This window comes from Martes martes (genome assembly GCF_963455335.1).
Source record: "Martes martes genome assembly, chromosome: 16".
NCBI lineage: Eukaryota > Metazoa > Chordata > Mammalia > Carnivora > Mustelidae > Martes > Martes martes.
In genome coordinates this window covers 25,153,670-25,213,298 of record NC_137904.1, presented here as the reverse complement: position 1 = coordinate 25,213,298, position 59,629 = coordinate 25,153,670, and the positions used below count along the sequence as shown (strand labels likewise).

The following is a 59,629-nucleotide window of genomic DNA, read 5'->3' as shown; positions in this document are numbered from 1 at the left end:
ACCCTGGCTGGGATCATGACCTGAGCTGAAATTAAGAGTTGGTTTCTCAACCAACTGAGCCACCCATGGGTTGCCCAATCTGTATACTTTAAATAAGTGAATTTAATAGTATGTAAATTATATCTCAACAAAGCAGTTAAGAAAAAGACATATCCATTTTTTTTTTTTTTTACATGGTTAAGACTGTGGTTAGGGTGCATATTTAGGTGCTAAAACTCTAAAGAGATTCAAGGAAGTGATTACTGTAAAAGTCAGATTCCTTTCAAGCAGAAGCAGGGTCATGGGATTGAGATAAGGCACAGGAAGGAACTTCTGCGGGGGCATAAAGGTTTTATTTCTTGACCTGAAGGGTAGTTAACAGGAGTGTTCAGAATAGAATAATTCATTATATTCCACATGTGCTTTATGGAGTTTTCTGTATCTGTTCTGTTATGTAATAAAACGGTTTTTAAAAACAGGGGAATTGAGTATGAAATGACATGCAGTGCTGGCCACACTGTAAGGGGGGCCCCCCAGGCCCCCCCACCTCCTGGTATTCCTCCCCTTCCCTAATCCCTCCCTGTCGAGTGGGCATGAGCAGGACCTGTGGCATGTTTCTAACCAACAGAATAAGGCAAAAGCCACAGGATGTATGTGAGTATGTTTGTGTGATTACATTATATAAGACCTAATGTTCATTGGGCTAGGAGATCTCCTCTTCCTCTTTGGCTTTGAGGATGTACGCAGCTACGTTCCAGAGGCTCATGGGGTAAGGAACGAGGGTGGCCTGCAGCCAGCAGCCAGCAAGAAACCAAGGCCCTCCATCTGGCAGCCCACGGGGCACTGAACACCACAAACAACCACGTGAGTTTGGAAGAAGAGCCTTCCCCACTTGAGCTACAGATGCCGCCATGGCCCTGGGTCACCCCTTGACTGCAGCTGGTGAGGTTGGTCGTCAAACTATGCCTGGTGCACGGGAACTGAGCTAGTAACCGCACGCTGTTTGAAACCACTGCATTCGTGGTAGTAGTATTCCACGGCAATGGATAACCTGCCCCCATGTTGGAGGGGGGTGGTCCCTAAAACCACTCCCAGGTTCAGCAATTCCCTAAAAGGACCCAGAGAGCTCAACAAAGCCATTGTAGTTTTGGCTACAGTTTATTACAGTAAAAGGATACAGATTAAAATCAGTGGGAGAAAAAGGCACATGGGACACAGGCCAAGAGACACCTACTCTCCTTCCCTGTGGAGTCACAAGGACAAGTGAATTCCCCTAGTGACAATGTGTGACAATGTACAAGGAGACTCCCAACCAGGAAAGCTCCTCCAAGCTTTGCCGCCCAGGGCTTTTCCTGGTCGGTCACAGGGGCAGGCCTTAGTCTCTATCCCCTCCAGAGGTCAAGCTGATACCTCATGGCCCAAGGCCACCGGTAAACAAAAACACTCTTATCAGCCAGGATACCCCAACGGCTTAGAGGTTGCCTCCCAGGAGCCAGTCAAGGGCCCATGCTCTCTCCGGAATGTGCAGTCTACCCATCCCAGGCCTGCAGTTAGCCCTTTGCCACACACCCATTAACTCTGGAAGTGGGACTGTTGTCAAGGGCCTGGTTTGAAAGGCCAGGACCACCAGGTTCTGACATCCAGGGAAACTTTACACATTTACTGGCCTTATAGTCAGAGAGTTTCCAGGATTTAAGCCATAGAGCCAAAAGGCGGGGTGCAGAGGAGAGGAGGCTGGGACCGGGCACTCATATATAAGCTTCTCCTGATTAGCCACTGCATAGAAGGCAAGTTTCCCCTCCTCCAGGTCCAGCCAAATGCCCACCACCGTAGGTCTGTCTGAGCTGAGGACAGTCTCCTCGACCATGTGCCATGCAGAGAGCCGGCCCGTCCCCTTCCACTCTATACAGCAGGAGTCGCTGGTCCTTCCCAGGATCTGGGTACGCTTCATCCCCCAGGAAGCCACCCCAACTGCCCAGTGGCTGCAATGCTGAGTGTCCACTTCCCAGTACTGCCGCCCAGAAGAAAAGGCCTGGGAGCATAAGGCCTGGCAGGTCACAAACCTCTCATGACTCCAGAGATGGGTCTGTGGGCATTGAGACACAGTCACCGCCAGGCCATCCTTGGACACCTTCAGGCTGCAGGAGTGGCTGCGAAGGTCAAAGGTCGGACTGATGGCCCCTGAGGAAAAGAGCAAGGATATGATGGGCTCACTTTAAAAGCAAAAAGCGGCTTTGGGCTTTTTGGTGGGGTTTTTTTTGTTGTTTTTAAAGATTTTATTTATTTATTTGAGAGACAGCCAGAATAGGAGCAGGGGGAGAGGGAGGGGGAAGGGAGAGGGACAGAGGGAGGCAGACTCCTCTCTGAACAGGGACCCTGATGCAGGGGGGCTCCATCCCAGAACCCTGGGATCCTGACCTGAGTTGAAAGCAGTCACTTAGTTGACTGAGTCACCCAGGCACCCTACAAAAAGGCAGCTTTGTATCTTTGGGTGTGATAAAGTTTTACTCACACTGGCATTAAAACTGGTAGGTCCACTTGCAGTTTTCTGTACACATCCCTGGTGCTGTTCTCATCACAACACCCCCTTTCCATCTTAATATTTACTTCCCCATTAGGCCTCTTTCAGGAAGCTGTCTCGGAATCCCACTCAGCATAGCCTGGAATTTGGGAGTCTTCAATCCTATTTGTCTTGGTAATCAGATCCCCTTGTGAGCCAAGCAACAGACCCAGCAGCAGGGAGGGGGACTGGCAGACCCAGCCCAAGTGTCTGCAGTCCACATACTTACACTGAGCAAACCGGGAGGCCCTCTCGGGGGCTGGGTGGCTCTGGCCAGGCAGCGGGCATGAAGCGGAATGGGGAGCTTCCTGGAGTTCCACTAAGGGTTTCAGAAAATCGGGAAGGGGAAAAAGTGGCATCAAAAGAACAAATAAATAAATAAACAAACAAATGGCAAATACAAGGGTCCCCGAACGTCATGGTCAGGGAACACAGCTTGTCTGCTTCATCAAATTTCCTCACACACTTTTTTAGGGGCAGACTTGGATCAGGCACAACTCCCAGCTCAGGTATGTGCAGACTCATGTTCTCACCATAGACTTTTTTTTTTTTAACTGCCTGTTTCCCCCATAAGTTCTAACCTCCTTGTCGGTAGAGACCTTGTTCATCTTTATGTTCAAAGCACCAAGCAGAGAGCCAGCTACATAGGAAGTAAGTGTGAGGGGCCTATCTATCAAATAAATTACAGTTCCAGGGGATCACAGCACCCTAACACTCAGAATACCCACGACCACCGCCCCTCCCCCTCCATCAGTGCTTCATTTATTTATTTATTTTTTTAAAGATTTATTTATTTATTTGACAGAGAGAGATCACAGTAGACAGAGGCAGGCAGAGAGAGAGAGAGGGAAGCAGGCTCCCTGCTGAGCAGAGAGCCCGATGCGGAACTCAATCCCAGGACCCTGAGATCATGACCTGAGCCGAAGGCAGCGGCTTAACCCACTGAGCCACCCAGGCGCCCCAGTGCTTCATTTATTTTTATTTATTTTTTTTTAAAGATTTTATTTCTTTATTTGTCAGAGAGAGAGAGAGAGAGAGACTGAGTGAGTGAGCACAGGCAGGCAGAGTGGCAGAGGGAGAAGCAGGCTCCCTGCGGAGCAAGGAGCCCAATGTGGGACTCGATCCCACGACGCTAGGATCATGACCTGAGCCGAAGGCAGCGGCTTAATCAACTGAGCCACCCAGGCGTCCCCAGTGCTTCATTTAAACTGTTAACTTCCATAAGTAAATTCTGAATGGGCATTCAAGAAACTAATACAAACGGTTAACTGAGACAGGGCAATAAGAAAATGGGACGAGGGTGGGAAAGAGACCTTCACTGTATGCTTTTATATTGTTTTGATTTCTGAATTTAAAATTTTTTTTAAGATTTTATTTATTTATTTGTGAGAGAGAGAGAGACAAGAGCATGTGTACAAGCAGGGGGTGGGGCAGGCAGAGGGAGAAGCAGGCTTCCTGCTGAGCAAGGAGCCCAATGAGGGACCCGATCCCAGGACCCTGAGATCATGCCTTGAGCCAAAGGCAGCCGCTTAACCAACTGAGCCACCCAGTCGCCCCTGAATTTAAAATTTCAAATTTAACCCCAAAATCTAAAAATAATTTTATTTATTTATTTATTTATTTATTTAAAGATTTTATTTCTTTTTTTTTTTTTTTAAGATTTTTTATTTATTTATCTGACATACAGAGATCACAAGTAGGCAGAGAGAGAGAGGAGGAAACAGGATCCCCACCGAGCAGAGAGACCAATGCGGGGCTTGATCCCAGGACCCCGGGATCATGACCTGAGCCAAAGGCAGAGGCTTTAACCCATTTGAGCCACCCAGGTGCCCCTTAAAGATTTTATTTCTTAGTACTCTCTGCACCCAATGTGGAGCTTAAACTCACAACCCTGGGAGCAAGAGTGGCATTCTCTACTGACTGAGCCAGCCAGGCGCCCCTAAATATGGATTTTAAATTTGTTTAAGCAACTAAGATCACTAAGGAACCCAGTCTAAATTTAGGGGCGCACAGGAGCCAAGAGGGCATGTATTTCTCAGGTTTTGGAACAACTAATAAACCGTGCTCTAACTTGATTCCTTGAGAAAGTTTTCCCAAGAGATCATGTTTCGCCACCTAAATAAAAAATAACTTTTTTAAGCAGAGCAACATCATTTAAACATAAAAATAGTTATAAGCAATATGTCTCTAAAGTATATAAAGTTGGCAGTGGCGAGAGCAGGAGGCAGGAAGGAGGGAGCCCAGAGCTTGTATCTGAGGGTCAGGTGTGAAAAGGGTTATAATACAGAAAGTCTGAAGTCAGGACAGAGAGGTTTTTCTCCGCATTGTTACTGTTACTAGTAGCATACCCACCAGAGATGACATTTTAACAGAACTTATCCAGGACAATTTACAAAGTAACATGCTTTATAAACAAAGACATTAAATAGTTAAACATAAAAAGCAGTCTGTTTCTGAATCTCCTCAGAGCAGCAAAATCAGGTCTAGGTTCTGGATATAGAGGTCTTAGAAAATGAGTTTCTACCTTTAAAAAGCCTAGGTGACATCATACCTCTCCCATATCCAAAACATATATCCAGGCGCAAAAACACCTCCGCCCACCCCGTCCTCATTAACAATAGCATAGGGATAACACAGCTGGGCTCTGGGATCCTAGCCCCAAAATCCAAAGCCATTCTAAAAATAACAAGTCAGGAAATGACAGGTGTTGGAGAGGATGCAGAGAAAGGGGAACCCTCCTACACTGTTGGTGGGAGTGCAAGCTGGTGCAGCCACTCTGGAAAACAGTATGGAGGTTCCTCAAAAAGTTGAAAATAGAGCTACCCTACGACCCAGCAGTCGCACTGCTGGGTATTTACCCTAAAGATACAAGTATAGGGATCCGAAGGGGCACGTGCACCCAAATGTTTATAGCAGCAAAGTCGACAACAGCCAAACTATGGAAAGAACCTAGATGTCCATCAACAGATGAATGGATAAAGAAGATGTGGTATATATATACAATGGAATACTATGCAGCCATCAAAAACCCCTGAAATCTTGCCATCTGCAATAACATGGTTGGAACTAGAGGGTATTATGCTAAATGAAATAAGTCAACCAGAGAAAGACAATTATCGATCTCTCTGATATGAGGAATTTGAGAGGCAGGGCAGGGGGTTGCGGGGGGGAGGGAGGGGAAAAAATGAAACAAGATGGGATCAGGAGGGGGACAAACTATAAGAGACTCTTAATCTCAGGAAACAAACTGAGGGTTGCTGGGGGGTGGGGGGCAGGGATAGGGTGGTTGGGTTATGGACATTGGGGAGGGTATGTGCTACGGTGAGTGCTGTGAATTGTATAAGACTGATGATTCACAGACCTGTACCCCTGGGGCAAATAATACATTATAAGTTAATTTAAAAAAAAAAAAAACCCAAAGCCATTTGTCATTGTTTTGGTCATTTCCTCCAACTTCCATATTTAATTCTTTCTTTTTTTTTTTTAAGATTTTATTTTTTTATTTATTTGAGAGAATGAGAGAGAGAGGAAGAGAAGCAGATAGGGTCAGAGGAAGAAGCAGACTCCCTGTTGAACAGGGAGCCCGATGCAGTACTCGATCCTAGGACTCCAGGATCATGGCCCGAGCTGAAGACAGTTGCTTTACCGACTGAGCCATCCAGGCGCCCCAATCCTCTTTCACCCAGTAAAACCAACTCACCCTGCATCTGTTCTTCAAGGGGCTCTTTCCATGTGAAGTTTTCCCGTAATTTTTTCTGGATTTCTTCTAGGTCATGCAGAATGTCTCTTGTTTTTCTCTCAGGTGTATTGGAAATCATTGGTTTTGAAGAAGCCAAGGAAAGGTCCATTTCACCAGAAGAAGACTATTGATGGATCATTAAAAACAAATTAAATAAAGTCTCCTAAGTTGTGCATCAAATAATATATTCTAATTCTGCCATCTATAATTTTCTACTTACCTCCTCACAGATTTTTAAAAACATAATTAGGCCCTCAAACTACATGCCTTGAAAGCAGTTTGGAAGAACACATCGTGCAGGAAAAATATTAAAGGGGTGGTAATTTCTGGGTGGTAGGGTTACAGAAGATGTTCCTTTGTTTTCTTTAAACTGCTATGCATTTTCTAGTATTTTCTATAATGAATATAGATTTCTTAGGTAATATCCAAAAAAGTAGTAAAATTTGCAAGCCCATCCTCTAGGGGCTTTACAAAATAAATAATACAGATAGTCACTAAGATCAGCTACAGAGGCCAGAATAATCTTCCCCGGAAGGTTATCATTCTATTACCTCTCCTCTCAAGAGCCCGCACGGACATCTGGCTGGGCATCCAGGCTCTCCCAGCTCTCTGGGGCTGCCAGCATATGCTCCCTGACTTTCTTTAACCTTGGGTCCTGTTATTCCCCAACACAGCCTCTCATCTGCTCCCACCTTGCCACCTTTGGCCCCTGACATTCCTTCCCAACTCTGCATACTCAATTTTCCACTCTTCTTACCAAGAGTAAAGTAGCAGGCACCACAGACAGAGTACTTCCCGTGGCTTACTTCTAATTTGTAAAACAACCTTCCCAGTTGGTTATCCCCCTTTTGCAAAAGAAGTTAGAGCTCACAGGAGTGAACTAAATCCCTACAGTGAATTTTACCATCCTGCATTTTCCCACTGCTTGAGCACTTATTCAGACCAGAGCTGTTTTAGTCCTCACATCAGACTAATGCAATGTCAAGTGTGAAAGTCAGACTCTCAGGCTTTCCTCTCCCCAACACCCTGCAGCCCTTGAAGACACCTGGGTATTTGATGAGCACTTACTACGTGGCAAGCACCTTGCGAGGCCTGGAGATACAAGAGTGAACAAAAGAACGAAAGTCATCAAGGTCTCTACCCTAATGAAGCTTAGAGTCCCAGGCAGGGGAAGAGGGAAAACAGACATGAATAAATGATGGCACCCGCCCTTATCAAGTTGCAAGCTGTGGTAACTGCCGCAGGTGGAATCGTAAGAGCCTCTAATAGTGGGACTTGTTCGAGGAAATCAGTGAAGGTTTCTCCAGGAAAGTGATGATCCAGCTGGGGTCTGAAGGATGAGCAGGGGTTATCTAGGTGACAGGGCGAAAGAAGAATATTCCTTGGAGTGCACCCTGTGGTGGGAAGAAGCATGACACCCTAGAGGGACTGATAGGGGCCAGAGTGGCTGTGGCTTGAAGTGGCGGGGGGCAGACAGGGAGGGAGTCCTGTAGGGCCCTGTAGGATTTGGGCCTTAATCCCACACAAGCGGATGTCACTGGAGATGTTGTAAATCAGATTTATGTTTGAGACGGTCACTCTGACAACCATGAGGAGAGCAGACCAATGGGAACAGAGCTGAGTAATTAATTATTGCAGCAATCCAGGCAAGAAATGATCAGCCTGAGTGGCTCAGTCGTTTAAGTGGCTGCCTTCTGCTCAGGTCATGGTCTCAGGGTCCTGGGATGGAGTCCTGCCTCCTCAGGCTTCCTGCTCTGTGGGGAGCCTGCTTCTCCCTCTCCCTCTGCTCCTCCCACCCATGGCTTGCGTTCTCTCTCTTATTCTATCGAACAAATCAGAGGCTTGGATCAGAGACATCTCCAAGGATCTCAAGAGTAGTAAATAGGTTCTGGGGATGTTTAGGCCAGTGAGGGAGGGGGTGACATGATTCCCAGGTTGTGCCCTTAGAAGGATCACAGGGCCAGTCACTGAGACAGGAACTCCCAGAGAAGCAGCAGTTTGGGAAGTGCCTTTGTGAAAGCAAGAGGGAAAGGTGAGAAGGAAGATAGCAGACCACAGCTCAGAGACGGGTCCAGGCTGGAGCTGTGCTTGCAGATAGGGCGGTAATTAAGCCATGGTGTGGGGAAAACCACTCAGCGGGAAAGAGAAAGGGATGTACCCCTCAGCTGTGAGGGATTTGGGCATTTTGTTGCTGAGGAGAGGAAAAGAGAGTGAGCCTGCAAGACAGGTGGGGACGGAGCAGCCAGAGAAAGAGGGGAAGGTCAGAAGACCCCTGGTCCCAGAAGCTAAAGGAAAAGAAAGCTTCAGGAATGAGGGTGTGGTCAAAGGCTGAGGAAAGGTCAGTGAAGACGGAGACTAGATGGTCTGCAGGATTTGCATAGACGTCCCTGGGGAATCTCAGAGCTGGTTAGATGCAGAGATAAGGTTGGAAACCTGGCCCACCAGAAGCTCCCCTACCTCACCTCAAGCATGGCACTTCCGGTCATCCATGTGTGACAGTAAGAAAATGGTAAAAGATGAAGACTTATTGTATCCTTCAACTCTCAACATATTCCCGTGGCTCTAGCTGGAAGCTGTCCCTAGCCCTGACCCCGGCACACGCTTTCCCCCTTTCCTCTCCGGGCTGAGCCTACCATGCTCACGTTCGTTGAGCTCCTTTCATTGTCTGGTCCAGATTCGGGGACGTCCCTTTGACTCTGAAGACTCCTGACAATGTCTACGAGCTGTTCTGCCAACTCTGCCAGCTCACGCACAACTTCTATGATTCTCTTCTGTGCCGCAGCCTTTAAAAGAAGAAAGCAGAACCCAAAGCTGGACCCAAGACCCAGCTCTCTCTCGACGAGGGGGCTGTCAACACTGCATAAAGGAAGCAGGCAACAGAGTGACAAAAATGTCCAAAGGACAAGGAGGTAAATGTCCCAGAGCTTTTGCATGCCTGCTGGCTGGCCGGTGGCTATAACAGGGAACCAGAGCCCATCCCCAGGCTGGGGGGCAGGGGGTGAAAATGAAGCCTAAAGGAACCTGTGGGCTCATTCTGAACAGAAGTCAGAGCAGAGATGCTGACCGGGGGGTACGCATCAGGAGTCCCACGGTCTTCCTCCAACTGAGCCAGCCAGGTGCCCCAACATCCTGCCCATTTAAAGGGACCCTCAGACTGGAGAGCTACACAACCCCACTTAAAGACCTTGATCTGCTGAACTGCCTGGCTGGGAGTAGAAGTTCTGCAGCCAACATTCTCACAACTTCCAGACCTGGTGGCACTCATCAGAGGAAGGTGGGGCCCAGACTTCAATGGTAAACACTGCATTCCCTCCAAAAGGTGTTCTATACAGAGTCACAGAAATACAACACGTTCATCAACCAACTGTCAATAAACCAGAATTTTTCTAACTTTGTTTTGACATTTTACATTTTTAAAATCATGCTAGGACCTCAAAAACTGGAATTGACCCAGGACCTTCTGTATCTCTAAGAAGCCTGATGTCCCTCAAAGCAGCATGTATTCTGGAAGCCATAATTGGGCTACCATTTGCTCTTAAATTTCCAGGCCCCACTCCTAAGTATTCAGGTGGCTGGAACTGAAGAGAGGAGCCCTTATCCTGGCACTGGGGCAAATTAAAAACTTAAAAAAATAAGTACACCCCCCCCCCCCCGTCTGCCTCTCTGCCTACTTGTGAGCTCTGTCTGTCAAATAAATGAACAAAACCTTAGGAAAAATAAGTATGTTGTCTTTTCTATTCATAAAAGAAATGCACACTCATTGCAGTGAGTTTAGACCAGAGACATCTCCAAGGAGCTCAAAAGTAGTAAATAGGTTCTGTGGATGTTTAGGCCGGTGCAAAGCATGAGGAGCACCTGGGTGGCTTAGTTGGTTAAGCATCTGATTTCAGCTCAGGTCATGATGTCAGGGTCTCAGGATCGAGCCCCGCGTTGGACTCCCTGCTGAGTGGTGGGGGGACCTGCTTGTCCCTCTCCCTCTCCTCCTCCCCCTGCTCATTCTCTCTCTCTCAAATAAATAAATAAACTCTAAAAAAATGCAGAGAATGAGAAAGAGGGAATGTTTTAAATCATCCAATATCCTGCCATCTAAAAACAATCGTTTTTACTTAATAGCCAATGGGAAGTATATTCAGTCAACATAAGCAACATTAGCGAAGAGTTTTAAAGACCTGAGGGACAATGCTGTATTTAAAATCAAAAAGAAGAAAACAATTTTAATCATAATCATAAAAAAATGGAAGCAACCAATATGTCCCATCAGAAGGTGAATGGATAGATTGTGGTACATTTATGTAATGGTATATGTTTCAGAAATAAAAAGAAATGGGCTACCAAGCCACAAACCATAATTTTGTTTCGTGAAAGAACACTACCCAGAAAGTCCAGAAATTGTATGATTCTAACTATATGACATTCTGGAAAAAAAACAAAACTAAAGAGACAGTAAAAAGGTCAGCAGTTGCCAGGATTTGGGGTGAAGGTACAAAGAGGTGGACCACAGGGGATTTTCAGGGCAGTAAAACTATACGACACCATAACTGTAGTTGCATGATATTATGTGTTTGTCAAAACCTATAGAACTGTACAAGAGGGGTGCCTGGGTGGCTCAGTGGGTTACCCTCTGCCTTCTGCTCAGGTCATGATCTCAGGGTCCTGGGATCGAGGCTCGCATCAGGCTCTCTGCTCGGCAGGGGGTCTGCTTCCGCCTTCTCTCTGTCTGCCTCTCTGCCTACTTGTGATCTCACTCTCTCTGTCAAATAAATAAATAAAATCTTTTTTTTAAAAAGTGATTTAAAAAAAAGAACTGTACAACACAGAGTGAACCCTAATATCAACTGTGAGTTTTAGTTTCAATTGGCAATAATCACGCCTTGGACAAACCTCATTGGCTACAATTCAGCCGCTATACAAAGCTCAACTATGGATTTTAATGAATAATGTATTAATATTGATTCATCAGTTGCAACAAATGTACCACACTAATGCAAGATGTTAAAAATAGGGCAAACTGGGACGCCTAGGTGGCTCAGTTGGTTAAGCCGCTGCCTTTGGCTCGGGTCATGATCCCAGGGTCCTGGGATCGAGTCCCACCCACATCCGGCTCCTTGCTCAGCGGGGAGCCTGCTTCTCTTGCTGCCTCTGCCTGCCTCTCTGCCTACTTGTGTGTACTCTCTCTCTGACAAATAAATAAATAAAATCTTTTAAAAAAAAATTGGGCAAACTGTGTGGGGCATATGGGGACTTGCCATGCTATCTGCTCAATCTTCTGTAAACTTAGAACTACTCTAAAAAATAAACTCTATTAATTAATTAAAACAAAAAAAAAGAGGATATAGCCTGGTTATACAATGTGACCTCAACTCTGTTTAAGAATATTACGGGGGGGGGGGAACGCCTGAGTGGCTCAGTCGGTTAAGCGGCTATCTTCGACTCAGGTCATGATCCCAGGGTCCTTGTATCAAGCCTGCATCAGGCTCCTTACTCAGCAGGGAGCCTGCTCCTCCCTCTCCCTCTGCCTGCCGCCCCCCACCCCCCATCTGTGCCCTCTCTCTCTCTGATAAATAAATTAAAAACAAACAAACAAACAAATAAGTATATCTTTAAAAAAAAAAAGAGGAAGAAGAAAGATCTCAAATCAATCACTTAAATTTATACCTTAAGGAACAAGGGGAAAAAAGGGCAAACAAAACCCAAAGCTAACCGAAGGAAGGAAATAATAAAAATTATTGGACATAAATAAAATGGAGAATGTAAAAACAATAGAATCAATGAAACAAAAGTTGGTTCTTTGGGGGCGCCTGGGTGGCTCAGTGGGTTAAAGCCTCTGCCTTCAGCTCGGGTCATGATCCCAGGGTCCTGGGATCGAGCCCCACATCGGGCTCTCTGCTTGGCGGGGAGCCTGCTTCCTCCTCTCTCTCTGCCTACTTGTGATCTCTGTCAAATAAATAAATAAAATCTTTAAAAAAAAAAAGTTGGTTCTTTGAAAAAAATTAACAAACTCGATAAATCTTTAGCTTGACTGATAAAGAAAAGGAGAGAGGATGGGAATCCAAGCTGGTGCAGCCACTCTGGAAAACAGCATGGAGGTTCCTCAAAAAGTTGAAAACAGAGCTACCCTACGACCCAGCAATTGCACTACTGGGTATTTACCCCAAAGATATAAATGTAGTGATCCAAAGGAGCACCTGTACCCCAATGTTTAAAGCAGCAATGTCCACAATAGCCAAACTATGGAAGGAGCCTACATGTACACTGACAGATAAATGGATAAAGAAGATGTGGCATACACACACACACACACACACACACACACACAGGAATATTATGTAGCCATCAAAATTTGAAATCTTACAATTTGCAACAACATGGATGCAACCAAAGGGTATTATACTAAGTGAAATGAGTCAGTCAGAAAAAGACAATTATCATATGATCTCACTGATATGAGGAATTTCAGAAACAAGTCAGAGGATCATGGGGGAAGAGAGGAAAAAATGAAACAGGACAAAACCGGAGAGGGAGACAAACCATAAGAGACTCTTAACCTTAGGAAACAAACTGAGGGTTGCTGGGGGAATAAGGTGACTGAGTGATGGACAATGGGGAGGTATGTGTTGTGGTGAGTGCTGGGTGTTGTGTACAACTGATGAATCATAGACCTATACCCCTGAAACAAATAATACATTACATGTTAATTTTAAAAAGAAGAAGTGGGGGGGGCGGGGAGAGAGAGGAGACATCAATAACTAAAATCAGAAAGTAAACTGGAGACATCACACCTGACCTCACAGAATAAAATTTAAGAGACTATTATGAACTTTGTATGCCAACACATTAGATAACTCACCTGAAATGGATAAATTCCTAGAAACACAAACTACCTAAACTGACTCAAAAAGAAATAGAAAATCACAACAGAGGTATAACAAATAAAGAGATTGAACCAGTAACCAAAACCCCAACAAAGAAAAGTCCAGGACCAGATGGCTTCACTGGTGAATTCTACCAAATACTTAAAGAAGAATTAACACCAATCCTTCTCAAACTCCTCCAGATCATTGAAGAGGATGGAACACTTCCTAACTCCTCAGTGAGGCCAGCATTACCCTGATGCCAAAGCTAGATAAACACATGACAAGAAAATTACAGACACTTTGGAGGGGAGGGGAGTAGGGAGGTTGGGTGAGCCTGGGGGTGGGTATTAAGGAGGGCACAGATTGCATGGAGCACTGGGTATGGTGTATAAACAATGAATCTTTGAACACTGAAAAAATAAAAGAAAAATTTTTAAAAAGGAAAATTACAGACCGATATCCCTTATGAATATTAATGTAGAAATCCTTAACAAAATACTAGCAGACTAAACCCAACAGCATATTAAAAGGATAACACAGCATGACCAAGTGGAATTTATCCCAAGAATGGAAGGTGGTTCAATTTAAGAAAAAACAACCAATGTGATACACCATAATAACAGAATGAAGGAAACACACACACACACATACACACACAATCATTTCAATTGATGCAGAAAAGGCATTTGACAAAATCTTACACCTTTCATGATAAAAACAACAACAACACACACACTCAGAAAACCAGGAATAGAAAGGAACTTCCTCAACACAATAAAGGGAATTTATGAAAAACCCACAATTAACATCATACTTAATGGTGAAAGATTGGAAGCTTTCTGCCTAAGATAGGGAACAAAACAAGCATGCTTGATGTCAGTTCTGCTACCCAACATTGTACTGGAAATTTTAGCCAGATTAATTAAACAAGAAATAAAAGGCATCGCAATTGGAAAAGAAGTAAGATGACTTCTATTCACATAGGACATGACCTTATAAATAAAATCCTAAAGAATCCTTAAGAAAGCTACTAGAGCAAGTAAATGAATTCAGCAAAATTGAAGGGCACAAGATCAGCACCCAAAAGGAAGTGTGTTTTTATACACCTGCAGTGAACTATCCAAAAAGGAAATTAAGGAAGCAATTCCATTTTTAGCAGCACCTAAACGAGTAAAATGTCTAGGAATAAATTTAACCAAGGAGATGAAAGGACTTTTATTTTTGGAACCTACAGAAACTTTTTGGAACTAAAAGAAAGTTTAAAAGACCTAAATACATGCAAAGACACTTAACGTTTTTGGGAAGAAGACTTAATATTGTTAAAGATGTCATACCCAAGATGACCTACACATTCAATGCAATCCCTCTCAAAATTCCAACAGCCTGCTTTGCAGACTGGTAACATCATCTTCAAATTCATATGGAATTGCAGGGGCCCTGAAGAGCCAAAACAATCTTGAAAAAGAAGAACACAGTCAGATGGACTCACAGTTTCTGATTTCAAAATTTACTATGAAGCCATAGTAATCAAAACAATGTGGGACTAACCTAAGGATAAACCAAAAAACCAATGGAATAGAATTAGGAGTCCAGAAATAAGCTTATTCATCTATGGCCAACTGACTTCTTTTTTTTTTTAAGATTTTATTTATTTGACAGGCAGAGATCACAAGTAGGCAGAGAGGCAGGCAGAGAGAGAGAGGGAGGAAGCAGGCTTCCCGCTGAGCAGAGAGCCCGATTCGGGGCTCGATCCCAGGACCCTGAGACCATGACCTAAGCCGGAGGTAGAGGCTTAACGCACTGAGTCACCCAGGCGCCCCACCAACGGACTTTTTATAAGGATGCCAAATCCACTCACCGGAGAAGAGCAGTCTCTTCGACAAACGGTGCTGGGACAGCTAGATTTTCACATGCAAAAGAGTAAAGTTGGACCCCTACCTCATGCCATATAGAAACATTAACCCAAAATGAATCACCAACCTAAATATAAGACTTATTACCATAAAACTCCTAAGGGAAAATATGGGGGAAAATCTTCATGAACTCAGAATTCGGCACTGGATTTAGATATGACGCCAGAAGCAAGAGAAATAAAAGAAGAAACAGATAAACTGGACATCAGCAGAACTTAAAATTCTTATGCATCAAAGGACACCAAAGTAAAAGGTAACCCATGAGTAAAAGGCAACCCGTAAGATGGGGGAATATATTTGCAAGCAATATATCTGATGAGGGTTTAGTATCCAGAATTTATAAAGATTTCCTAAAACTCAACAAGAAAGGGCACCTGGGTATCTCAGTCAGTTAAGTAGCTGCCCTGGGCTCAGGTCATGATCCCAGGGTCCTGGAATCCAGTTCCCGCATTGGACTCTACAGGGAGTCTGCTTCTCCCTCTGCCCCTCCTCCCACTCATTCCCTCAATCTCTATCTCAAATAAATAAATAAAATCCTAAAAACAAACAAACAAAACAAAACAAAACAAAACAAAAACCTCAACAAGAAAAAGACAACCCAATTTTTAAAAATAGTCAAAGGACCTGAATAAACATTTCTCTCACGAAGATATAAAAACGAGCAATAAGCACATGAAAAGGTAGTCAGTCAACACCATCAATCCTCAGGGAAATGCAGATCAAAACCGCAGTGGCAAAGCACTTCACTCCTAATGGAAAGGCTACCCTAAAAAACAAAGTGGTAGGAGGGGGGAATCAAAATAACATGAATAGTAAGTATTGGCAAGGATGTGGAAAAATCGGCAACTCCACTTCTGCTGGTGGAAATGTAAAATGTCGTAGATGCTGTGGAAAATGGTTTAGCTGTGTTCCACAGTATGCTGAACGTAGAACTCCTATACCACTCACGTAGTCCACTCCAAGGTTATTTCCCCAAAAGAACTGAAAAGGACTTGGTTACTTGCACACCAATGTTCACTGCATCCCTCACAGTCTCCAGAAGGCGGAAACAATTAGAATGCCCACCAGTGTATGAATAAACCAAATGTGGTACATCCATACAATGGGACAGTATTCAGCCACAAAAGGGAATAAAATTCAGGTGCATGCTACAACATGAATGAACCCTGAAAACATTACGGTAAGTGGGAGAAGGCAGACCCAAAGGGACAAATATTATAGGATTCCACTTATATGAAATATCTAGAGTAGGCAAATGAGGGAGACAGAAAACTGACTGGAGGTTACCAGGGGCTGCAGGGAGTTGGAATGAGAAGTTATTGCTTAATCGGTGCAGAGTGAGAGCTGCACATCACTGAGAATATAACGAATGGCACTAAATTGTACACATAAAAACGGCTGAAATGGCTAATTTTGTGCTCTGTCTTACCCCAGTGTAAGAACGTTCAAAGAGACAGCGGTAAGACTGGAAAAGAATGGGAACGTGCCAAGGAGCAGCCAGGCTGGTGGGATGTCAGGAAACTGGGGTCCCCCCCCCCGCTTCTTCATACTTAGGCCAACTCTCCCAAGAGCTGGAGTGCACAGAGTGACAGCGGCCCGGCGAGACAGCAGGCACGCCTGGCCAGGGGGGCAGAGCGGGGACGCGCGCACGCGCGGGGCGCGGTGGCGCGCGAGGGCAGCGCGCTGCGCCTTCCTACCGGCAGCTGGGCGGCGCGACGCGGGGGCGCAGGCGCAGGCGCGGGGCCAAGGGCGCGTCCCTGGGCGGGGCCGGGGTCAGGGCCCGCCCCCAGCTCGCGCAGCGCCCGGCTGTACTTGTCCACCAGCTCCTGCAGCAGCGTGTTCTTCCGCAGGTGCAGCGGCGCCGGGGTGCTCTCCCGGCAGGTGGGGCAGGAGCGCGGGGGGCTAGGGCTGCTCGCGGCCCAAAGGCCCTTCAGGCAGTCGCGGCAGAAGCTGTGGCCGCAGGGCAGCGTGGCGGGCCTGGTAAGCAGCCCTTGACAGATGATGCAGCCCAGGTCGTCCTCGGCCAGCCACACGGGGACGGCCAGGCCGGGGTCCATACCCGCCATCGTGGCCAGGCCACGCCGCCGGAGGCCGGGACGCGGAAGTCAGGGCCTCGTCGGGGACCGCCCGCCCGCCGCGACGTCTCCTCGGCTCCTCCCTCGGCCTTCCTCTCCCCGCCTCGGCCCACCCTGCCTGTCTCGCGTTCCTCTAAAAGCGGACTCTGAGTTTCCCCGCCTGGCGCGGGGCACCAGAGCTGAGAGCGGGCCGGAGTCGCGGCCTCCTGCACTGAGGATCAGCTCGCCCCCAAACGCTAGGAACCCGTTGATGTCCCAAAGACCCTTTAGCTTGATGCCCTCCCTCCCGGCCCAGACACACATACACGCCGGCCCATTAAAACGCAACCCCGACAGCCCTCGAGAGCATAAGAAAGAGGGGGTTCGGTTCAAGAGCTTTTTCATGAGAAGGCGCCCACTAGATGTCATCCAGCACTCCAACAAGTAGGAAAGGGTTAGAGAACACCCGGTGCACTTAGCTCTTTAAAAATACCGGCGCTGGGGGCTTCACTCCCAGAGAATCTGATTTCGTCGTCCGGGGTGGGAGCCCGGCGCCGGGATTCGTAAAAACTTCCCCCGAGGATTCTAACGCGCTGCCAACGTTGAGTGACCCCTAGACTTTTCAAACCAATGTTACAATGCAGAACTGTGCCCCTGTCTTCTTACTGCTCTCTGCTGGCTAAAAGCACATTACCCAAGAGGCATCCGAACAAAAATACTAGAAAGTCTTGTTTTCTTGAGGTAGCGTGCCTTGGTTGGGTTTCCTCGCTTCCTCCTCTCCTCTTTCTTACTCCAGTCCCAAGCTCATTACAGCCCGAAAACGCTGGCGCTGGAAGAGCATCGCATCCTCCCCGGAGGCATCCTCCCCGGAGGGAACTTTCAGGTTTACGCGGCAGTAATTGAGTGGCAGAGACCAGAATCCCCATCTCTCTGCTCCGCTGAAATGAACTAACGATAAATAAATAAATAAATATTTAAAAAACGCATTACTAGCAGTCAATCAAAACAAATACAAGTATATAAATAACTGGTAAACAAAAAGTCAAAATTTTTATTGGAATTATAGCTCTTAATGAGATTGATGTGCTGGTTTCTTTTACAAAATGCATTTATCTGTGGATGAATATTACTTTTTTCTCCAGCTTTGCTGAGCTACCTCAACTGACCTGTGACATTGTCTCTAAGTTTAAGATATACAATATGATGATTTAACGCACATATGTGGCAAAATGACTATCATAATAAGGTTAATGAACATCTCCATCATCTCACATAATTACCTTTTTTTGAGGCTGTTGAGAACATTTAAGATCTGCTCTTAGCAACTTTCAAATATACAGAATGGTAAACAGTAGTCACCATACCGAACGATAGATTCCCAGAATTTATTCATCCTGTACGTGGAAATTTATACTTTGTCCTACATCTCCCCATTTCCCCCACCCCTTTCCAGTCCCTGGCGATCACCATCGTACTCTGTGGTTCTGATTCAGCTTTTTCAGATTCCACATGGGAGATCATACAGTATTTGTTTTTCTCTGATTTCATTTAGCATTATGCCCTCGAGGGGTGGGGGGGGTGTGTGCGTGTGTGCGCGCGCATTTTCTTTATCCATTCGTCTGTTAACGTAGGCATAGGCTATATCTATGTCTTGGTAATTGTGTATTATGCTGCAATGAACATGGGGTGCAGATAGCTCTTCGAGACAGTGATTTCATTTCCTTCAGATATATACACAGAAATGAGATTACTGGATTTTATTATTTTTTGAGGAACCTCCATAACTGTTCTCCATACTGGCTGCACCAATTAACATTCCCACTAGCAGTGCACAGGGGTTCCCTCCTCTCCACATCCTGGCTAATACTTGTTATCTCTTGTCTTTTTTGATAGCTATTCTTATAGCAAATGATATCTCACTCGTGTTTTGTTTTGCATTTCCCTGGTGATTATGATGTTGAGCACATTTTCACACACCTGCTGGTCATTTGTACATCTTCTTTGAAAAAATAATCTATTCAGGTCTTCTGTCCATTTTCAAATTGTTTTATTTGGATTTTCGCTATTGCATTATGTGAGAGATGAACATTACTTACCAACAGAATTAAGCAAGGTTCAGTAATAAATTATATTCCTATTTTTTTTGTTTTTAATACATGTTAGTGCTGAGGAACCTTGTCCACATATATAAATGACAACAGTGTCACACGGTTTGTTGAAGAGCAAAAAAGATCACATAGTGATCCATTATCAGAAATTACTAATCCCTCAGCTGACCAGATTGATTAGATTTTCCTTCAATTTTTATTGAGAACAAAGAATATGAAACAAACTTTATTGCAAAAATCATTAGAAGTATTCACTTTCTTGGGGTGCCTGGCTGGCTCAGTTGGAAGGGCAAGCAACTCTTGATCTTGGGGTTGTGAGTCTGGAGCCCCATGTTGGGTGTAGAAATTAAATAAATAAAAACTTAAAGAAAAAAGCAAGTATTCACTTTCTCATTTTCTGGGAGGTATGCTAATAAGACTTTACCAAGGCTTATCAAATTATCAAATTACCACTCTTTTATGAGTCACTTTGTTAAACGTGATATACTCAAAAAGGGCTAGAAAAATTGGAATAATATTCATTTCAATACACCTTTGTCAATCTAATTTTTTTGGAAAAATACTTTTCTGTGTTTGAAATACATTTTCTTTAAAATTTGGAGCTGCAAATTTAGCTTGTCCGATTTATGCAAAATATTGCCACATAACCTAATTGGCAAGGCCAGTTCCCAAATCAAACCAGTCAGGCAAGTCAGACTCATATTCTGCCAAAGAATCTGACCTCATTGTTAAATTCAAATAGATGTGTTAAGGGGCGCCTGGGTGGCTCAGCTGGTTAAGCTCCGACTCAGATATTGTAGTCATGGCATCAAGCCCTGAGTCGAGCTCTGTGCCCCGCGGGGAGTCTGCTTGCAACTTTCTCCCTCCCTCTGATCTGCCCGCCACCACCTCCCACCTCATGTGTGCTGTCTCTAAAATAAATAAAGTCTTAAACACACACACACTCACAAAATAGATGTGTTAATACACATCCCTGTGACACTGGGTTCTAATGTTAAGTCAGATGGGAAAGGACAAGATCCTAAATTTGTGCACTGGGTGAAATAAGGTACGACCGTCATTAACATCTACCAGTGCTTTGCTTTGCTCTTACTGGATTCCTTCAGGGATAAAGCATGTTTTGTTAGGGGCAGGAGAGGCCATAAAATAAACGTCATCCTCAGTTCCACTCCACTTTTTATTAATTCAAAACATCCAAACATAAGCCAAAACACCCCAGTTTTTAATGCCAAACTTTGTCACCAACAAAAATCTGCACGAGACAGAGGGAGTCATAAAACCTGACCTCCATGCCTTAAAAAGACTTCACTGGTACTGTGAAGAGAATAAAAAGCTACAGATTGGGAGGAAATATTTGCACATCCCATGTCTGTCAAGGGACTGATACCAAGAATGTATAAAGAACTCTCAAAACTCAACAATAAAGAAGAGAAACCATACAATTAAGAAATGAGAAGCACCTGGGTGGCTCACTCAGTTAAGTGTCTAACTTTGGCTCAGGTCAAGTTCCCAGAGTCCTTGGATTGAGCCTCATGTCAGGCTCCCTGCTCAGTGGCAAGTCTGCATGTCCCTCTCTATCTGCCCGGCTTGCGTTCTATTTCTCTCTCAAATGAATAAATAAAATCTTTGTTTGAAAAGTAAATAAATTCTTTAAAAAATGAGACATGGATACAAAGTCACTTCTCCAAAGATAAAAGGTTGGCAGGTCAGCACAGGAAAAGATGTTCAGCGTCACCAGCCACTATAGGGAAATGCAAATGAAAACCACGGGGACACCACTACAACTGGAACCATTAAATTAAGAATACTGAGAATACCCAGTGCTGGTGAAGATGCAGGGTAACTGGAACTCTCACACATTGCCAGTGGGAATGTGAAAGGGTCCAGGCCCACTCTGGAAGACAGTTTGACAGGTTGTTATAAAGTTAAACATACGCCTACCATGTGACCCAGCAGCTCCACTCCTGGATACTGTTGAGTGTACCAATAATTCATTCCTTTTTATTGTGGAGTTCTCTTCCACGGGATAAACCATGGTATACCCATACGATGCGCTATGGCTCGGCAATGATAACTGTTGATATGCGCGATGACTTAGATGAATTGCAAAGCCATTGTACTGAGTGAAAGAAGCCAATTTCAAAAATTACATTTCGAATTATTCCATTCATAGGACACCCTCAAAAATATAAATCTGGGCCGATGAAGAACAGAGCTGTGGTTGGCAGGTGGCAGGGCAAGGGGGCGAGAGGTAGCACCCAGGAGCATTTAAAGTGATGTAACCATTCTTTACTCTGATTGTGGTGGTAGTTACAGGAATCCGTATATGTATTAAAATTTATAGAACAGTACAAAATAAGTCGATTTTAGTATAGAACAATGTAAAAAAATTAAATTCATAAAGGAATATTGTCACTCCTATTTCAAATTGGCTCTCTAACTGGCATCCCAATGATTTTTATTGCCTTGGAGCAGTGTAAGGTTTAAGGTGGATAAGAGGTATGGCTTTCTTTTCTGAACAGAAGGATGTTAAAGAGAGAAGAGGTGGGAAGGAGAGCTGGTGTGCCACCTCAGACGCAGGCCCACAATTACACTTTCCTATGACGCTTGTGATTCATGCAATGCCCCCCGCCCCACACTGCCCGCTGATCTCTCTGCTTCCTTCCCACACTCTACGTTGTTGCATTGTTTTCCTAAGTCTCAAATCTGATCATGGACTCTCCTTCTTAATGCCAAGCAAGGAGCTTTGTGACTGTCTGTTTACTTCTTTCTTCCTCTCTAGATGGAGCTCACAGGTAGTGAAAAAGGCAGATGAGTACATTAACCATTAATATACAACTCAGCAGGTGTTGAAACAAACATTTTCAAGGTGCTTTAGGGGCCAGAAGAGGAAGCACGCCCATCTCCATCAGGGCTGTCAGGAAGCCTCCGGAAAGACACTCCAATAATGTTGCCTGTCCTCTGAGGGTTCCATTGGAAAACCCCATAAAAAGCAGAGACTCTATTAAATGCCCTCCCAACCCTCTCGGTCTCCACCAAAATGAAGAGAGCACACCAAATATCTTTCTGAAGGATAAAGAGTCATAGAGCAGGGACCTCGGCGGTGATCTATTTCTCTAACACTTCAGCCATTCCAGATTTCTTTCAGTTCCTCTTTCCCACTTAAGGGCCTTTGAACATTTTCTTCCCTGAGACGAGTGTTTTCCTCTTCCTGTTGACTTACCTCTAAATATCTTTAAGGTTTCCACTTCCACATCACTTTCTGGAGAGGATGGAGACCCCCCTCCCCTCAGGTGAAACCCAGGCTCCCACAACTCTCTGTGCTCCCTTTCCTGAACACTTGTGGCACTGTCCTGCCCCACAGAAGACTGGCCTTGCAGCAGCCTGTCACCTGTGGTAAGCAGGGACCAGCTGGTTCCCACCCTGTTCCCAGGGCCTGGCACAGAGCCTGGCACCTGGGAGAGCCTCAAAAGTACCTGTTGCTTCCATGGAATTTCAATAGCCAGTGCACTTTCCTCCTCCGAAAGAGAAAAACCAAGGCACATAGGTGGGAAAGTGAGGTTTCTGACCATTTCAAGTTCGCGGCAAGGCCAGAGCTGGCCGGCAGCCTGGAGAGCTCTCTGCCCTGGGTTTCAGTGGGGCTGCCTCCTTGGCTTGCTTCTTTGCTTCCAAGTAGGACGATAATCAATCTGAACATTGTTTTGTTTTTTTGTGTGTTTGCCTTTGTTTGTTTGTTTTGTATTCTCTGTGTTTTCATTTCTTCTAAAATCTGTACCAAGACGAGACTTCCCCAGGAACTGTTTTGATTCATGTAGAAAACACACTGCTTTTGAAGAGTGCAAATGGGTGTTTCTTTAATAATTTCCCCCAGCTTCCAAGTGTTTAATTTGAACACTTTTGAATCTCTAGAAAATGTGCACCAGTAAGACAACAAAGACCCATCTCTGCTTCATCTAGATCCCTCAGTTGCTAACATTTTGCACAGCGGCTTACTTTTTCTCTCTCTCTCCCTGGGTGTGTGTGTGTGTGTGTATGTGTATATACTTCCTGTCTTCCATATAGACACACACACTAAATATATATGTATATACTCTCTATATATACACGACACACAAACTTATTCTTTGTTGACCCATTTAAGAGTCAGCTGTAGACTAAAAATTATTACATTTTTACCCCTGAACACATCAGCATGTATCCACAGGCACAAGTGCAAACTCCTACACAAATACGACATAATCATCTGTCTCACTATCTGATTAGCTGACATGCATCCATTTTCAAACTTCCCCCAGTATCTCAATCATGTCCTTTATAGCTGCTTTTTTAAAAAAAATCCAGGATCCAGGGGGCACCTGGCTGGCTCAGTCGGTGGAGCATGGGTCTCTTGATCTCGGGGTCATGAGTTTGAGCCCCACGTTGGGTATAGAGATTACTGAAAAATAAAAATCTTAAAAAAAAAAAAAGGCATAAAAATCCAGGATCCAATCAAGAATCGTGAATTGCACTTTGTTGCCTCCTTCGTCTTCTTTAATGTAGAACAGTTTCCTCACTGCTTTATCTTATATCTTAGCTGTTTTATAGAACGTCCCTCCTGTGGATTTGTCTGATTACTTCTTCATGGTTCCATCCAGAATCAACTTTTTTTTCTCTTTGAGCAAACATGCCACTTGCAGGACATGGTGGGTGGCTCTCCGATGCAGTGTTTTCATTTCAGAGGTCTGGGGCCTTGAGGACATGGGCCAGATCCCCAAGACTCCCCTGAGCTGGGCTGTGGGAAGACCCAGGGGGCCAGCAGGTAAAGGCCAAAGCTTCAGTCTTGGCACAGTTCATGGCCAGCCATGGCTGCTAAACGGCGGGGCATGCCTGCTGGGCAACCAAGGCTGAGGTTAGAACTTGTCCTTCCTACCACGAGCTCCGGGTGACCAGTGGCCAGTGGGTCACCTGCTGCTGTGGCCACTCTCCGATGATGCAGCTGTCAGGGGAGCAAGAAGAGAGCTCAGATGATAACCGTGCCAGTGTAGTCCTGCTGGAGAGAAGGGACAGCAAGGGGACAGGGGCACAGTGACAGAGAACCAGAATTAAAAAACCAACCGACGTGGCGAGAGACAGAAGGGACACACACCAGCACAGAGAGAGAGAGAGAGACATGGAAACAGAGTCAGACACGCAGACCCACCGGCAGGGACAAGGAAGCGCCAGCAGATGGGCTTTACTAACAATTTTCAAGTCTGTTTCTCAAGCTCTTTGGCTTTCAGATTTTGGAAAGGGAAAAGCAGGTGTGTTTATACTGGTCTGACTCAAAGGACACAAGGGTTTCTCCTAAGGGGGCGCTGTGGGGTTTCCTCCTTGGTCCGTCCTTTTTCAAACACAGAACTTGTTCCTGGTGCCCGCAAACCAGGCCCCGGGCCAGGAGTTTCCTGCTCCCGCTCAGAACGTCTTCTCATTTTTCGCATGGCTGTCAGCAGACAGAAGCCTACTTGTTACACATCTGGGGTGAAGGGGAGGAGCAGGAGAGCAGCGGACAGAAGGGAGGATGCAGAGAAAAGAAGGGCACCAAAAATAGCCTTTCCTCTGTGAGGGGAGAGGAACCCAAGACCCCAGGAGTTGCCCAGTGGGTGTGACCATAGCTAATAATAACAGACCAGGGTTTCTCACTGTGGAGAGGGACTGGTGGGCGGCGGGTAGCTAACGGGGTGGAGCTCCCCACAGAAGAGCTGTGCATGGACAGAGAGGGCTTCCTGGCAACAACGTGCACCATCTGTACTCTTCTTTGGCAGGAAGAGAAGAAAATGTTAGAAGCACAGTCGGGAGCTGTGAGCTCAGTTTCAGGGCTCACAGCCGAACCCTGTGAGGCTCCGTTCTGCCCTCTGCCCTTGGCTGAAAGAACAAAGCCCAGGCTGCACATCTTACTGAGAAGGTTGAGGGGCGTCAAGGGGCGGGAGAGGACGTCCTGAAAACTCTCCAGCCATTCCCTCTGCTCCTTCTCGCTGGGGCAGGTGAAGATGAACCTCCGCTCGGGGGTGATGATGGTGAGGCCGGCTTTCCAGCGGTTCCCTCGGATGCCCTTGGGCAGGTCTTCATGTACTCCGTACCCCTGCTCGTTGCTCCCAAGAAAAACCTGGCCCTGTTCAAAGGCATCCTGAAGACAGAGGACACCTGGTCATCAGAGGCCACACCTGGGGCAGACAGGCTCCGGCAGCCCGGACATCCCCCCAAGCCCCATTTGAGAAAGAGGTGTTTCATGTGTGTAGTGAAGGTCTCTACTGGGGATCTCTGCTTGTGGGGACCCAGAATTTGAAAAGCTACAAAACTATAAAAGAAATCACACACGTGATCTGTTAAAAGGATACTTACTTAACATTAGGGACAGCTGACTATACACCAAGACTTCAAGTGCTTGACCTTAAGTAACTTACATAATCCTCACCGCAACCTCTGAGGAAGGCACTGTTATTAAGTCTGTTTTCCAGAGGAGGAAACTGAGGCAGAGAGAGTTAAGTGCTCTGCCCAAGGCATACCACTAAGCGGCGGGACTGAAAGTTCTAAAGCCCACAGTCCTAACCACGAGCTTCCCGGGGAGAAGTGAGCCCTGGAGACAGGAGGACGAGGAATACCCTGTTTAACTACATTGGCAGCATTTTGGATACACAGAGGATGTCCTGAATGTGGACAAGAATAATTCTATGCACAGGAGATGACTTAGAGACGGGCGAAATTGCAGGTGTGTCCCTCACCAGGTCTCTCTCACACTGTCGCTTGCCCATGGTCCCATGCTAGCACATACCCCACCTCTGTCAGGGGTCCTCTAGACTGGAGGGGGGCAGCCGTTCTTACCAGTGGGTTCTTGTAATAGAGCAGCCTCCGCTCCTGGGGATCCAAGACAAACCACCTTTTCTTGAAAGGTTCTCTCTGCTGCAAAAGAGGGAAGCTCATTGCAGGGTCAGCCAAAGGGGGCTGCAGCCGGGCGGGGGGTGGGGGAGCGTAGAGGTCAGAGAGCCAGCCTGGGCTGGGCAGAGGGAGCTGGCCAGTCCCCTCACCCTTCAGCCACCCCAGCGAGCCTCCCAGAGGCTCTGCCCACCTCTTCACTTCCTGCCGGCTGCACCCTGTGCCTCTGGGCGCTACTGTGGGTAGGAAGAGGGGCTCTTCTCTTTCTCAGGCTAAGGACAAGCAGTTTCAGAAAAAGGAAGTGGGAGAAATTAGAAGCAGTTACTGCTCAGCAGTGCTGACAGCGCTGGCCTTGAGAGGAATTCTAACCGAGGTCAGGGGAAAGGAAGCCCCTGGCGAGAACCCTTGGGGAGTGGCTGTGCCATCAACTGGTGAAGGCAGAAAACAAAATGCACAGTGCTTTGACTCATTTTTAAGCTGCCCAGAGGCTTTCTTTCTCACTGATTGCCTAACACCTTTCCCTGCAATCTTAACACCCATCCTGTCAAGATACAACACCTTAAAAAAAAAAAAAGGCAGCATTGCCTTGCTGCTGTTTTTGGAGTTTTTTTTTAGGAGGCTCCCTCTGCTTTCCCTTCCCCCCTTCCTCCCCTCACTACCACCAAGACCCTCTCCAGTCAGACTTCTGACTTGGAGTTGCGCCCCTCTTGGGATCCAGGCTGGGCGCCCCCTCGCCCCCAGCAGGAGCCGCCACCCCTCCGGACCCTCCAAGGGAGGCCCAAGAGCAGCCAGTCTTCCCTTCCTTCCCAGATCAGTGGGAATGAGCAGCAGTGGGAGTTGGGGCAGGTTTAGCAACAGAGAGCACAGGCTGAGCTGGAGGGAGGGTGTGTGTGCTGGGAAGGGGTGTGCCCATGTGTGTGCATAGGTGTGTGTTCCCAGACGAGTCACGAGTGTGTCTCTCTTGGACAGTCCTGGTAGGCCCCCAGCACAAAGCACACAGGGGTTCTGGAAAGTGCAAAAGCTGCTGCCCCCAAAAGTTCCTTTTCAACTACGGTTTCCCAGGAGTGGGGTCAGTCAGATGGAGTTAAGAGGAAGAAAGAGGAAGGAAGCTGGGGACACCTGGGTGGCTCAGTCAGTTAAGCACCTGCCTTTGGATCAGGTCATCGTCCCGGGGTCCTGGGATGGAGCTGCATGGGCTCCCTGCTCAGCAGGGAGCCTGCTTCCCCTACTTCCTCTACCCCCCTCCTCCCCTCTGCTTGCTCTCTTTCTCTCAAATAAGTAAAATCTTAAAAAAAGAAAAATAAGGAGGAAAGAAGCTGCTGGCGATGTTGTTAAAGAAGGAGGCTGCCCAAGGATCAGGAGAAGCACCTGCAGCAATCCTGGACTCCCAGACCACACACCAGCTCACCAGTCCCCATTTGGTCTTCTGCCCCAGGAACTCCCCTCCCTCCTTCTTCCCACCCCCTTGGTTCCTCACTTCCCCACTTCCCAAATTCTGCCCTACTGCCCACTGGAACCAGGGCTGTGTAAGTCCCACAGAGAGTGGTGGAAGGTACCTTTGGACCCGTCTTTTCCATGAAGCCTTGTTTGAGGTACTTCCTTGTGATGAGGGGCACGAGCTGGGGGAAGAGAGACATAACACTGAGACCCCCACTCACATGTCAAGGGTTCAAGGTTCCCCACTGAACTCGGCTGCCCAGCAAAGGGGAAGTTTGGAATGGGGAAGGATGTGTGCTCATGGCTCACAGGGTTATATTTGGAATGTGTTGGATGCAATGTTAACATTTCAACAGACGACAGCATCTCAGATGTTTGCAGAGCTCACCAGCAGAGCCGAATCATGGCTTAAGGATCCCTTCTGCAACCCGAGGAGGCAGACAGAGGCAAGGCTCTAAGGAAACCTTCCTGGTGTCAGAGGACATATTCTGAGGGTCTACGTGTGTCAGGCTCTGGGTGCAATTCTCAGTCACTCTGTGGGGTGGACATTATTATGCTCACTGGACTTCTAGAGAAACCAGGCCCCAGAGAAGTGTCTGGCGAGCTTCCCTGAGCTGTGTTGCTGGTAGGGTATACAGCTCGGCTTCACACCTCGGGCTGACAGGCACGAGACAGTACCACAGTACACTACTGGCACTCCTCCCACTCCACCATGACACTGCCATGTAGACATGCCGAGCCCTTGGATCAGGCCCCTGGCCAAGGCCTGGCCATTGCTGGCAGTTCTGACACAGGCCCACAGGAGAACCTAGCAGAGGGGGCATGTGGAGAAAGCTCTGGACTAGGTATCGGGAGACCTGGATCCCAGCTGCAGCTCTGACACCCCCCAGCTGTGTCCCTTGGTAAGACCTTGTCCCTCTCTGGGCCCATTTCCCTCTGAGTAATAAGGAGACGGGCTTATGTGATCCCCAGGACCCTTCCAGCTTGCCACCCTATGCTCAGAGACGTTTCCAGGAATGAACGCTGGCCTCCTGTGCTCGAGGGGTCAAACTGGAAAGTCTAGAGCTCCCAGGGACAGCTCAGGCCTCTGAGAGCAGAGGTGCTTGGTTCTCAGGAGTTCCAGAGCCCAGGGTAGGGGCAGAGGGGAAGTGAAGTCTGGGAAGTTGAAAGGAAGAAAATTGTGAGCCGAAAATGAAAATATAAACTCTACCACTCCTCTGTCCCCACAATACATGCTGTAGGCCCTCTCCTTTTTTTGGAAGGAAGAGTCCTAAACTGCGCAAGAGTCTGACCCTGAGTCAGGGCTGTGCACTCTCGGCCTAGGGAAGCAACCGGAAGAGGGGAGATCATGTGGATGGGGTGCTGCTCGCTATATCCCAGCAGCTGTGGCTCCCTCAAGTCTCAAGCAGCCCTGGAAAGTGGTGTTGTCCCCATGGTGACCGATGACTGAACCAAGGCTCAGAGCGGTAAGGTGAAGTGCCCCAGGTAATATGTCAGCTTCTCTGACTTTGGAGGCCACCCCTTTCTTAGTCTGGGACCACCCCCCACACTGGAACTTCCCGGATGTGTAGCCTCCGGATCCCCAACCTTGAGCCAGGTCCAGGTGACTGTCCAGAACCTCAGGCCATCCCTAACCACAGAGGGGAGGAACGGCAGCAAAGAGACGGGGGTGGGGAGGAGACCCACGGTGGATGAGGGGAGGCAAGAGGACACTGAGGAGTTGGCCAAAGACCAATGTCCTCTGCAGAGGTCAGCAAAGTTGGAGTGCAAGCCCAGATGACTAAGGCTAGGAGTCCATTCTCCAACCTCTCCAGTCAGCACTCGACAGGCACAGCGCCCCACCCGCGGAGCATGCACTGGCTCAAGCTGGGTGCTGACTCTGCAGACCCAGGGGGTCCACCGCAGGTCTGACTGTGGTCGCCATCAGTGGGGCCATCTCTGTGCACTGCCAGGACTGGAGCAGACGCCCATTCCCAAAACTCAGCTCCCTGCAAACCTTGGAATTAAGGAGCATTAAGGCTTTCAAGGAGGGTCTAACGGTTTGGAATAAGAAAGTCCTGGGATTAATAGGGTGTCTCTGCCCCACCATCATTTACAAAAATCCTCCTGGAGCAGGGCCTGAAGCAGACCCCAAACCATAGCACCTCCGAGCTGGCAGGGACCCTGATAATGACCCAGACCCACCACTATCACACAGATGTGGAAACAGATGCTCCGAGATGTGATGTGACCTGCAGCGGTCAGTGAGTTAGCAACAGAGCACCCACGAGAGCCCAAGCCTCTGGGCTTGAGGCAGCAGCCTGTACCCCCCACACCTGAGAGACGTAGATGGGGGCCCCACGTGTCCAAGGACAACCATAATGAAGTTCCTGGGCTCACCATTACCTTGGCCACAGAAGGAGGACTGTTCCTGTTAGAGCTGTAATGGAGAAGATCCCATTGCCTTCCCGAGACCAGAATACAAAAGGGCAAAGGGAGGACATTAGAGTGGGAGGTGCGCCCTCTGGCATTCACTTGACCTTCCTGGGACTCAGTTTCTCATCAGTAAAATGGGAATAATCACCTCACCTAACTGGCTGTTACGGGGATTACTAGATAAAAGATAAAATGGGCTCAAAAGCATGCTGTAAGCAGTTCATTAGGGATCATTTGTACATTTCAGTGGGAGAAGGGGTCAAAAAGAGATGCCTAAATCCTGAGCCCCTTGACAATGGGGATGGTGGATATGCATCCCAAAGGGGACAGCCTTACCTACATTTCTGAGGCTGCCTTGCCATGTGTGAGGCCATAATCTGCTGAAGAAAGCCTTTGGTTTCCCTCGGAGGTATCCAACCCCAAATCTCAAGGTCTTATCCACAAAGCTAGTCTGGCCTCTGAGTATCTCTGAGGTCAGCAGACAAGGAGAGGAGGTGGCAGGGAGGAGACTCGGAAGTCGGGGTCCATGGGGCTCCTGAGTTGCTCAGTCAGTTCAGCATCCGCATCTCGGCTTCTGCTCAAGTCATGATCTCAGGGTGATGAGATTGAGCCCTGCATCAGGTTCTGCACTCAGCGGGGAGTCTGCTTCTCTCTTCCTCTTCCCCTCCCTCTGCTCACGCTTTCTCTCTCTCTCTCAAATAAGTAAATAAATCTTAAAAAAAAAAAATAGAAGAAGTTGGGGTCCACATTTAGCTCACCTCAGACTCAGGGAGCTCAGGAAAGGCTGTTTTTAGGTACTGCAGACGGGCTGCACGCAGGGCATTGAACCAGTCCACTATCTCCTGTGGAGAAAAATGAGAACAAACAGCCTGTGAGATGGAGTACTGGGGGAATCGAGTTTGGAGGCAGGAGGCTAGCTGGGTCAGCACATCTACCCCAGCCCCTGGTTTTGCTCAGGGACTGTGTGCTGATCACAAGCATCTGGGAGGACAATGCCAGAGCCTGGGGGGCTCACTGGAGGAGGGAAGCCACTGATAGAGAGATGTCCAGAGCCATGGAGGAAAGACAAAGGTGAACTGCACTAGAGTTCTGTAATGACCTTGGGCCGTGCTTGGGGTGGTGGTGGTGCTGAGATCCTGCATTCCTGACAAGCTCTCTGTGTCCCACTGACATGCTCGTCAGTGGGACACAGCCGGAGGAGCAAGGATCCTCAGATGTCAAAGACCACCTCTCAAGTGTGGTGCACCTGCAGATTCCCCACCAATGAGGATGCTAGTCACCTGGAGTGCAACTTGGGCCAAAGCTGGCTTGGACTTGCTTGTGTCATTCTGGGGGAGTGTGTCATTGGCGGTGTGGGCCACTGTTATCCCTGGTGAACCACTGGTCTAGCAGGCTCAGCCTTGGCTCTACTACCCTGCAATGGGGCCTCCCAACAGCTTCCAGAGTGATCTTTTTTTTTTTCCCCAGAGTGATTTTCTTTTTTAACTTATTATTATTATTATTTTAAATTTATTTTCTTATTATTTATTTGTCAGAGAGAGAAAGAGCACAAGCAGGGGGAGCGGCAGGCAGAGGGAGAAGCAGACTCCCCACTGAGCAAGGAGCCCGATGCAGGACTCGATCCTAGGACCCCGCAATCATGACCTGAGCCGAAGGTAGTCGCTTAACCGACTGAGCCACCCAAGTGCCCCCCCACAGAGTGATTTTTTTTTTTAAGATTTTATTTATTTATTTGACAGAGATCACAAGTAGGCAGAGAGGCAGGCAGAGAGAGAGGAGGAAGCAGGCTCCCTGCTGAGCAGAGAGCCCAATTTGGGGCTCCATCCCAGGACCCTGAGACCATGACCTGAGCCGAAGGCAGAGGCTTTAACCCACTGAGCCACCCAGAAGCCCCTGATTTCTTAATTGAAAATCTAACTAAGTCTGGCTTAGAGTCCTCTCTGCTACCCCCAGGTGAAAAGTCTAAGTTCCCTAGTATGACTACTTCACCCCCTGAGCTCCGTAGATACAAGAGCATTTGCACATCTCCCTTCAGCTCAGGTCATGGTCCAGGGCCCTGGGATTGAGTCCCTGCAACAGGCTCCCTGCTCAGTGTGGAGTCTGCTTCTCCCTCTTCCCCTCCCTCTGCTGGTTCTCTGTCTCAAAATAAATAAAATCTTAAAAACAAAAACAAACCCAAAACATTTGCAATCCTCCCAATATATTTCACTCCGCCTTGTACACTCTGCTTCACCCACCTCTCTTCCCTCACCCCACACATAGCTTTGGCCTAGAACATTCTACTTATTCTGAAGTTCAATTTAGTTGTGGATTTTTGCTCAGCCCGAGCCTAGCTTCTATGAGAACCGCCCCAGCCTCGCTCACACACTCACCGTTCACCCACAACTGCAGCCACATTTGCTGCTAGGACCCGCCCCTTCTTGGCCACAGCAAGTAGGTCAGGGCTGGACCAATGCAGAGGCTAGACCAGGCTTCTTAGGTCCTCTCTCCCGAGAATTTGGAATTGGGAAGCTGAGAAAGAGTGGCTCAAATGGCCCAACTGCTGCCCTCTGATGTAATATGGTGATTGAGAAATTCATTTGAATATGGTTTTCCAGGAATGCAACAGAATGACCCTCTCACCAGCAGAGCTGCTCTGGCCCTAGTATTCCAGAGTGGCGAGCTCTCTTGTCCCAGGTGTTAATAACCTTTCCAGGTCCCAGGCACTGAAGGAATGGGGCCATCCCAGAAAAGACTCACCCAGACCTTCACTTTGGTCACTCACAGGTGAAGCTGGGGCCAAATCCAACCTGCATACAGATTGATTTGTTTCCTGAAGTTCTGTTTGTTTCAATCCTCTATACAGGTTTTCCTGCTTTAAAGCCTTATAGCTGTCTACTTCACTTTTTTTTTTTTAGAAAAAGACTGATTTATTTATTTGACAGAGAGAGAGAAAGCATAAGCAAGGGAGCAAGAGGCGGAGGGAGAGGGAGAAGCAGACTCCCTGCTGAGCAGAAAGCTTGATTTAAGGACCCTGGATCATTACCTGACCCCTTGTCCACTTCACTTTCAAAAGAGGGACGTGGCTCCTGCAGGCATGAGTAGCCCCCACTTGTGCCTATCTAACAGAGAAGCTGGAGCATTGAGGGAAAGAGAAGGGCCAGACCCAGGTTGTCAGGTGCTCCACAGCTGGGCAAATGGGAGGAGCCACCCTAAGTATCAGAGAGATGTTGGGCACCTCAGCGAAAGCCCTCATATAGTGACAGGAACAGAGGGGTGATCAATGTCCAATGTGGACATGGGGCAACAGCAAGGAGCCCACCATGGACCAAGAACCAGGGATCTCCTCCATGTCTCCCAGTCCCTAGATTCTGGAAGTCAAGAATGACTGATCATAGATTTCTTGCCACTTTGAGGAATGAGGGTCCTTGAATTTAGAGAAATAAATAAGTACAACATTTACTTGCACCTCTGGTGCTACAGAACAATGTTAGAGAGTGCTCTCTCATTCTCTCCCACACACCCCCCCCTTCACAGTTCCTGACTCTAATCTTTCAGGAGGCCCAGTCATATTTGTTTCTCTTAAACAAACAAACTCCTGTATATTTCCCATTCACGCCCCCCTTTAAGCTGGTTTAAGCATCCTCTTTTTCAACATATTCACATAATTTTTAAATAGAAACTCTTTCTTGTGGCTGCTCCCTGCCACTTACACATCTCCTGTGTGTCCCCAGCATGACGCACACCCCATCACACAGTACAGCAAGAGAGCATGAGGCAGCAGAGGAGGGAGAGGGTGAAGTCAGCCCCTGGCTCAGCAGGGAGCCTGACATGGGGCTCCATCCCAAGACCCTGGGATCACGACCTGGGATCACGACCTGAGCCGACTGAGCCACCAATTAGCCCCTAATTAGCAGAGGTTAGTTTGAAATGTACCTCACTGTAATGAAATCCTTTCACATTCATGGTTTATGGTCATTCACCCTCAAAACCCCTCTGGGCAGGGGGTATTCTAATTCACAAACAAGCAGATGGAGGAAGGGAAGGGACTTGGCCCAGTAACACAGCTCAGAGTGGCAGAACCAGGGCTCCAGTTTCTGATTCCAAACCCTCATCCTTCAGACTCCACCACCAGGAACTCTGCCCAGACTCTGCCAGCATCCCAGTGCTGGGGCCCCTTGGGAAGATCTCGTCCTCCTCTCGGGTTCCTGGCTCCTGCTGCCAAGGAGTCTCCCTCGGCTAGAGGCACATGGGCAGGAGGGAGGAGTAAAAGGGTTATAGGACTCAGGAACCATAGTCTGGGAGACCCTGAGCAAGTTACTTAACAGGCCCGGGGCTCAATAACATAGGGTTAAGACATCTCCAGGACTGTTCTGAGGATTAAGAAATGATGAACAGCAGGGTGCCTGGGTGGCTCAGTCACTGAAGTGTCTGCCTTGATTTTAGCTCAGGTCATGACCTCAGGGTCATGGGTTCGAGCTCTGCACTGGACTCCACACTCAGTGTGGAGTCTGCTTGTCCCTCTTCCTCTTCCTCTGCTCCTCCCCAACTCTTGTGCTCTCTATCTCAAATGAATGAATGAATAAATAAAATCTAAAAAAAAAAAAAAAGGAAAGAAAAAAGAAATGATGTGATTGTCAAGAACAGTGCCTCGCACAGAATTAATAGGCACTCAAAAATGTCTACCCTCACCTCTACCCCTCCCCACCTCCACTTGGCATCTGTGTTCCTTGCTCAGTCGGGAGACTGCTCCTCCTGACCTAGCTTACTCTGTTGGACCTGTATTATTGGCCTGCTCTTCTCTGGCAGAGCTGATATCTTAAATTTCAATGTGCTGAAGGCTCACTGGGAGCTCCTGTGAAAATGCATCTCTAATTCAGTAGGTTCACCTGGGCCTGAGACTGCATTTCTAATAAGCTCCCAGGGGATGCTAATGCTGTGGGTGCAGGACCACATGCGGAGAAGCAAGGCCCTAGAGTTCAAGGTTGCCGCATCTTCCATCCACCCCTGCTCACATGTGCAGAATCTCCACCCTACCTGGATTTGTCACTCTGGGGCTAGCCCCTCCTGCTAATGGGACTCCCCTCGTGGCCTGTGCACAGGCCACACACACCCATGTTGCCTGCCAGGTTTTTCTCCTTGATTTCACTCTGCGTTGCTCCTACAGCTGTCTCGGCCGGGAAAGGGACAAGAGATGAGGCCAACAGCAGCAGTGCTCCTCAAGTGGCCACAGAACCAGGGAGCTGGCAAGGCAGGCCTGCAGAGTCCTGGGGTGCGGGTGGGGCCGGGGTGCCAACACCAGTCATCTCACCTTCCCACTCTCGTGGTACACGAAGAGGTTCCTGACGTGGCCCTCTTTCCTGTAGGTGATCTGCAGTCCATGGGGGTTCCCTATCTTCTCTGTCTCAAAGGTGGCATTCAAGTCCTTGATGCTGATGACAGCTTTGGGGCCTTTACCCTGAAAGAGAGGATGCGGGTGACTTCTCATCACCTTCACCCAGATCTAAGTACACATGGATAACCAGTTTGTAGCATTGCATGGCTCTTGAATGTTCCTGCTCTAATACTCAGATGCGCCAATGTTCTACTGCTCTCCTGTGTTTTGGCCATCCTGCCATTCCCACTTGACCAGATTGGCTTCTCCGAGCTGGGAGGGGGCTTGGAAAGGCCTGAACTTAGGACTTTTCAAACTTTTTAGCCACAGAAACTTTTCAGAAGCAAATCATCTATGGAAGCAAACAAATAAAATAAAATAGATAAACAGATAAAAGCAGGTATGGGGGCCTTGGGGAGCTCCCTCCCATGCTCTACTCTGTTGGCAGGGGTCTGGAACACGGGTTAAGCACTAACCCATACTAAGCAAGGAAGGGAAAAGATTGTTTTCCTTTGTAATTGATAAGAGAGAAAAATGGTACAAATACTCTAGACTTGGGGCAGCCATTAATCACATGTAGCTATTGAAATTAAAATTTAATAAAAATGAGAGTTCAGTTGCTTAGGGCACACCTGGCTGGCTCAGTCAATAGTGCATGTGACTCCCAATTTCAGGATCATGAGTTCAAGCCCCACAGTGGGCCCAGAGCTTAGTTAAAAAAAAAAAAATTAGAGAAAAATAAAAAAACTTCATTTTCCTATGCTTAGTCCCACTTCAAGTGCTAGGCCACCTGGGGCTAGGGTATCAGACAAGGCAGACATAGAACATTTTCATCACTGAACAAAGTTCTATTTGGTAGTCTTCTCTAGAGGGAAATTTGGTCATATTTATTAAAATGTTGAGTATTTCGCCTTAACTCACAGTTTCACATCTGCAAATCTATCGCCAGGAAATGCATTACTGTGCAAACATGTATGTCAAAAGATGCTTGTTGCCGTGTTTTTTAGAACAGTAGTAGTAGTAGTAGTAGAAGAAGAAGAAGAAGAAAAAGGAGGAGAAGGAAGAGAAGCAGGAAGAGAAACTATTATAATATATAATAATATATTATTAATATATAAAATATATATTATATATAATAAAATATATTATTAATATATTGAAAATATATAAAACTATATAATAATATATAACTACTATATGTGTGTGTATATATATACACACACATCAGGGACAATGGGTTAAATAAATAAATAATGGTATATGAAATATCACAGAATTTTTTATAGGATAATTTAGATCAATATTAGGGTTGTTTTTTTTTTTTTTTTTTTTTTTAAGATTTTATTTATTTATTTGACAGAGAGAGATCACAGTAGACAGAGGGGCAGGCAGAGAGAGGGAGAGGGAAGCAGGCTCCCTGCTTGAGCAGAGAGCCCGATGCGGGACTCGATCCCAGGACCCTGAGATCATGACCTGAGCCGAAGGCAGCGGCTTAACCCACTGAGCCACCCAGGCGCCCCAGGGTTGTTTTTTTTTTTAATTTCTTTTCAGTGTAACAGAATTCATTGTTTTTGCACCACACCCAGTGCTCCATGCAATACATGCCCTCCCCAATACCCACCACCTGGTTCCCCCAACCTCCCACTCCTTGCCCCTTCAAAACCCTCAGGTTGTTTTTCAGTGTCCATAGTCTCTCATGGTTCATCTCCCCCTCCAATTTCCCTCAACTCACTTCTCCTCTCCATCTCCCCATGTCCTCCATGTTATTTGTTATGCTCCACAAATAAGCGAAACCATATGATAATTGGCTCTCTCTGCTTGACTTATTTCACTCAGCATAATCTCTTCCAGTCCTGTCCATGTTGCTACATAAGTTGGGTATTCATCCTTTCTGATGGAGGCATAATACTCCATAGTGTATATGGACCACATCTTCCTTATCCATTCATCCATTGAAGGGCATCTTGGTTCTTTCCACAGTTTGGCGACCGTGGCCATTGCTGCTATAAACATTGGGGTACAGATGGCCCTTCTTTTCACTACATCTGTATCTCTGGGGTAAATACCCAGTAATGCAATTGCAGGGTAATGGGGAAGCTCTATTTTTAATTTCTAGTTATTTTTTTAAAAGATTTGATTTATTTATTTGACTGAGAGAGAGACAGCGAGAGAGGGAACACAAGTAGGGGCAGTGGGAGAGGGAGAAGCAGGTTTCTCACCGAGCAGGGGGCCTGATGCAGGGCTTGATCCCAGGACCCAGGGATCATGACCTGAGCCACAGGCAGATACCCAATGACCGAGCCACCCAGGCGCCCCTAGGTCAATATTACTTATATGAAAAAATATCCATGAAATCCATGGGTAGAAATACCAAGTCCCAGAACAGGATGTATAGTAGGAACCTACTAATACAAAAAATTACACATACATACTTGCAGAAGTATATATACATATATATAAAATGTATGTCAGTTTGAACATGCATAAAAATATAGACATGTTAGAGGCGCCTGGGTGGCTCAGTTGTTAAGTGTCTGCCTTTGGCTCAGGTCATGATCCCTGAGTCCTGGTATCAAGCCCTGCATCAGGCTCCCTGCTCACCGGGAAGCCTGCTGCTCCCTCTACCACTTTCCCTGCTTGTGTTCCCTCTCTCGCTGTGTCTCTCTCTGTCAAATAAATAAATAAAATACTTTTAAAAAATATAGACATGTTTATACTAATACTCTTCTTAAAGGGCTACTGGAAGACTTTCCTTTTTAAATATTTACCATGAGAAATACTAGAAACACAAAAGAATGTCTAATTTTGCCACTATTCTTCCTAACTTTTTCTAAAAGAAATATGATTTTACTAATAAAGGCAAAATCCCTTTCACTAATATTCATTCTATCCCATTCTCCTGTACTCCCCCCAACCAGGCAATCACTGTTTTGTGTCTGATTATTCTTCTAGCTCACTTTTTATACTTCTATGCACATATATGTATCTAGGAACAATATACAGTATTGATTTCTGTGGTTTCCATTTACATAAATGGTATCATCCTATATGTATCATTCTAGATCTTGCTGTTGTCACTCAACATTACATTTGTGAGTTCTGTTCATGTTGAGATACACCAACCTGGCTGGCTCTTGTGAATGACCACACCAAAGGTTATCTCTATTTTCCTGTTCAAGACACTGAGATTATTTTGATTTTTGCAATCAGAAGTGATGCTACAGTCAGGCTGTGTCCATGGTACACATATGGGAGTGTTTCTCCAAGTCACAGTATATATTTAGGAGTGGAATTGCTAGATCACACAGGTATACATCTTCAGTGTACAGGAAACTGCCAAATTATTCCACTGAATGGCTCTCCATAGCAGCTGAACCATTATTTACTTCAATACTGAATACTGAATAATGGAAATGAGTCACAGAGGAGATCCCCTTTCCCTATGGCCTCACCCACACCTGACTGGCAGATTTAAGTTTTTTGCCAATATGATGGGTATGAAATTGAACGTCATTCTTAACATTCATTTCATCAACTTTGTTGAGGTATAATTTATAAATAATAAATGGCACTCATTTTAAGAGTACAGCATGGTTTTTGACAAATGGATACACCCATGGAGGCATCACCGCAATCACTGGGGCACGAGGGTGTCTCAGTCAGTTTAGCTTCCGACTCTTAGTTTCAGCTCAGGTCATGAACTTGGAGTCATGGGATCTAGCCCCACACTGGGCTTTGTGCTTAGTGCTGAGTCTGCTTCTCCCTCTCTCTGCTCCTGCCTCTGCTTACTCTCTCTCTCTCTCAAATAAATAAATAAAATCTTAAAAAAAAAAAAAAAAGACTACTACCTCAAGAGTTTCCTCCGACTCCCTGGGGGTCATTTTCCATGTCCCCCCCGCCAACCCTAGATAATCACTTATCTCCTTTCTGTAGATATGAAGTGTTTTAGCCTGTTTTAGAACTTCGCATAAATGGAATTATATAGTACATACTCTTGAATAAAGCTTCTTTTGCTCAGAATAATTTATTTTAAATTCATCTACATTGTTGCATTTATTACTAGCTTGTCCCTTTTTATTACTGAGTAATATTACTAAGTAATATTCCTTCTACAGATATACTACAATTTGTTCATTCAGCTGTGGATGGACATTTGGGTTCTTTTCACATTCTGGTGGTTTTTTTTTTTTTAAGATTTTTATTTATTTATTTGACAGACAGAGATCACAAGTAGGCAGAGAGGCAGGCAGAGAGAGAGGGAGAAGCAGGCTCCCCGCTGAGCAGAGAGCCCAACGTGGGGCTCGATCCCAGGACCCTGAGATCATGACCTGAGCTGAAGGCAGAGGCTTTAACTCACTGAGCCAACCAGGCACCCCTGGTGGTTTTTTTTTTTTAAATGAATAAAGCATCTATGAATATTCGCATCAAATATTTTTGTGGACATATGTTTTTGTTCCTCTTTGGTAAATGGCTAGGAGTGCAATGGCTGGGTTATACTGTTAAGTATATATCTACCTTTATTACAAACTGCCAAATGGTTTTCCCAAGTGGTTGTATTGCTTTACAATCCCACCAAGCAACATATGGGAGTTCCAGTTTCTCCACATCCTTTACAAGGAATTGTCAGCCTTTTTAATTCCAGCCATTCTGGTGAGTGGGTGGTATATCCCGTAGGGCTTTAATTTGCATTTTCCTGACTGCCAGAGAGATGAAGCATCTCTTCTTCTATCTATCAGGCATTTTGATTTCCTTTTCTGTGAACTGCCAGTCTATTTTCTTTGCCTATTTTTCCAGAAGACCGTCTTTTTCTTTTTGCTTTGTAGAGTTTTTAAGAAAACCTGTTCTGGGTATTATTATTTTATTATGTTGAGGTGAATCTTCCTTTCTTTAGCCTTACTTTTTTGTATTACCCAAAATTTTTACATAAAAATGCATTACCTTTACAACCTAAAAAAGTTCCCTCTTGGGAAAGAAATTTAAAAGTAACAAAAGCCACTCGTTCCATTTTTAGACTGGTTTAGACTGAACTGGCTTAGGACTGAGAAACAGATGGACCCTGGTGAACCAAGGATGAGACTCTCCTGGAGGCCAGCTCCTAGTAGCCGCTGGGGTACTGCGTCTGCTCCTAACTCTGCCGAAGCCCTTTCTCTGCCTGTCTTTTGGACCTGCAACATTTTTCAGTGCTTTAAATTGAAGGCTGAGAAGAAACCCCTAATTCTCACTTGGAGGGGTAGTACTCTTCTCTCCCCATCATTTTTCACGTGGTCCCAGGCTGCAGTCACACTGCAGTCACCTGCTAGCCTTGCTGTGGTCTATCTAGGAAAGCAACAGGGGGAATGTGAAACGCAATCAGTCAGTCAGTCAGTCCACCTGAAGGAAATGGAGGCAGGTGATGGCTAATGTGCTCAGAGCTTGTCCTTTTCTGACTTTGTTGGCCGCTCCTTCACATTCTTTCCTGGAAACGTCTCATTTTTCTGCCCTCTAAATACTGGAATGTCTCAGGATTCAGTGTGGGAAATAATCTGAAAATAATCTCCTTGCCTCCCCAAATGTACATGCCATGATACCCATAAAGAGGGGAAGTCTGTATCTGCTCCCCTTGAATCAGTGCTGGCTGTTGGAGTTGCTTTGATCAACAGAAGGTAGTTCCTCTTTTTTTTTTTTTTTTTTTTAAGATTCTATCTATTTATTTGACAGAGAGAGAGATCACAAGTAGGCAGAGAGGCAGGCAGAGAGAGAGAGAGAGGAGGAAGCAGGCTCCCTTCTGAGCAGAGAGCCCGATGCAGGGCTCAATCCCAGGACCCTGAGATCATGACCTGAGCTGAAGGCAGAGGCTTAACCCACTGAGCCACCCAGGAACCCCAGAACATAGTTCCTGACCTAGTGCTGAAGAGGCCTACAGCATTGCCCTTTGCTCAGGGGAGGCCAGTTGCCATGCTGCAAAGAAGCTCAAGCCAGACTCATGAATAAGGAGCAAGCACATGGAGAGACAGAGGCTTCCTAAAGGAGCCAAGGCTCCAGACTTAGGAGTGAAGGCTTCCTGGGCCTTCTTGCTCAGCCCAACCACCAGCTCAGGGCGTCAGGGTGCGTGACCTGGCTGATGCTACATGGGGTACACTGCAGCAGCCAAGGCCTGCCCAAACTCCTGAACCCCGAGATTGAGAAAAATAATAAACTGATGTTTTCAGCCACTAAGTTGTATGGTGGTTTGTCATTCAGGAACAAGTAACGAAAATACTCAGTCCTAGGATTTCTGCTTTTGCTCCTTTCTGCACGTGACAACCTCCCCACAAGAACACGCTCCTTGTGAAGGAGGACTTCCTGCACTCATCCCCAGAAGAGAAGAGAAAAAGCACAAGGAACAGCACCTGGTGCAGAGCCCCAACACCTACTTCATGGACGTGAAGTGGCCAGGATGCTACAAAACCACCATGTTCCTTAGCCAGGCACAAACAATAGTTTTGTGTGCGGACTGCTCCACTGTCCTCTGCCAGCCCACAAGATGAAAAGCAAGGCTTGCAGAAGGATGCTCCTTCAGACAGGAGTGGCACTAAAAGCACCCTGAATCAAGATGAGTGGGAAACAGGGATGCCTGGGTGGCTCAGTTGGAAAAGCGTCTGCCTTCGGCTCAGGTCATGATCCCAGGGTCCTGGGATCGAGCCCTGCATGGGGCTCCTTGCTCAGCAGGGAGTCTGCTTCTCCCTTTCCCTCTGTGTGCTCTCTCTCTATCTAGATATCTAGATAAATAAATACGTCTTAAAAAAAAAAAAAAGATGAGTGGGAAATTATCTTAGTAAGCACGTTTTGGATACAAAAAAAACATCTTGGGCACCTGGGTGGCTCAGCTGGTTAAGCGACTGCCTTCAGCTCAGGTCATGATCCTGGAGTCCAGGGATTGAGTCCAGCATCAGGCTCCCAACTCCATGGGGAGTCTGGTTCTCCCTCTGACCTTCTTCCCTCTCATGCTCTCACTCTCTCTCTCAAATAAATAAATAAAATCTTTAAAAAAATCTTTTCTCATCTACCCACACTCCTGCCCAGGTGATCCCAGGCAGTTCTATTGCTAAACCACTCCCAATGCTGACAACTCCACCTTCAAACTCTCCCCAGACCTCCAGGCTCACGTATCCAACCTCCTTCTCCATCCACCTGGGTGACTAATAAGCATCTCAAGCCAAAAAGGGCTCTTGATCATCCCCTCAGTGAGCTAAGTCTTTGTCATCTCAGTAAATGGCAAATCTCTCCTTCTAGTTGCACAGGGTAGAAATCAGGGAACTACCCTAGATCCTTCTTATTTTCACACCCTATGACCAATCCAGCCATAAGTTCTTTTGGTTCTACTTCCAAAATCTGACCACCTCGAACTACCTCCTTCACCACCAAACTGGTCTAATCCACCATCATTTCTCCCTTGATTATTTTTTTTAATTAACTGTTTTTATTTGTTTTAAATAAACTCTATGTCCAAGGTGTGGCTCAAACTCACAACTCTGAGATCAAGAGTCACATGCTCTACTGACCGAGCCAGCCAGGCGCCCTGATTCCTCAATTACTGCAATAGCTTCCTAATTGCTTTCCCTTCCTAATTGCTTTCCACTCTTGCCCCCTCTCTGCCCCATCCTGACCACAGCAGCAGCCAGAGTGCTCCTTTAAAAAGTTGAAGTTGGGCACTTGGCCAGCTCAGTCAGTACAGCATGTAAGTCTTGACCTTGGATTTATGGGTTTGAGCCCCATGTTACATGTAGAGATTACTTAAAAATCTTTAAAAAACAAATAAAAATAGTCATGGTAATGGTCCTTGATGCAAGCAGGAGAAAAAGGACAGAAGAAATAGTCCCCACAAAATGTGCATCCATCACAAGACTTGTATTCCCCAAATTTCAAAAAGCTTAAATCAAATTATATCATTTCTCTTCTCAAAACTTTCCTGTGGCTTCTCATCTCAGAGTAAAATCCAAAAAGCCGACATATTTATGTAAATCATGTATCCAATATGGCCTTGTGTCTAGAATACACAAAGAACTATAAAAACTCAATAATAAAAAGCCAACTAAACTAATTAAAATACAGGAAAAGGATCTAAACAGACATTTCTCCAAAGAAGATAGATAAATGGCCAATAAACATATGAAAAGATGCTCCACATCATTAGCCATCAAGGAAAGGTAAATCAGAATCACAACCAGATACTACCTCTTATCCACCAAAATGGTTATAATCAAAAAGACAAAGTGTTGGTGAGGATGTGGAGCAATAGGAACCTTCACACATTGCTGGTAGAAACATAAGACGGTGCAGCCACTTTGGAAAACAGTGTGGCAGTTCCTCTAAAGAGTACATACAGAGTTGCCATCCGACCCAGCAATTCCGCTCCTAGGAATATCCCTAAGAAGAGTGGAAACATCCGCATGAAAACTGCTACACCAATGTTCATAAGAGCGTAATTCATACTTGCCAAAAAGTGGAAATAACTCAAATGTCCACCAACTAAGTGAACAGATGAAAGGTGCACACAATGTACCAGTACTTAGCAATAAAAAGAAGTACTAATACATGCTACCTGAATGAATCTTAAACACGTATACAAAATGAAAGAGGTCTCTTACAAAAGACCACCTAGTCCATGTCCTTATTTGTCCATAATAGGCAAACCTACAGAGACAGAAAGTAGATCGTTGGTGTCCTGGGGCTGGGGGTTTGGTGGGGAGAGGATAAGGACTAATGGATGTGGGATTTCTTTTTGGGTTTCTCCCTGCAGAGCAGGGAGCCTGATGCGGGACTTGATTCACAGACCGGGGAATCATGACCTGAGCCAAAGGCAGGTGCTTAACGACTAAGCCACCCAGGCACCCTCTTTCGGGGGTTTTGAAAATGTTCTAAAATTGATTGTGGTAACAGTTACACAACTCTGTGAATAGACTAAAAGCCATTAATTGTATGCTTTAAATGGGTGAATTGTAATGACATATGGATTTTTATCTTTCCTTTAAGATTTATTTATTTATTTTAGAGCTAGGGAGAGAGAGAAAATGCAAGCAGTGAGGGAGGAGGAGAGAGAGAATCCAGAGCAGACCCTCTGCTATAAGCAGAGCCCCGTGCAATGTAGGCTGGGAGTAGGGCTTGATCCCACAACCCTGAGATCAAGACCCGAGCTGAGATCAAGAGTCCCACACTTCATTGACTGAGCCACCCAGTCACCTCTGTGAATTTATAGCTTGATAAAACTGTTTTTAAAAAAATCCTGAGTCTTACTAGGCCTTACAAGGTCCTTACCTATGTAAGTTCATCTCCATCCTTTTCTTTGCTCCTTCTGCACAGGTCACTTTGGCTTCCTTGATCCACCAACCACCCTCCCAGCTCAGGCTGTGGCATATGGTGGAGTAGCTTGTGCCCTAAACAAAAAGTCCCTGGCTGAGGGTGTAATCGAGAACTGCAATCTAGGCTTCTGCTTATCTAGACCTGGGCCTCAGGGCTACACCATCTCAGAGGGGTCATTTTCTAACTGGCACGCATGTATGTGCCAGCCAGGACCATGTTTATGTTCCCTCCACTTCTTCTATTCTGCCCCATGTACCCACATGACTTGCTCACTTTTTTTAAAAAAAATTTATTTATTTATTTTAGTGGGGAAGAGCAGATGGAGAAGGGAGAGAGAGAGAGAAACCTAAGCAGACTCTGCACTGAGCCCGGACCCTGATCTGGGATCATGACCTGGGCTGAAACCAAGAGCCAGTTGCTTAACCGACTGACCTATGCAGGAGCCCCTGACTTGCTCACTTTTATTGATTTCTCTGCTCCAATGTCATCAGAGGGGCCTTCCATGACCCCTGTGTGATATCAGCCTCACCATCCTCTAACTCTTCACCTGCTTTTACTTCTCTTCACAGAACCTACTACCACCTCATATACCATACATATCATATACATATATGTGTGTATTTTATATTATATATATCATATATATGTATGTATATACATATGCACACATATATATAAGATTTTATTCATTTATTTGCCAGAGAGAGAGGGCAAAAGTGGTGGGGGGGGGCAGGCTAAGGAAGAAGCAGGCTCCCCACTGAGAAAGGAGCCCAACAGGGGACTCAATCCCAGGACCCTGGGATCATGACCTGAGCCAAAGACAGACAATTAACTGACTGAGCCGCCCAGGTGCCCCTCAGATATCATATGTTGATGTACCTGTTGGTTACCACCTGTCTTCTTCCATTAGACTGTAAGCCCCATGAGAATAGGAGCTTCATTTCATTTACTGCTATAGCCCCAGTGCTTACAGGAATGTCTAGTACATAGTAGGTGATCAATAAATAATTTATTGAGGGGTGCCTGGGTGGCTCAGTTGGTTAAGCAGCTGCCTTTGGCTCAAGTCATGATCCTGGAGTCCCAGGATCGAGCCCCGCATCGGGCTCCCCACTCTGTGAAGAGTCTGCTTCTCCCTCTCCCTCCCTCCCTCTCCCTCTTGGCCCCTCCCCCCGCTCCTTCTCTTTCTCCCTCTCTCTCTTTCAAATAAGTAAATAAAAATCTTTAAAATATGTAAATAAATAAATAATTTCTTGAGGGGATGAACAAATGCAGTAAGCTCAAGTGGCCATCCAAGGCCCAGTCTAAGCTAATTCTAAGGGAAGAGAAGGTGTGTTTTCTGCGGACTGGACTGATTGCCTGACTGAGGAAAAGTAACTGTGCAGTGGCTGAGATGATCTGGAAGACGGCATCCTTGATTCCAACGTGACCTCAGTGGGGTGCGGGCCAGCGCTCAGGGAGAGACCATTGCTGGTCTGGTCTCTTACCTCCTCTTTAGTGTAGTACTTCAGGAGGCCTTCTTTTGCCAGGAGGACAAACTTCCTTCTCAGGAACTGTGCATTGTCCCTTCCCCGTTTCCACAGGAGCCCTTCCCGGTTTCCTTAGCCGCCAAGGATGAGAAAGAGGGAACAGCCACATCCTTGAGATGAACAAGCAGTTTGCAAACCGCGTAGGGTCTCGAGGGTAGAGTGAACGCTCCACCCCGTGCTAAAATATCTTAAATCTAACTTAGCTATGTCAGCTGCTGCACGTAGGGTTCTGTCTGGGGCCAAATTTGCCAAGTCTCATGATTTCGGTTGGGCTCTCCCTAACTTCCTTCTTTGGCTCTTTCATAAGAAGACAGACTAAACCCTTAAGAAGGCTAAGTCCTGAGAAACTGGATGATTCTGAAAGATGCTGGGAACGGTGCTGCCCGGTGTCATGTTGACGCCGACCTGACAAAACCCTCCAAAGGGCGGAAATGTCGAGAGACCTCTAGGTACCTGCAAGTTCAAGAGTACCATGTGCTCCCCGGAGCTAGGGCTGCTGAGCTCTGGCTGCCTCCGGTCCTCGCAGTGGTTTTGTACACTTTGCTTTCTGAGTCAGTGTCAGCTTGGGCTCAGAGCAGTGGTCAGACACGGCCACAGGCTAAGGGCCAGCCATGAGCTTGGGCCCCACACGAAGGTGGGAAGGGAGGCAGAAATCCCTCCCATGTACTTTACCAAGCCTTGTGCCACACGAGGGGCCACACTCCCCAACAGCAGGGCTGCCTTTTGCTAACTGCCTGGCGGGTGAGTCTTCCTGCAACTTTACACTAAGACACTGTATGCACCTGTGGCCCTGTGGGGACCGGAGATAAAAATGCTTCTTGACCATTCAGACCATAAACCTCCGCCTGCTGACGTGTTGCTGTTTCAGAGGCAAAGGAACCCACACCTTGGCCTCTGTGGCCAGAGTAAGGCCAGCAGAGAGCTCCTGACTGGGCCTTCTTCCTAATACTCAGGTGCTTTATTGACCAAAATTCATTAGAACATAGACCTCAAAAGATGATGGAAATAACCTTACCTGGAGGTGAGGTGATTTTCCCATCGGCCATAAATTCCTGTCTTTCATACTTAGCTCGAATCCACTGTTCCTTTAACACCCTAAGAAGAGAGAGCCTTTGGTCAACTATGTCTGAGGCACCCCCTTCCCACAGGGTGGGGGCACCCCAGCAGCTGCCTGGTCAGAACCCCCAGGGCTGCTCAGCTTCGGTACCATTACATTTGGGACTAATTCTCTGTTGGGGGAAGGGGAAGACTCCTATGTTCTGTCGGATGCCCAGTGCCATCACTGGTAGTACCCCCTTCCTAGTTATGATACCCCAAAATGTCTTCAGATATTGCCAGTGTCTCCCGGGGGAAAAATACTCCCCCCAAGGGGTTATCTGAAAACCACTGGGTTATTCCAACCCCAGCCCAGCCTTCTAGATCAACCAGCTCCCCTGGACCATCTATACCACCCCCTCCCACTGCACACTCATCAGCTGAAGCCAGGAGAGTCCAGGACCCTCTTCCTGTGGCTTGCCCATAAAATCTGGGCCTGTTGCACTGGACACAGCACCTGGGGTCCAACCACCTGGGACCTGCTCCTCCTCTCCTATTTATCCACCATGTGACCCACGGCAAGTTGCGTAACTCCTCTGAACTTGGGGAATATGTCAATGATATTATACCTACCGTCTCCTTGGGGTTGTTGAGGGGCTTAAATATATATGTAAAAGGATCTGGTACCATGATCACCACATAGCAGGAGTTTAATGTTAGCCTAATCAGTCACATGACCCCTGCAGAAAACTTATTTCAATTGTTTGGTTCCCTCTTGCCTTTTCCAGGTAAACATTCTAAGGTTCACGTGACCTTACCCGAGAGCCACAGGGAATGACCCGGAAGTGGGCACCTGGCCCGACCTGGATAATCAGAGCTCTGCCCTGAGCTACTGGAGCAAAAGGAGAAAAACCGAGGGAGGGGTGGACTGGAAGCCCTCTCTCCGTCAAGCTGGTAGCTGGAGCCCAGGATCTGGAGCCAGGGACCCAAAGTGGCCTTGCTCCCAGCTACATGAAAGAAGCCTGGCCAACTGAAAGGGGCAGGAATGAGAACAAGAAAGAGAATGTGAGAGGCGTTTGTGCTGCTGGCCTGTCCATCCTGAGGGGGCTCCACCTCTGTCCCTCCTACGGTCTGATCCCTAGAACCTACAACTCCCCTCGTGTTTAAGCTGTGATTCTGTCACTTGCAACCAGAGGCCCTGCTTAATGCACAGCCCTCACCCCCAGCACACTGAAGACAGTCACCAAGCCCACCGTGGCACCCTGAGCCACAGGATCAGAGCTGGGAGAGGGAGTGGAGACTGAGGCCCCAGTCCTGGTCCTGGAGGTGGGGAATTTAGAGGACTTCTAGATTTCCAGGGAGGAGGCCATTTGTGTCCCACTAATAGGGTGTAAGGTGAGGGGCTGTGGTTGGAATCATGGAAGTAGTGTCTGGAGTGCTGGCAGAAAGCCCAACACGTAGTAGGTGTTCACCAAATGCCTGTTCCTTTCTCCCTGCAGCAAAGCAGCAGGGAGGCAAGGGGAGCCAGACCCTCTTGAGGTAAGCCTGGCACCTCCCTCAGCCGGGCTGGGGACCAGGCAGCATTCCAAAGGTGACAGTGAGAAATGGATTAAAACTAGCCTATTGGGGGGCACCTGGGTGGCTTGGTGGGTTAAAGCCTCTGCCTCTGCCTTCAGTTCAGGTTATGGTTTCAGGGTCCTGAGACTGAGCCCCGCATCAGGCTCTCTGCTCAGCAGGGAGCTTGCATCCCCCTTTCCTTCTGCCTGCCTCTCTACCTACTTGTGATTTCTCTCTCTGTGTCAAATAAATAAATAAAATCTTAAAAAAAATTTTTTTAAACTAGTCTGTTGGGTGGCCTGTGAGACATTTCACATAAATTATCTCATTTACTCTCTACCACCATGCCATGACGTAGGCATCATTAACTACATTTCAGAGACAAGAGAGCCACCATTCAGAGAGGTTTGGTAACTTGTCTACCTTCTCACAGCTAGAGAGTGGTAGAGTCAGGAAAAAATACTGGGGTCCTCTGAGTAGAAAGCTGTGTCCCCCCACCCCCACCCCACCACTCCATGCTGCATCAGCAGCCTCTGGGTTGTTTTAACTACTGGAAAATGGTAGGGTACTAGGTACAGTTGTATAGTCTGCACACTGTCCAAAAGCTTCCTGCTGAGGCTAAAGGACAATGGTGACTGAAATGCAGCCTGTTTCCTGAAAGCCATACCCCCACTGCCAGTGAGGCTGTACCTGCCCAGAGGGTATGTTCTTCCTATTTATTCCAGAATGGTGGCTGGGGGTGGATGAAGGGAGGGGGTCACTGTCTAGCAACCTGGCAGTGAGCCTGAGTCCCTGGAAGGAAAGCTAAGGTTCAGGCAGTCAGTCCTGCAGAGGCTGGGGTCACTAGGTACCAGGGTCACACTGACCCCTCACATCCAGGGGACCTGAAACCTCCTGTTGCTTCCCAGCTTCCCCCCACTTATATTAGATTTCCCCGGTGCCTTGGTGTCAGATGGGCTAGTCAGTCTCAGTTCTGTCTCTATGAGACTCAGGAATGTTATCTATTTCATGGGGACCGTGCCAGTGTTATCTCAGAGCTGTTGAGAGAATGAAAGACATGAATGCACACAGCATTTAGCACAGGGCCTGGTACATAGGCAGAGTTCAATAAATATTAGTGGCTACTATTATTTTTATGGTGATTACATAGGGATCTGGGGCCAGACAGCTGCTTTGGAGCTAGGCTGAGTTCAAGTGGGACAGCCCTGAGCACAACACTTCACAGGAAATAGCTGAAACACAGCTGTCCTACTAAAATACCAGTGTTCCTCTTCGCTATCGAGTTATCTGCCACCAGTAGGCTATGAGAACATCAGAGGCAAAGGGGCAGGTCATAGAAAAAATGCCCCATATCACAGCTGTGGAAACTGAGTCCCATAGAGGGGAAGTGATAAATCAAGGAATAAGGGTAGAGGAGGAACTGAGCCAGGTCTAAGTATTTTCCATGACAGTACCAAAATGTCTTCCCGGGTCCACCAGGTACTTGGAAAAGACCACCAGAGACAAAGGCACCAGAGATGGAGTAGGGGTGGGGGAGGGGAGACCAAGAAATCACCCACTCACAGGCAGTCGTTGGCCTGGGGGACATAGTAGAAAGCAGGGACTCTGGCTTCGTACTTGGCCTTCACACGGAGGTTCCCGTTGTGGGTCATAAACTGCAAGACAACAGCAACTTGAGGTAATATTAGAACTTGAAAAAATGTGAAATGAAACCATGGTCTACCCAGAAGGCTGCTCTTCCCACTGGCTCCGAGGCTGAGTCAAGAGACACTCCTACTGGAATCTGATACTTTGCATTGGGCTTGGTTATCCATGCTGCTGGGAAGCCCCAGCCTGGGGCAATGAGGGGCTACAGCATACCTCATGTAGGCAGAACACATTACAGTCCCTCCCCATTAGTTCATTCCATCTCCTCGACAATTTTAATATTGCCATCCTCATTTTAGAGGTGAGGAGAGGGGCTCAGAGAGGTTAGGTAACTGACCCAAGGTGATGCAGCTAGAAAGTGAGGAGCTGGGACTTGAACCCAGACCTGTCTAACTCCAAAATTCAAATTCTTTCTCCCACCCCCTCCCCAGATGGCCAGGACCACCAGCAGCTATGTGCAGGAGACAGACATAGTTGGAGGATGGAAGAAGTCGGAACTGGCCCCCTTGAGTAGGTAGGTCAGGGTGATCACTGGGGCCCTATGAACACCTGACAGACCCAGAGGCAGATATGCCACGAGTGGCCTCGGCCAATAGTTACCACTCAGGAACAGAGCTGGCATATCTGGGGTGAGAGCACATGTGGGAAGAAACATCAGGTTTTTAATTTACATCCCCTGAGCAGAGTGAACCCCATTCTCCCTCTCCCCCAGGGACTCTAGACTATGACTCGGGATTTTCATGGGCTTTGGATCCCAACAGAGCAAGTTTCACATCCCAGCTGTGCCACTGATTCACTGAGTGACCCTTGAGCAGTACTGAACCCTCCTAAGCTTCAGGGATTTCAACTGCAAAAATGAAGAAAGTATAATAGGGGGGTTATAAGGGACAAAGAAACAATCTTCAGGTCTGCCTGCTGGTTTACCCGCTTCCTATCTTTCTCCTGCACTAGAACATAGTCTCCACGTGGGCAGAGACACTATCCTATTCACTGCTCTTTCCTAATACCCAGCACACAGTAGGCTTACAGTAACTACGTGCCCAATGAATAAAGCATCTAGCAGAGTGCCTGGCACAGAGTGGGCACTCAGGAAACACCCGCCTGCTTTTCCAGTAGTTCTTGAATTCCTCAGCCAACCAGCACAGTTTAGAACAGCTTCCTCTCTGAAGGTTTTCTGGCCAAAATGGTATTATATCATCCAGGCTGATGGTGTCCTCCATCTCCATAGATGAGAGGAGCAAAAAGGTGCCCTTCCTGGCTATGGGGTGATGGGTGGAAGGGAGACTATAGACCATGAATTAGTCTATTTCTGTTCCAGTCCAGGACTTCAGCTAATGATACATAATGCCTACAAATGTAGGCATTGAGCCTACATTTAATCCTTACATCAGCTGATTGAAAGAATAGTTGGATCCTTAAAATACTGAGGGAATTAACAAGCTCAGGGCCTTGCACTCAGGGTCTCTGTCTAAGCCAGGACTCTAATAGGCTGTGCTTTCTCTTGCTAGTTACTGCTTCTCTCTGGAACTCAGTTTCCTCCCCTATAGAGGAATGGGGCTACCCACCCACCACCTCCACCCCTGCTCTGCTGTTTCAAGGCTCTTCAGTGCTCCCCCCCCTCACTACCTCCACAGTACTGTCATCCCAGAAGTCAAGTCTCACGGATTTAATTTTGCTGATGTCTGGGAAGTTGCGGTGGACACCAGAGCAGTTCAGGCAGATGAAAATGCCCAGCTTGTAGGAGGCCCAGTCGGGATCTAGGGGCAAGAGGGTGGAAGGGGAGTTGGATGGAGAGTTATGCACCGAGACCATGGCTGGGCTGGGGGTGCTGGAGAGGCAGGGCTTGGCCATTAGGATTCCTGGGGTCCTGCCCAGCGCTGCCCATGTAAGGAAGCCCTTTTCTCTCCGTCCCCCCACCTTGGGTGAGCTAAGATACCAACATTCAACCTTCTGGTCAGCCCACCGGCCAAAGCACGGAGGCTACCAGGATGATCTTAGAAGGAGTCTAGGGATGGGGCGAAGGGCTGAGACGAGCGCAAAGTGGAAGTGACAAGACTCCGGGGAACCGAGAGGAGAGCGCAGAGGGAGGGGCCGGCACTAGGGCGCCTGGCTGGTGAGCTGCAGGTGGGGAAGTCGGCACGCTGCGGAGCAGGAACTTGGGAGGACCCCAGGGGCTTCCGGCAGTTGGGAAGGGAGCACTGGACCTTCGGGGGTCTGGGACCCCTAGGTGTGGGAGATGTTTGGGTCCGTGGGCGTGGGAGGTGGCTGGGTCCGAAGTGACCATGTGAGGGACTGAGGTCCGGGTGGGTGGGGTGTCTGGTGGGGCAGGCGAACCAGACGGTCAAGGCATCCGGGTCCCGGGTCTAGTGACTGGGTCCAAGGATATGGAAGGGTCGGTGTCCGGGTCCAGAGCGGGGAGGTCAGGCGGCCTGGGTTCGGATGGGCTCGGCAGCCGCTGTGGAGAGCGCGGCCGAGGGCGCCAGACCGACATTCGCGGTCTGGGTGGGCGGGGGCCTGGGTCCGAAGGTGTCAGAAGAGTCACGCCCGGGTCCCGAAGGGGCCCGGGACAGGACCTGGTCTGGAAGGAGGAGAGGAGGTCTGCGGGCAGGGGTCGCGCTCCCGGCCGCCGAACCCTTACCCGCCGCCCCGCAGTCCGCGCAGTGCGCGTTGCCGGTGCCCGCCGCCTGCAGCAGCTCCAGCAGCCGCTTCTTGTTGCGCTCGCGGTCGCCCATAGCTGGCCCGGCGGGCTCAGCGGGGCTCAGCCCCGCAGCCCCCTAGCCCGGCGATCGCCCAGGGCGCTGAGCTCGCGCGGGCAGGTGAAGAGTGACGCCGCTCCACCGCCTCCCGCGCGCCGGTGCCGCCTCCCGAGCGCCAGCCCCGCCCCTCGAGCCTGCCGCCCCGCCCCCGGCGCGTGCCGGCCGCCCCAGCCCCCTGCTCGCCCCGCCCTCCTGCCCCGGCTGAGGCCCGCCCCGCGGGGAGCTACCCGAGGGCTGGCCGGAGAGCAAACCCTGGCTTGCCGCTTGCTAGTTGCGGGACTGTGGACAACCCAGTCAGCTTCTCTGGCCTCAGTTTCCACCTCTGCAAAAGGCGAATGAGGGCAGGTCCGCGTCTCTGGACTCCTTGGAAAATTAGACAGGATCTAACCTCCGGGAAAGCGGTCCATGGATGGAGTGCTGACATCTACTTAGAGACAAAGCAACCTCCCCAGGAAACCCTCCTTAATACCCGGCTTCGAGCAATCTCTCCAGCTTCTGGTCCTTCTGGAACCCTGTTATAGGATCTGTCCCTCCCTGTGGCTCTGAGCACTTTCTATCTACGTCGCATCACAGTTACTTATATATTTATGTTAATCATTCTTCCACCTCCCCCCCCCAACACACACACACCACTCTGGATAGTTTGATGTCAGTAGCTTTATTTCCGTATCCCACGTAACTCCCGGAAACAACACCCGCACATTTTTAGAAGCCCATTGAATTGTTGCATGACTGTGTTCACCAGGAAAGTGTGGTTTCACCAACATGGACTCCACTAGGCGCTTTTATCTGTTAAGTTCCATCACTGTCAGGTGTTGGCAGGGCTTAGGTGGACTTGAGCCTGGGCTCTCCCTCCACCATTCCTGTCCCTCCTTGACCCTTTTCTCTGTGGTCCGGGGGCACACACTGCACACACTGGCCTTCCCCTCTGTAGGTAAACCCCCATATGTCATATGCATATAGCTTTATGCACAAGGATGTTAGATTTCCATCCTGATAACTGCAGCTGACGGTCTAGCCGTCCTGCCTGTATCCCCAATTCCACATACATGCGTGCATACGTGTGAATCCATAGGGCAGCATGATGTAATAGAATGAATCCAAGAATACAGGCGTTGAATCTTGGCTCCACCACTTCCTAGCTACATGGCCTTGGGCAAGTTCCTTCACTTCTCAGAGCCTTGTGGTCCTCACCTATAAAAGGAGGATCTGGGAAGATCCACTGATCTTCACTGAGATGTGCCAGTACATGTGTGGCACACGAAATTCACAGAATACGGGGCCCCTGGGTGGCTCAGTCAGTTAAGCTTCTGCCTTTGGCTCAGGTCATGATCTAAAGGTCCTGGCATGGAGTCTGGCATCTGGCTCCCTGCTCAGCGGGGAGCTTGCTTCTGCCTCTCCCCTCTGTTGGTGCTCTCCTGTTCTCTCTCTGTCAAATAAATTTAAAACAAAAAAAATTTTTTTAAATCCTCAGAACACAGTGGCTCCTTTGCTTTCCCTGCTCCTCTGGTCAGCTCGTGGGACCATCCTGTGGAATGCTGTGTATCATTTCCCATCTTCCACAGCAGGGAGGAGGTCAAGCCTCTGGGCCTGGGAGGAGGGGGACGTTACCAAAAATAACCGGCCAGGAGAGTCTGGACTGAGGGGGGTGAAATCTAGCCCAGGGGCAGCTCCAGAGGAACCAGAGAGGGCCCAGAGGGGGTCAGAGGGCATGGGGCTGTCGACCAAACAGGCTGAAAGATGATTCATTTCCGCTGCTTTAGATGAGAAAAAAAAGACCGAAATAAATCTCCCAGGAGACACATGGGAAAGGCGAAGTGGGGGAAGTAGGCGACAAGGCAAGGATGTCATTTATCTGCTGTGCCCCTGCCAGGGCAAGACCCGCAGCCTTGCTGGTTCATGCACCTTTGTCCCGCTCTCCTCTGGCTCGACGGAGGTCCCACAAAAGCCAACCCCAGCAAAAATGTATCTCCTGCATGGTGAGGAATCAGAGGTTGAGAGATTGCTTTAGTTTGGCCTCTTCCTGCCCTTATTTCTGGAAGTTTCCATTTACAGAATTCCAAGTCTCGAGGTGGAATTTCAGGCATTCTCGGAGACTAAATGAATACATAAACATTTAAGAAATAAAAACCATGAATGGGTTTCTTTCTCTGGGGGAGGTTAGGGTGATAATGTTGATTAACACTTATTGGCTGTTTCACACAGAGTTTCACACCATTTGATCACATTTGAGGTCCCTGACTGCCCTCTGAGGGCAGCATGCTATCCTCAGAGGAGTGAAATTACCCAAGGTCAAAGAGCCAAATGGGCGGAACAGGGGTCTAAACCTAGGTCTCCTGGTGTCCACCAGCCCCAGGACACCAAATCCCACAGGACAAGCCTGCCCTCCCGTTCATCCTCCCATTCCTGGATTTTTTTTTCCCCCTTACTTCTTAAAAACTGTAGTAAAAGCTCTATAACACACAATTGGCCCTTTTAACCACTTTTTAAATTTTATTTATTCATTTGAGAGAGACAGAGAGAGCACAATCAGGGAGAGAGGGAGAAGCAGACTCCCTACTGAGCAGGGAGCCCAACCCAGGGCTCTACCCCAGGACCTAGAGATCATGATCCTGGCTGAAGGCGGGCGTCCAAACATCTGAGCTGCCCAGGCATCCTGCTTTGAACCACTTTTAAGCGTACAATTCAGTGGCATTAATTACATTCACGATGTCGTACGACCATCACCACTGTCTGTTTTTATGATTTTTTCATCACCACAAACAGAAACTCAACAGCCCAGTCATGGGTATTGGACAGGATCAGTGTTCCGCTCAGGTCTGTGTTCAGGAACCAGAAGCTGCTCCTAAGGGAAGAAGAGCACTGGGCCAAAGACTGTCATGACTGGAATCAGGGGACAGGCTGTAAGGGGCAGGGTGGGCTGAGGCAGCCTTCTTCATGGGTTCAGTCTGTACAGCAGCCGCAGGGGTGAGGGAGCAGTTCAGGGCCTGGGACAGAGTGTCCTCGTAAATAAAGCTCCCAGGGTCCCTCAGAGCACAAACATCCAGCCCTGCTCTCAGGGTCACTGTCTGCTGAGCTGAGCCCAGCCGCCACAGGGCTGGAAGAAAGCTTTCAACCACATTCCCAGCCCTGGACTTGGCTCAAGATCCATGGGGAATAGATCACAACCCCTTTGAAAATTTAAATAATTATGTTTATTAGATTATTTTTAAACTACAATTACAGGAAATTTGGAAGATACAATAAAGAAGGAAGAAAACAGCACCCACAAGTACAACCATCACTGATTCAGGGATTGCTGTATGTCAGCCATTATTCCATTTAATCTTAAATACAACCCTGAAGTATAAACTATTTTATGCCCATTTTATAGATGAGACAACTGAGGGCCCCAGAGAGAATTTTAGTACATTTGTCCCAAGTTACACAACTGAGATGATGCATCCTGGATGATACGTAGTCTGGAGCTGGGATTTGAACCCAGGTCTGCGTGGTCCCCTTTCATCAATATAGTAGGTTGATAGCATGAAGTTGACCTACAAAAATAGTAATGGCATGCAGTTCAACCTAATATTATTCTTTTAATAGTCCTACCACCAGTTTTTAAAAATATATATATTTATTTTTGAGAGAGCTCATGTGCAAGTAAGAGGAGGGGCAGAGGGAGAAGGAGAGAGAAAGAATCCTCACACAGACTACACTCCCCCATGAGTGCAAAGTTTGATACAGTGCTTGATCCCAGGACACTGAGATCATGACCTGAGCCGAAATCAAGAGTCAGCTGCTTAACCCACTGAGCCACCCAGGTGCCCCTCTACCAACAGTCTTTCTTAACTTTTTCCTAAATTTTCTTCTGGCCACTTATATATATATATTTTTATATCATCAGAATCATATTTTTTCATACAATTTTATGTCCTTTTTTCTTTAACTTTCTTTACATAATGTCTCCTATCACATTGTTATGGGTGCTTCATGATACCATTTTAATAGCTACCTAATAGTCCATGAGAGATGTATATTTCCTTGTTGTTGGACATAGATTGTGCCTGATTTTTTGCTGTTATACGTAATGCTGTAATGAGTATCTTTGTGCCCAAAACCTTTCCCTTCTTTAATGCTAGAGTTTTCAAGCACCTGAATCTCCTGTAATTGCTCACTGGTTTCCTGGGGTCCCTTACTCACCTAAGCTTCAAGGTCATGTCTGTTGTATCATCTGTGTATCCCAGCACCTGCCAGCTGTGTAGCAGGGATTCAAAAAATATTTCCAAGTTAAATAAAGAAATGACTATGGGTAAAAAAATAATAAACAACAAAGCAGAGAGGACTTGGGATCACGAAAGTGTTTCCCTTTGGAATGGAAGTAAGAGGCAGGCGTGTGCAACAGCGGAAAATCAAGCAGCCAGGCAAAAGAATCTGATCGAGCTGACCTATTTCTTTGTATATTCACTATTACTTTGTCTTTGATAGGAAGCAGCTAAGAGCCCAGAGGGACTCCTCACTGCAGTACTACCAAAGTGTTTGCTCCTTCACTCATTACATATTTATGGGGCATACACTATGTGCCAGACACGGTTATGGGTACTGGAGATATAGAGCTATAAACAAAGCAAAGGGTCCTGCTTTTATGCAGCTTGCCTTCAAGTGGGAAAGACAGATATACCCATATACAATATGGCACCAGAGTGAAAAATGCTGTAAAGGAACACAGTAAGGGGATAGAGAAGTTTAGAAGATGCTATTTTGATAGAGAGGTCAAGGAGACCCTCTCTGAGGAGGTGACATTGAAGCAAAGATCTGAAGGAAAGGGTTGAGCCAATGAGGCACCTATCTGGAGGGAAAAAAAGAGTGTTCTAGGAAAATAGGCCAGCAAGAGCAAAGGCCCTGAGGTGGTAACTTGCTTGGGGGATGCTTTGTCCACATCCTTTGAGCACAGAGTGGTCCAACTTCATGCTGTTGTGCCTTGATCAAGCTGCTTCCTCTCCTGGGGCGCCCAGGTGGCTCAGTTGGTTAAGCGGCTGCCTTTGGCTCAGATCATGATCCTGGAGTCCCAGGATGGAGTTGTGTATAGGGCTCCCTGCTCAGCGGGGAGTTTATGTCTTCCTCTGACCCTCTCCCCACTCATTCTCTCTCTCTCTCAAATAAATAAATAAAATCTTTTAAAAAAATAAATAAAAATTTAAAAATTTAAAAGCTCCTTCCTCTACTACCGCAGCCCCCTTCTCCTCTACCCCACCCTCTTGTCCAGCCCCCACTGTTCTAGCAAACTCCTGCCTCAATGTCCAAATTCAAACTTATTTCTTACAGTTTGTCCTATCTCCTTCATCTATTTTCTCACAATGTTTATATTTCTGTTACAATAATCACCACATTGTCCTATAATTTTTTAAAATTTATTTTGTCCCAGTTAACAGCGAACTTGTTAAAAGCAGATTGTCCCATTTGTCTTTATATTCTTGGTGACTAGCAAAAAATGTTGGTGGATCTATTTATGTGAAATGTCCAGGACAAGCAAACCCAAAGAGACAGGAAACAGATTCCTAGTTGCCAGAGGCTGGGGCGGGCATGAAGGGTGGTGGGGCGGAGCTAGAGCACGGGTAGGGGGTGGGGCACAGAGAGTGCTGAATGGGTACAAGGTTTCCATTTAGGGTGTTGGAAATGTTCTAGAACTAATTAGTGGGGATGGTTGCATAAGACTGTGAATGTACTAAATACCACTGAATCGTATACTTCAAAATGGTTAAAATGGGGGTCCTGGGTGGCTCAGCCAGTTAAGCGTCTGACTCTTAATCTCAACTCAGGTCTTGATCGCAGGGGAATAAAATGGCTAAAATGGTGATTATTTTGTTGCGTGAATTTTGCCACATGGCCTTCCCCCACAAAATGTTGGCTGAATTGGGTGGAAATGAAAGCCCCATTATTACAGGCAATCGGGCATTGTGGGGTTTGCATTCTGAACAAAATATAAGGAGTTGAAACATCCAGTTGTGAATTCTGAAGAGCCAGAAAAATAAGTCCGGAACTAACACATCGTAACTAGGTGGTTACATTTTATAACATTACCTGGAGCACTGAGTGAGAAGTTAGTCACAGAGGTTTACTTGCAACTACAATTGAAGGGGTTAGGGTGACATCTGTTGGAAATGTGGTTTGAATGTTGGCGTGCTAATCCTGTTGAACTAGAGTTTTTAAAAATTAGACTTGAAAAGCTAAAACTTCAATTTCCTTTAGATATACCTAAATTAATCACATAGAGGAGTATTTCCTTTTTTTTAAGTTTATTTGTTTATTTATTTATCTAAAGAAATCTCTACAGCACAGGTGGGGCTTGAACTTACGACTCGGAGATCAAGACTCAGGTGTCCCAAGGATTATTTTGGAAAGCATCTAAGTCTTTTCCTCTTGAGGTGGTTTCTTAAACAATCACACCTCTCATCTCAATCCATATAATCAATGATCCAATTAATAATATCTTCCATTATGAAAAAAA

General features: G+C 47.1%; 2 protein-coding genes across 3 annotated transcripts; both read right to left on the bottom strand.

Annotated features, from left to right (window-relative positions):
• Positions 1 to 171: 171 nt before the first annotated feature.
• RNF135 (ring finger protein 135) lies at positions 172 to 17,217 on the bottom strand. The gene is made up of 5 exons (XM_080826899.1): positions 16,743 to 17,217; positions 8,912 to 9,061; positions 6,240 to 6,402; positions 2,769 to 2,858; positions 172 to 2,160 (listed from the first exon to the last, which is right to left on the bottom strand). The coding sequence occupies exons 1-5, from the start codon at positions 17,109 to 17,111 to the stop codon at positions 1,631 to 1,633; spliced, it is 1,302 nt and encodes a 433-aa protein (XP_080683025.1). The 5' UTR covers positions 17,112 to 17,217; the 3' UTR covers positions 172 to 1,630.
• Positions 17,218 to 21,481: 4,264 nt separating this feature from the next.
• ADAP2 (ArfGAP with dual PH domains 2) lies at positions 21,482 to 53,219 on the bottom strand (the record flags this gene model as incomplete). 2 transcript variants are annotated; one of them, XM_080826819.1, is made up of 11 exons in its annotated part: positions 21,482 to 24,182; positions 25,121 to 25,349; positions 26,045 to 26,122; positions 27,652 to 27,714; positions 30,706 to 30,789; positions 35,238 to 35,384; positions 46,103 to 46,215; positions 47,160 to 47,239; positions 50,300 to 50,391; positions 52,010 to 52,140; positions 53,022 to 53,219. In XM_080826819.1, 11 exons carry the CDS (start codon positions 53,113 to 53,115, stop codon positions 24,148 to 24,150), a joined length of 1,146 nt encoding a protein of 381 aa, XP_080682945.1. The 2 variants fall into 2 exon arrangements, with proteins under 2 accessions (XP_080682945.1, XP_080682944.1); XM_080826818.1 differs by having other exon boundaries at positions 24,148 to 24,233; positions 53,022 to 53,115.
• Positions 53,220 to 59,629: the final 6,410 nt, after the last annotated feature.

What these genes read in the sequence shown, in the direction of transcription:
- RNF135 (XM_080826899.1), bottom strand. Translation starts at nt 17,111, where the DNA reads ATGGCGGGTATGGACCCCGGCCTGGCCGTCCCCGTGTGGCTGGCCGAG. An exon ending in GTCGCGCCGCCCAGCTGCCG is followed by an intron (nt 9,062 to 16,742) that starts GTAGGAAGGCGC and finishes CTTCTTTTAAAG; the next exon opens with GCTGCGGCACAGAAGAGAAT. An exon ending in GCTCAACGAACGTGAGCATG is followed by an intron (nt 6,403 to 8,911) that starts GTAGGCTCAGCC and finishes ATCCATCAATAG; the next exon opens with TCTTCTTCTGGTGAAATGGA.